The sequence below is a fragment of the Scyliorhinus torazame genome, chromosome 12, assembly GCF_047496885.1.
Source record: "Scyliorhinus torazame isolate Kashiwa2021f chromosome 12, sScyTor2.1, whole genome shotgun sequence".
Classification (NCBI taxonomy): domain Eukaryota; kingdom Metazoa; phylum Chordata; class Chondrichthyes; order Carcharhiniformes; family Scyliorhinidae; genus Scyliorhinus; species Scyliorhinus torazame.
In genome coordinates this window covers 77,883,188-77,954,492 of record NC_092718.1, presented here as the reverse complement: position 1 = coordinate 77,954,492, position 71,305 = coordinate 77,883,188, and the positions used below count along the sequence as shown (strand labels likewise).

The 71,305-nt window shown below is 52.3% G+C and overlaps 1 long non-coding RNA gene across 1 annotated transcript; it reads left to right on the top strand.

The window, feature by feature from the left end:
- The first annotated feature begins 44,331 nt into the window (after nt 1–44,331).
- LOC140387194 (uncharacterized) lies at nt 44,332–70,952 on the top strand. Its single transcript, XR_011933776.1, has 3 exons — nt 44,332–44,435; nt 49,471–49,575; nt 70,803–70,952. It is a non-coding gene; the product is annotated as an uncharacterized lncRNA (long non-coding RNA).
- The last annotated feature ends 353 nt before the right edge of the window (nt 70,953–71,305 follow it).

The window sequence follows — 71,305 nt, the reverse complement described above, 5'->3', positions numbered from 1 at the left end:
GAACTTGGGACCCTGGAGCTGTGAAGCAATTGTGCTATCCACAATGCTACCGTGCTGCCCTTAAGAACAAATAAATTGACACTATATCATTTTACCATAATCCATATACCTATCCAATAGCTGCTTGAAGGTCCCTAATGTTTCCGACTCAACTACTTCCACAGGCAGTGCATTCTATGCCCCCACTACTCTCTGGGTACAGAACCTACCTCTGATATCCCTCCTATATCTTCCACCTTTCACCTTAAATTTATGACCCCTTGTAATGGTTTGTTCCACCCAGGGAAAAGGTCTCTGACTGTCTACTCTATCTATTCCCCTGATCATCTTATAAACCTCTATCAAGTCGCCCCTCATCCTTCTCCGTTCTAATGAGAAAAGGCCTAGCACCCTCAACCTTTCCTCGTAAGACCTACTCTCCATTCCAGCTAACATCCTGGTAAATCTTCTTTGCACCTTTTCCAAAGCTTCCACATCCTTCCTAAAATGAGGTGACCAGAACTGTACACAGTACTCCAAATGTGGCCTTACCAAAGTTTTGTACAGCTGCATCATCACCTCACGGCTCTTAAATTCAATCCCTCTGTTAATGAACGCGAGCACACCATAGGCCTTCTTCACAGCTCTATCCACTTGAGTGGCAACTTTCAAAGATGTATGAACATAGACCCCAAGATCTCTCTGCTCCTCCACATTGCCAAGAACTCTACCGTTAACCCTGTATTCCGCATTCATATTTGTCCTTCCAAAATGGACAACCTCACACTTTTCAGGGTTAAACTCCATCTGCCACTTCTCAGCCCAGCTCTGCATCCTATCTATGTCTCTTTGCAGCCGACAACAGCCCTCCTGACTATCCACAACTCCACCAATCTTCGTATCGTCTGCAAATTTACTGACCCACCCTTCAACTCCCTCATCCAAGTCATTAATGAAAATCACAAACAGCAGAGGACCCAGAACTGATCCCTGCGGTACGCCACTGGTAACTGGGATCCAGGCTGAATATTTGCCATCCACCACCACTCTCTGACTTCTATCGGTTAGCCAGTTCATTATCCAACTGGCCAAATTTCCCACTGTCCCATGCCTCCTTACTTTCTGCAGAAGCCTACCATGGGGAACCTTATCAAATGCCTCACTAAAATCCATGTACACTACATCCACTGCTTTACCTTCATCCACATGCTTGGTCACCTCCTCAAAGAATTCAATAAGACTTGTAAGGCAAGACCTACCCCTCACAAATCCGTGCTGACTATCCCTAATCAGGCAGTGTCTTTCCAGATGCTCAGAAATCCTATCCTTCAGTACCCTTTCCATTACTTTGCCTACCACCGAAGTAAGACCAACTGGCCTGTAATTCCCAGGGTTATCCCTAGTCCCTTTTTTGAACAGGGGCACGACATTTGCCACTCTCCAATCCCCTGGTACCACCCCTGTTGACAGTGAGGACGAAAAGATCATTGCCAACGGCTCTGTAATTTCATCTCTTGCTTCCCATAGAATCCTTGGATATATCCCGTCAGGCCCGGGGGACTTGTCTATCCTCAGGTTTTTCAAAATGCTCAACACATCTTCCTTCCCAAGACCTCTCCTATCTCTTCTGACTCAATACACAATCTTCCGCTACTGTACTTGATCGGACCTATCCTCACTCTAGTCATTCTCATATTTCTCACATATGTGTAAAAGGCCTTGGGGTTTTCCTTGATCCTACCCACCAAAGATTGTTCATGCCCTCTCTTAGCTCTCCTAATCCCTTTCTTCAGTTCCCCTCTGGCTATCTTGTATCCCTCCAATGCCCTGTCTGAACCTTGTTTCCTCAGCCTTACATAAGTCTCCTTTTTCCTCTTAACAAGACATTCAACCTCTCTTGTCAACCATGGTTCCCTCACTCGACCATCTTTTCCCTGCCTGACAGGGACATACATATCAAGGACACGTAGTACCTGTTCCTTGAACAAGTTCCACATTTCACTTGTGTCCTTCCCTGACAGCCTATGTTCCCAACTTATGCACTTCAATTCTTATCTGACAACATCGTATTTACCCTTCCCCCAATTGTAAACATTGCCCTCTTGCACGCACCTATCCCTCTCCATTACTAAAGTGAAAGTCACAGAATTGTGGTCACTATCTCCAAAATGCTCCCCCACTAACAAATCTATCACTTGCCCTGGTTCATTACCAAATACTAAATCCAACATTGCCCCTCCTCTGGTCGGACAATCTACATACTGTGTTAGAAAAGCTTCCTGGACACACTGCACAAACACCACCCCATCCAAACTATTTGATCTAAAGAGTTTCCACTCAATATTTGGAAAGTTAAAGTCACCCATGACTACTACCCTGTGACTTCTGCACCTTTCCAAAATCTGTTTCCCAATCTGTTCCTCCACATCTCTGCTACTATTGGGGGGCCTATAGGAAACTCCTAACAAGGTGACTGCTCCTTTCCTATTTCTGACTTCAACCCATACTACCTCATTAGGGTGATACTCCTCGAACTGCCTTTCTGCAGCTGTTATACTATCTCTAATTAACAATGCCACCCCCCCCCCACCTCTTTTACCACCCTCCCTAATCTTATTGAAACATCTATAACCAGGGACCTCCAACAACCATTTCTGCCCCTCTTCTATCCAAGTTTCCGTGATGGCCGCCACATCGTAGTCCCAAGTACCGATCCATGCCTTAAGTTCACCCACCTTATTCCTGATGCTTCTTGCGTTGAAGTATACACACTTCAACCCATCTCCGTGCACGCAAGTACTTTCCTTTGCCAGTGTTCCCTTCCCCACTGTCTCATTACACGCTTTGGCGTCCTGAATATCGGCTACCTTAGTTGCCGTTGCATAAGATAAGGGTGCACGCCATTATGGGTAATGTATTAGCATGGATAGAGGATTGGTTAACGGACAGAAAGCAAAGAGTGAGGATAAATGGGTGTTTTTCTGATTGCAGATCAGTGGCTAGTGGTGTGCCTCAGGGATCAGCTTTTACAATTTGCATAGATGATCTGGAGTTGGGGAACAAGTGTAATGTGCCAAAGTTCGCAGATGACACTAAGATGAGTGGTAGAGTATAGTGTGCAGAGGACACTGAAAGTCTGCAGAGGGATATAGATAGTTTAAGTGAGTGGGCAAGGGTCTGGCAGATGGAATACAATGTTGGTAAATGTGAGGTCATCCATTTTGGGAGGAATAACAGCAAAATGGACTATTATTTAAATGTAAACTGCGGCATGCTGCCATGCAGAGGGACCTGGGTGTCCTTGTGCATAAATTGCAAAATGTTGGTTTGCAGGTGCAGCAGATAATTAATCAGGCAAACGGAATTTTGTCCTTCATTGCTAGAGGGATGGGGTTTAAAAACAGGGAGGTTATGTTGCAGCTGCATAAGTACTAGTGAGGCCACACACCTGGAGTACTGTGTACAGTTTTGATCTCCTTACTTGAGAAAGGATATACTGGTACTGGAGGGGGTGCAGAGGAGATTCACTAGGTTCATTCCGGAGTTAAGAGGATTGGCTTATGAAGAGAGACTGAGTAGACTCATTTGAATTTAGAAAAATGAGGGAGGATCGAAACATATAAAATTATGAAGGGAATAGTTAAGATAGAAGCTGGGAGGTTGTTTCCACTGGCGGATGAAACTAGAACTGGGGGGGCAGAGCCTCAAAATAAGGGGGAACAGATTTAGGACTGAGTTGAGGAGGAACCTCTTCACCCAAAGAAGTGTGCAATTCCCTGCTCAGCGAAGCAGTTGAGCCTACCGCGTTGGATGTTTTTAAGGCAAAGATAGATAGACTTTTGAACAATAAAAGCATTAAGGGTTATGGTGAGCGGGCGGATACGTGGAGCTGAGTCCACAAAAAAGATCAGCCATGATCTCATTGAATGGCAGAGCAGGCACGAGGGGCCAGATGGCCTACTCCTGCTCTAGTTCTTATGTTCTTATGCTGGGGACCTCCAGAAGAGACCAGGATGGATTATCCACTCAGCACTTCTGACTGAAGATTGTTGCGAATGCCTCAGCCTTGTCTTTTGCACATATGTGCTGGGCTCGTCCATCATTGAGGATGGGATATTTTCGGAGCCTCCTCCTCCAGTGAGTTGTTTAATTGTCCACCACCATCCACGGCTGGATGTGGCAGGACGGCAGAGCTTCGATCTGATGCGTTTGTTGTGGAATCACTTAGCTCTGTCTACTACTTGCTGCTTATGCTGTTTGGCGCACAATTAGTCCTGTGTTGTAGCTTCACCAGGTGGACACCTCATTTTTCGGTATGCCTGGTGTTGCTCCTGGTATGCTGTCCTGCACTCTTCATTGAACCAGGGTTGATCCCCTGGCTTGGTGATAATGATAGAGGGGGGGATTTGCTGGGCCATGAGGTTGCAGATTGTGGTTGAATACAATTCTGCTGCTGGCTGATGGCCCACAGCGCCTCATGGACGTCCAGCCTAGAGTTGCTAGATCTATTCAAAGTCTACCCCATTTAGCACGGTGGTTGTGTCACAAAACACAATGGAGGATATCCTCAATGTGGAGATGGGATTTTGTTTCCACAAGGACTGTGTGGTGGTCACTTCTACCGGTACTGTCATGGGCAGATGTATCTGCAGCAGGCAGATTGGTGAGGATGAGGTCAAGTATGTTTTTCCATCTTGTTGGTTCCCTCACCACCTGCTGCAGTCCCAGTCTAGCAGCTATATCCTGTAGGACCCGGCCAGCTCGGTCTGTGGTGGTACTACCGAGCCTCTCTCGGTGATGGACATTGAAGTCCCCACGCAGAGCATTTTCTGCGCCCTTGCCACCCTCAATGCTTCCTCCAAGTGGTGTTCAACATGAAGGAGTGCTGATTTGCCAGCTGATGGTGGACAGTATGTGGTAATCAGCAAGGAGGTTTCCTTACCCATGTTTAACCTGAAGCCATGAGATTTCATGGGGTCCAGAGTCGATGTTGAGGACTCCCACGGCAACTCCCTCCCGACTCTATACCACTGTGCCGCCACTTTTGCTAGGCCTGCTGGTGAGACAGGACATATCCAGGAGTGGTGATAGTGGTTTCTGGGACATTGTAAAATATGATCCGTAAGTATGATTATGTCAGGCTGTTGTGAGACAGCTCCCTCAGCTTTGACACAAGCCCCCAGATGTTAATAAGGAGGACTTTGCACTTTTGCGGTCCGTCCGGTTTGATACAACCGTGATGGCCATTGCAGCAAATTAGTTAGGTTCAACCACACCAAAGTTAGGTATCAATCACATTTCTGTGTGTGGGGTCTGGAGTCACATGTAGGCCAGATCAGGTAATACATGCAGATTTCCTACCGGAAGGGGACCTTCGTGAACCAGATGGGTTTTTATGACATCGACAATGATTTTGTGGTCATCATTAGATTTTGTCTTGTCTGATGAGGTGGGATTTGAACCCTGGGTCTCTCGGTTGCTAGTCCAGTGAGAATACCACTACCCCACCACCTCCCCTTTGAGGTCAAAGGAAGAGGCTTAGACTTGAGATACAGAGGGATCTGGGTGACCTGGGGCGGGATTCCCCGACCCCCCGCCGGATCGGAGAATCGCCGGGGACTCGCGTGAATCCTGCCCCCGCCGGTTGCCGAATTCTCCAGCACCGGATATTCGGCGGGGGCGGGAAGCGCGCCGCGCCAGTCGGTGAGCCCCCCCCCCCAGGCGATTCTCCGGCCCGCGATGGCCCGAAGTCCCGCTGCTGGAATGCCTGGTGAGGATCAAACCACCTCTCTTCCCGGCGGGACTAGGCGGCGCGGGTGGACTCCGGGGTCCTGGGGGGGGGGGGCACGGGGCGATCTGGCCCCGGGGGGTGCCCCCACGGTGGCCTGGCCCACGATCGGGGCCCACCGATCCACGGGCGGGCCTGTGCCGTGGGGGCACTCTTTTCCCTCCGCCTCGGCCACAGTCTTCACCATGGCCGACGCGGAAGAGACACCCCCCCCTGCGCATGCGCCGGGATGACGTCAGCAGACGCTGACGCTCCCACGCATGCGCAGACTTTCGCCGCCCGGCTAGCCCCTCAAGGAGAGGGCTTGGCCCCTAAAGATGCAGAGAAATCCGCACCTTTGGGGAGGCCCGACGGCGGAGTGGTTCACGCCACTCCATCCCGCCGGGACCCCACGCCCCACCGGATAGGGGAGAATCCCGCCCCTGGTACGTGAATGTTCATAGACCGGAATAGTGATTAGGAAGGCAAGTGGAACATTGGTGTTTATTGTGAGGGGGCTGGTGCATAAACATCGGACGTCTTGCTCCAACCTGCGGAGGGCCTGGCGAGGGCGCGCCAGGAGTATTGTGCGCCATTTTGGTCTGCCTACGTCGGGATTGGAAGAGATTCAGAGTGAGTCAGAGGCAGATTTCTGTCAGTGAATGGCCCCTGCATCAACTGAAATGTTTTTAACTTCATTTTACAGAGGGCTACGATGACGTGGGCGATGGTGAGTGGGAGATCAACCAGGAAACAAAATTCAAGACACGTAGGGATCAATGGAGTTGGGAGGGGCAGCCGGAGGATTAGGTAGCGAGCGGGAAAGGGGAATGGTAGGAAGTTACATGGAGTTTAAGGTTGGGAGTCACATGGGGATTATGGAGAATGGGGGAGTTACATGAGGAGTAGGAGAGATGGGAGGGAATTACATGGGCATTAGGGAGATAGGAAGGAGTTACAGGGGGATTAGGGGAAATGGTAGGGAGTTACATAGGGATTAGGGAGTTGGGAGGGAGTAACATGGGAATTAGAGGATATGGGAGGGATTTACACAGTGATTGGGGGAGATTGATGGGATTTACATGGGGATTGCAGGAGAGGAGGGAGTTACATGGGTATTAGGGAGATGAGAAGGAGTTACATTGGGATGAGTGGAGATGGGAGGTTGTTACATGTGGATTAGGGGAGATGGTAGGAATTAAATGGAGAATTAGTGGAGAAGGAATGGTGTTATATGCGGATGAGTGGAGCTAGAAAATAGAATCAGGAGGAAACCATTCCACCCTTCGAGCCTGCTCTGCCATTCATCATGTAATGGCTGATCATCAAATTCAGTACATTGATCCCGCCTTCCCCAATGAGAAGTAGGGACATGGGCAGGAGTTACATAGCAATTAGGGGAGATGGGAGGGTGTTACATGTGGATGAGGGCTGATCGGAGGATGTTACATAGAGTTTAGGGGAGATGGGAGGGAGTTAGAACAAGAACAAGAACAAAGAAATGTACAGCACAGGAACAGGCCCTTCGGCCCTCCAAGCCCGTGCCGACCATGCTGCCCAACTAAACTACAATCTTCTACACTTCCTGGGTCCATATCCCTCTATTCCCATCCTATTCATGTATTTGTCAAGATGCCCCTTAAATGTCCCTATCGTCCCTGCTTCCACCACCTCCTCCGGTAGCGAGTTCCAGGCACCCACTACCCTCTGTGTAAAAAACTTGCCTCGTACATCTACTCTAAACCTTGCCCCTCTCACCTTAAACCTATGCCCCCTAGTAATTGACCCCTCTACCCTGGGGAAAAGCTTCTGACTATCCACTCTGTCTATGCCCTCATAAGTTTGTAGACCTCTATCAGGTCGCCCCTCAACCTCTGTCGTTCCAGTGAGAACAAACCGAGTTTATTCAACCGCTCCTTATAGCGAATGCCCTCCATACCAGGCAACATTCTGGTGAATCTCTTCTGCACCCTCGCTAAAGCCTCCACATCCTTCTGGTAGTGTGGCGACCAGAATTGAACACTATACTCCAAGTGTGGCCTAACTAAGGTTCTATACAGCAGCAACATGACTTGCCAATTCTTATACTCAATGCCCCGGCCAATGAAGGTAAGCATGCTGTATGCCTTCTTGACTACCTTCTCCACCTATGTTGCCCCTTTCAGTGACCTGTGGACCTGTACACCTAGATCTCTCTGACTTTCAATACTCTCGAGGGTTCTACCATTCACGTATATTCCCTATCTGCATTAGACCTTCCAAAATGCATTACCTCACATTTGTCTGGATTAAACGCCATCTGCCATCTCTCCGCCCAAGTCTCCAAACAATCTAAATCCTGCTGTATCCTCTGACAGTCCTCATCGCTATCCGCAATTCCACCAACCTTTGTGTCGTCTGCAAACTTACGAATCAGACCAGTTACATTTTCCTCCAAATCATTTATATATACTACAAACAGCAAAGGTCCCAGCACTGATCCCTGTGGAACATCACTGGCCACAGCCCTCCAATTAGAAAAGCATCCTTCCATTGCTACTCTCTGCCTTCTATGACCTAGCCAGTTCTGTATCCACCTTGCCAGCTCACCCCTGATCCCATGTGACTTCACCTTTTGTACTAGTCTACCATGAGGGACCTTGTCAAAGGCCTTACTGAAGTCCATATAGACAACATCCACTGCCCTACCTGCATCAATCATCTTTGTGACCTCCTCGAAAAACTCTATCAAGTTAGTGAGGCACGACCTCCCCTTCACAAAACCATGCTGCCTCTCACGAATGCGTCCAATTGCTTTCAAATGGGAGTAGATCCTGTCTCGAAGAATTCTCTCCAGTAATTCCCCTACCACTGACGTAAGGCTCACCGGCCTGCAGTTCCCTGGATTATCCTTGCTACCCTTTTTAAAGAGAGGAACCACATTGGCTATTCTCCAGTCCTCCGGGACATCACCTGAAGACAGTGAGGATCCAAAGATTTCTATCAAGGCCTCAGCAATTTCCTCTCTAGCCTCCTTCAGTATTCTGGGATAGATCCCATCAGGCCCTGGGGACTTAACTACCGTAATATTTTTCAAGACTCCCAACACCTCGTCTTTTTGGATCTCAATGTGACCCAGGCTATCTACGCACCCTTCTCCAAACTCAACATCTACCAATTCCTTCTCTTTGGTGAATACTGATGCAAAGTATTCATTTAGTACCTCGCCCATTTCCTCTGGCTCCACACATAGATTCCCTTGCTTATCCTTCAGTGGGCCAACCCTTTCCCTGGCTACCCTCTTGCTTTTTATGTACGTGTAAAAAGCCTTGGGATTTTCTTTAACCCTATTTGCCAATGACTTTTCGTGACCCCTTCTAGCCCTCCTGACTCCTTGCTTAAGTTCCTTCCTACTTTCCTTATATTCCACACAGGCTTCATCTGTTCCCAGCCTTTTCGCCCTGACAAATGCCTCCTTTTTCTTTTTGTCGAGGCCTACAATATCACCTGTTATCCAAGGTTCCCGAAAATTGCCGTATTTATCCTTCTTCCTCACAGGAACATGCCGGTCCTAAATTCCTTTCAACTGACACTTGAAAGCCTCCCACATGTCAGATGTTGATTTGCCCTCAAACATCTGCCCCCAATCTAGGTTCTTCAGTTCCCGCCTAATATTGTTGTAATTAGCCTTCCCACAATTTAGCACATTCACCCTAGGACCACTCTTATCCTTGTCCAACAGCACTTTAAAACTTACTGAATTGTGGTCACTGTTCCCGAAATGCTCCCCTACTGAAACTTCTACCACCTGACCGGGCTCATTCCCCAATACCAGGCCCAGTACTGCCCCTTCCCTAGTTGGACTGTCTACATATTGTTTTAAGAAGCCCTCCTGGATGCTCCTTACAAACTCTGCCCAGTCTAGGCCCCTGGCACTAAGTGAGTCCCAGTCAATATTGGGGAAGTTGAAGTCTCCCATCACCACAACCCTGTTGTTTTTACTCTTTTCCAAAATCTGTCTACCTATCTGCTCCTCTATCTCCCGCTGGCTGTTGGGAGGCCTGTAGTAAACCCCCAACATTGTGACTGCACCCTTCTTATTCCTGATCTCTACCCATATAGCCTCACTGCCCTCTGAGGTGTGCTCCCGTAGTACAGCTGTGATATCCTCCCTAACCAGTAGCACAACTCCGCCACCCCTTTTACATCCCCCTCTATCCCGCCTGAAACATCTAAGGACAAGGGGAAATGGGACCGAGCTACATACGGATTAGGAGAGATGATACGGAGTTACATCGGGATTATGAGAGATGGGAGGGAGTTAGATGGGAATTAGGGGAGATGGGAGGGAGTTACATGGGGATTGGGGGAGATGGGAGGGAGTTACATGGGGATTGGGGGAGATGTGAGGGAGTTACATGGGGATTGGGGGAGATGGGAAGGTGTTACGAGAGATGGGATGGGGATGCATTGGGATTAGGGAGACTGAAGGTTGTTACATGTGGATTGGAGGAGATGGGATAGAGCTACGTGGTGATTAGGGGAGATGAAACGGAGTTACATGGGACTAATGTGAGATGGGAGGGAATTGCATGGGAATTAGTGAGAAGGGAGGGTGTTACATGGGGATTAGAGAAATGGGAGTGACGTACATGGGAATTAATAATAATAATCTTTACTAGCATCACAAGTAAATTTACAGTAACACTTCAATGAAGTTACTGTGAAAATCCCCTAGTCGCCACATTCCGGCGCCTGTTCGGGTACACTGAGGGAGAATTCAGAATGTCCAATTCACCTAACAGCATGTCTTGTGGGACTTGTGGGAGGAAACCGGAGCACCCGGAGGAAACCCAGGCAGACACGGGGAGAATGTGCAGACTCCATACAGACAGTGACCCAAGCCGGGAATTGAACCTGGGACCCTGCCGCTGTGAAGAAACAGTTCTAACCTCTGTGCTACCATGATTAGGGGGGATGGGAGTGAGGTAGATGGGGATCATGGGTGATGGAATGGAGTTACATGGAGATTACAGGTGATGGAAGGGAGTTACATGGGGATTAGAGAGATGGGTGGGAGTTACTTGGGGATTAGTGGGGAAAGGAGGAAGTTACATGGTAATTAGCGAGATGGCCGGGACTTGCATAGGGATTACGAGATTTGGGAGTGGGTTACATGCGGCTGAGTGGAGGTGGGATGGAGTTACATGGGCAGATGGATGGAAGTTACATGGGAATTAGTGTAGAGGGGAAAGAGTTTCTTGGGGATTATATTAATAATATAATAATAATCTTTATTGTCACAAGTAGGCTTACATTAACACTGCAATCAAGTTACTGTGAAAATCCTCTAGTCGCCACATTCCGGCGCCTGTTCGGGTACACAGAGGGAGAATTCAGAATGTCCAAATTACCTAACAGCACATCTTTCGGGACTTGTGGGGGGAAAACGGAGCACCCGGAGGAAACCCAGGCAGATGTGGCAAGAATATGCAGACTCCGCAATTAGGGGAGATGGGAGTGCATTGCTTGGGCTTAAGGGCGATGTGATGGAGTTATTTGAGGATTAGGGAGATCGGCGAGAGTTACATGGGGATTGGGGAGATGGGAGGGAGTTACATGGGGATGAGTTGAGATGGGATGGAGTTAGGCAGATTGGAGTGAGTTGCATGGGGATTGGGCCATGCGAGGGAGTTACGTGTGGATATGGCGGGGTGGGAGGGAGTTACATGGGGATGAGGGCGATGGGGCCAGGCAGATTGGAGCATGGCGTTTGGGCTATGGGAAGGAGTTACATGGGGATTTGGCGGGATGGGGGGAAATTACATTGGGATTGGAAGGATTGATGGGAGTCACATGGGAATTATGGGCGATAGGAAAGAGTTACTTTATGATTAGGGCAGATGAGAGGGAGTTACATGAGGATTAAGAGAGATGGGTGGGAGTTAAATGGGAATTAGAGAGATTTGCAGGAATTATGTCAGGATTAGTGGAAATGGGAGGGAGTTGCATGAGGATTATGGGAGATGGGAGGGAGTTACATGGGGTTCAGTGGAGGTAGGAGGGAGTTACATGGAAATTAGTAGAGATCTGAGGGAATTATATGGGGGTTAGGCAGATTGGGTGAGGTACATGGGGAATGGGTAGATGGGAGTGAGTTACAGGGAATTAGGGGAAATGGGAGCGAGGTACATGGGTTTAGTGGAGATGGGAGAGAGTTACACGGAGATTAGGGCAGATGGGGGTGAGTTACATGGGGATGAGGTGCAATGGGCGAAAGTTGGATGGCAAGTAGGGAGTAGGGAAGAAGTTACATGGGAATAAGGTAAAATGGGAAGGAGTTACATGGGGATGAGTATAGGTGGGGAGGGGAGTTATATGTCGATTAATGGATGGGAGTGAGTTAAACGGGGTTTATGGAGTTGAGAGGGAATTTCATGGGAATTAGGGGAGATGGTGTTCCATGATGATATTGGGAGATGAGAGGGAGATGCATGGGGATTATGGGCGATACGAAGGAGTTATATGGGGACCAGGGAAGATGGGAGGGAGTTATATAGGGATTACGGGAGAGGGGAATAAGTTACATGGGACAATGTGAGGAAGTTAATTGCGGATGAGGGAGATAAGAGAGAGTTACAAGCAGATTAGGCAGATTGGATTGACTTAAATGGGAATTGGCAGATGGGAGGAAGATACATGGGGATTTGATGGGATGGAAGGGAATTACTTGGGGATTAATTGAGATGGTATTTAGGGGAGATGGTGGGAGTTGCATGGGTTTTAGGGCTGATGAGAGGTAGTTGCATGGTGATTAGTATTAATGGGATGGAGGTACATGGGGATTAGCAGAATGGGAAGGAGTTACCTGGGATTAGGAAAAATGGGAGGAGTTACATGGATATGAGAGGAAATGGGAGGGGCGTCCATGGGGATTAGGGGAGATGTGAGGGAGTTACATGGGGAGATGAGATTGGGTTACATGGAGGTTTAGGGAGTTAGGAGGAAGTTACGTGGATTCAGGGAGATGGAAGGGATTTGGGTGGGGATTAGCCGAGATGGGAGGAATTGTCATGAGGATTAGGGGAGAAGGGAAGGAGTTACGTGGGATGAGGAAAAATGGGAGGAGCTAAATGGGCATGAGAGGAAATGGGAGGGAGATCCCTGGGGGTTATGAGAGATGAGAGGGAGTTACATAGGAATTAGGGAGATGGGAGGAAGTTATATGTGGATGAGAGAGGATGGGAGGGATTTACATGGCGAGTAGTTGCGATGGGAGGGATTTTCATAGGGATTAGGGGAGAGAGGAAAGTGTTACTTGGGATGAGGAAAGATGGGGGAGTTACATGGGGATGAGAGGAAATGGGAGGGAGGTCCATGGGTTTTAGGGGAGATGGGAGGGAGTTACATGGGGATTCGGGAGATGGGAAGTAGTTACATGGGGATTTGAGAGTTGGGAGAGAGTTACATGGGTATGAGGGGAGATTGGAGAGGGTTACATGTTGATTCAGGAGAGGGGAGGGAGTAACATGGGGTTTAGGGGAGATGGGAGGCAGTTACATCGGGATAAGAGATGATCGAGGGAGTTACATGGGGATAAGGGGTGATAGGAGGGAGTTACATGGGATTAGGGGAGGTAGGAGGCAGTTACATCGTGATAAGAGGTGATAGAGGGAGTTACATGGGGATAAGGGGTGATAGGAGGGAGTTACATGAGGATAAGGGGTGATGGGAGGGAGTTACATGGGGATAAGTGGTGATAGGAGGTAGTTACATGGGGTTAAGGGGCGATGGGAGGGAGTTACATGGGGATAAGGGGTGATAGGAGGAAGTTACATGGGGATAAGGGGTGATAGGAGGGAATTACATGGGGTCAAGGGGCGATAGGAGGGAGTTACATGGGGATAAAGGGAGGTGGGAGGGAGTTACATGGGGATAAGGGGTGATAGGAGGGAATTACATGGGGTTAAGGGGCGATAGGAGGGAGTTACATGGGGATAAAGGGAGGTGGGAGGGAGTTACATGGGGATTTAGAATTTAGGATTTAGAAGAAGACAAAGGAGATGGGGGAGTTTCATGGGAATTATTGGAGATGGGAGTGAGTTACATGGGGATTAGAGGGAATAGCAGGGAGTTATGTGGGGATTAGGGAAGACAGGAGACAGTTACATGGGGATAAGGGGTGATAGAAGGGAGTTACATGGGTTTAGGAGAGGCGGGAGGCAGTTACATCAGGATATGGGGTGATAGGAGGGAACTACATGGGGATAAGGGGTGATAGGAGGGAGTTACATGGGATTATTTTGGATGCGATGGATTTACGTTATTGCCAAAGTGACATGGGGGAGTTGCATGGGGATTAAGGATAATGGGAGGGACTACAAGGGGATTAGGGAGATGGGAGGGAGATACCTGGGGAGAAGGGAGGGAGTTACACTGGGATGACGGTGAGGGGAGGGAGTTAAATTGGGATTAACAAATATTGAAGGGATTTACATGGGGATGAAAGAGATGGGAGAGTTACATGGGGATTAGGGAGATGGGAGGGAGTTACATGGGAATTAGGTAAGGTGGGAGGGCGTTACTTGTGGATTAATAAAGATTGAAGGGAGTTACGTGGGGGTGAATGAGATTGGAGGGAGTTAATAGGGATTAGCAACATAGGAGGGAGTTACATGGGGATTATGTGAGATGCAAGGGACTTACATGGGGATTAGGGGAGATGGGAGTGAGTTACATTGTGATGAGGGTAGATGGGAAGGAGTTACATGGGAATGAGTGAGATGGGAGACAGTTCATGAGGATTAGCGGAGTTGGGATAGTATTACATGGGGATTAGGGAGATGGGAGAGAGTTACATGAGGATGAGGGGAGATGTGATGGAGTTACTTGGTGATTAGGGAGATGGGAGGGAGTTACTTGGTGATTAGGGAGATGGGAGGGAGTTACTTGGTGATTAGGAAGGGAGTTACATGGGGATTATGGACATTGATGGAGTTACAAGGGGATTAAGGATAATGGGAGGGATTAGCTGATATGCCAGTATATTATATGGAGATTAGTGAGATGGGAGAGAATTACATAGGGATTAATGATGATGGGAGTGATTTACAATAGGATTAGGGAGATGGGAGTGTGATCTCCATGGAAATTTATAATGGGAGGGATGAAGAAGGCAGGGAGTTACATGGGGTTTGGAAGATGGGAAGGAGTTATATGGTGGTGACGGAAATGGGAAGGAGTTACATTGGGATTAAGGAAATGCAAGAGAGTTACACGAGGATTAGGGAGATCGGAGGTAGTTACATGGGGATAAGGGGGATGGAAGGATGCTACAGGGGGATAAGGGGACATGCGAGGGAGTTACAATGGAACGTGGGGACATGCGAGGTAGTTATATATATATTATATACTGTAGAGGGGAGATGGGAGAGAGTTACATGAGGATAAGGGAGATAGGAGGGAGGTACATGGGGTTTAGGGAGATGGAAGGTAATTACATGGGGATTGGGGGGTGGGAGGGAGTTACATGTGGATTAAGAGAGTTGGGAATGAGTTCTGTTTGCATTAGGGGAGATGGGAGGGAGTTGCAATGGAATAAGGAGAGATGGGAAGGAGTTACAAGGTATTTAGGGAGAAGGGAGGGAGTTACATGGGAATTAGGGAAGTGGGAGTGAGTTACATGGGGATTAGGGAGATCGGAGCGAGTTACATGGGGATTAGGGAGATCAGAGGAAGTTATGTGGCAAGTAGAAGTGATGGGAGGGTATTCCATGGGGATTAGATCAGATGGAAGGGAGTTACATGGGGAGTAGGAGTGATCGGAGGGTGTTCTATGAGGATTAGGGAGAGGTGAGGGTGTTACATGGGAATTAGGGGAAATGGGAGAGGGTTACATGGGGATTAATGAAGATTGAAGGGAGTTACAAGGGGACGAAGGAGAAACATGGGAATGACGGATTTGGGAGGGAGTTAAATGGGGGTTAGCGAGATGGGAGGGAATTACATGGGGATTAAGGAGATTGGAGGGAGTTACTTGTGGATTAGGGGAGATGGGAGGGTGTTCCATTGGATTGGGGAGATGGAAGGGTGTTCCATGGGGACTGGGGAGAGGAGAAGGAGTTACACGGCGAGTAGGAGATATGGGAGAGAGTTACATAGGGAATAGGGGCAATCGGAGGGAGTTACATGCGGATTAGGTTAGATTAAAGTGAGTAGGAGTGAAGGGAGGATGTTCCTTGGTGATTAGTGTGAGGTGAGGGTGTTACATGGGAATTAAGGAAGAAGGGAGGGCATTACATGGGGATTAATGAAGATTGAAGGGAGTTACATGGGGACGAAAGAGATGGGAAGGAGTTACATAGGGATTATAAAGATTGAAGGGAGCTACGTAGGGATTAGGTGAGATGGAAATATATTCTATGGGGATTGGGGAGAGGGGATGGTGTTACATCGGGATTAGGGGAGATGGGAGAGTGTTACATGGGGATGAAGGTGGCGGAGGGAGTTACATGGGATTATAGAGATAGAAGGGAGTTACATAGGGGTTGGGTGAGATGCGAGGAAATTATATGGAAATTAGGGAGCTGGGTGGGATTTACATGGATTAGGGTGATTTAAGGGTGTTATATGGGAATTAGTGAGATGGGAGGTAGTTACATGGGGATGACGGAGATGGGAGGGAGTTACATGGCAATGACGGAGATGGGAGGGAGTTATATATAGATTAGGGAGGTGAGAGGTAGTTACATGGGGATTAGTGAGATTGGAGGGTGTTACTTGGGGATGAGGGGAAATGGGAGGGAGTTACATGGGGATTAGCACAGATGGGAGGGAATTACATGGTAATTAGGGAGGTCGGGGAGATACATGGGGATGACGGAGATGGGAAGGAGTTACAATGGGATTAGGGAGATGGGTGGGAGTTACATGGGGATTAGGGGAGATGGGAGTGAGCTACCTGAGGATGAGGGGGATGGGAGGGAGATATTTTGGGATTAGGGGAGATGGGATAGAGTTAGATGGGGATTAGGTGAGAATTGAGGAAATTACATGGGCTTGAGCAAATTGGGTGGAAGATGCATGACCTTTAGATAGGTGGGAGGGAGTTACAAGGGGTTTTCAGGAGAGGGGAGGAGTTACATGAGTTTAGTGAGATGGGGGAGTTACATGGGGATTAGGTGAGGTGGGAGTGAGTTACATGAGGATGAGTGGAGATGGGAGGCAGTTACATGGGGATTAAGGGAGATTGGAGTGAGTTGCAAGGTGGTGAGTGGAGATGGGAGGGAGTTACATGTGGATTAGGGGAGATGGGGTGGAATTACATGGAGATGAGGGGGTTGCAAGGCCATGACCTGGGGTGTATTGAGGAGTGGGAGAAGGATTCATGTTAACCTCAGTGTGATACCGTTTCCCAACGTTCCCTGCAGGAGATCTTCTGGAAATGAAGGAATATTACGACGATGTGGAAGGCGAGATGGCCGGAGACATTGAGCTGAAGGTGATGGGAGGTAAGGCAGGTCAGGGATTTGTTTGTGGGTGTGTTGTACGTTGGCGAGTGTGTGGGTGTGGTGCGGGGGAATGTTCAGGGGAGGACTGTGATCCGCTGCACCCCACGTCCAAACTAACCCGAGACACTGTCCTTGTCTCCCTGCAGGTGGCGCTGGGGAGTACTATGATGATGTGGATGAGAGCGAGGATTTGAACAAGATGGCAGGTGAGGATTTCAGGCTGGCTCCCCCTATCCCTGTATTATCCTTAAGCATCCCATCCACCTTCCCCCCGTTGGTGAAAGGGGACTCGATGTTCACCGTGCACTTCCGGGTGTGCGAGATTCCCCCGTTTCCTGCCACCACCCTGTGGTGACGCGCCTTGTTGAACAACCCTATCATTGTTGCTCTGGAGTTACTGCGTGTTGGCCTCAAACCAAGACTTGTGTGTGGATAATAGCTGCTCGGGGAGCCCAGTTCTCCCTGGACATCTCGTTCATCTGTTTGTCTCAGGAATTGACTGCAAGCATATTGTCTTTGCGAGAAAGCCCAGATCTGATTATTATTTTTTTTAATTTAAAGTACCCAACTCTTTTTTTTCCAATTAAGGAGCACTGTGCACAGTTCAGGGGCGAAATTCTCCTACCTGCCCCGCCACATTTCTGCGCCGACCGGCCGGCGGGAGTCTCCGTAACACCGGCCGGTCAATGGGGTTTCCCATTGTGGGGCAGCCCCACGCCGTCGGGAAACCCCCGGGCGCCGGCAGAACGGAGACTCCCGCCGGCGGAGAATGACGCCCCTGGTCTCCTTTTCCCTCAGTTAGACAACACTTGGAGGCCTGTGCACAGTTCTGGTCTCCATATCCCTTGGTTAGACCACACTTAGAGCACTGTGCACGATTCCGGCCTCCATATCACTTGGTTAGACTGCATTGGAAGCACTGCGCACAGTTCCGGACTCCATATCCCTTGTTTCGACCGCACCTGGAGCACTGCGCACAGTTCTGGTCTCCATATCCCTTGGTTAGACCACACTTAGAGCACTGTGCACCATTCCAGCCTCCATATCCCTTGGTTAGGCCGCATTGGTAGCACTGTTCACAGTTCTGGACTCCATATCCCTTGTTTAGACCGCACCTGGAGCACTGCGCACAGTTCTGGTCTCCATATCCCTTGGTTACACCGCATTGGTCGCACTGTTCACAGTTCCTGACTCCATATCCTTTGTTTAGACCGCACCTGGAGCACTGTGCACAGTTCTGGTCTCAATATCCATCGATTAGACCACACGTCACATACAGACTGGAACTGTGTCCCTCGAAAAGATGGTGGCTGAGCCACTTTCTTGAATCGCTGCAGTCTGTGTGGTGTAGGTACATCCACAGTGCTGTTAGGGAGGGAGTTCCTGGATTTTGACCCAGCGACAGTGAAGGAACGGCCAATATATTTCCAAGTCAGGATGGAGAGAGGCTTGGAGGGGAACCTCCAGGTGGTGGGGTTCCCAGATATCTGCTATCCTCGTCCTTCTAGATGGTGGTGGCCGTGAGTTTGGAAGCTGCAACCTAAGGAGCCTTGGTCAGTTAAGCAGATGGTGTTGCAGTGCAGTGGTTTGCAGAGTCTTTATTGATGTGACTGGGACCAGGTGTATTACGAAAATACAATCTTCTTCCAGTGAGTGACATTAACCAGTCCTTGATCCTGAAGACTGGAACTGTCTCCGAGAATATATCTGACTGCACCTTGGGAACGTGTCTGTCAGCGCAATTAGCAATAGGTAATGGGAACCTTCCATCTGTTCAAGGCCACACAGCCCAGATAATGGTTGTGACCAGGCAGCTGCTGCCTGAAAGGGCGGTGGAAGCCGTTCAATAGAAACTTTCAAAAGGGGCAATTGGAGAAATATTCAAAGAGGAAATGTATGCCGGAATGTTGGGGGGTGGGGGGGGGGGGGGGGGGAGGGGGGGTTAAAAGCAGGGTGGGGCAGTCTGGGGACTAATTGGTTTGATCTTTCACAGACCCAGCTACAGACTCAATAGGCCAAATGGCCTCCTTCTGTATGGTGTCGTTCTGACTGAGTGAATAAGTGCGGCATGTTGGCACAGTGGTTAGCACTGCTGGCTCATAGCGCCAGGGACCCAAATTCAATTCCGGCCTTGGGTCACTGCCTGCGTGGGGTTCGTATGCTCTCCCCGTGTCTGCGTGAGTTTCCTCCAGGTGCTCCGGTTTCCTCCCACTATGCAAAGATGTGAAGGTTAGGTGGATTGGCCATGCTAAATTGCCCCTTAGTGTCCAGGTATGTGCAGGTTAGGTGATGGGGGTTACAGGGATAGGGCAGGGTGGATAGGGGAGTGTAAATGGGTAGCTCATTTGAAAGGTCGGTGCAGACACGATGGGGAAAATGGCCTTCTGCAATGTAGGCATTCTATTATAAATCTCAGTCGGAGACTGACCTCGCTCCGATTTCTTTTGAAGGGGTTTATGATGATGTTGAAACGGAGTCTGGAGCAAAGCAGGGCAGCTATGAAAATGTTCCCAGCCACTGCGCAGGACCTGCTCCAGAGATGAGAGAACCTGCAGCAGGTAAGCTGCTAGAATCACTGCATCATTGAGGGACAGAGTGAGTAACTCACTGAAATATTCACCTGGTCTCATCCCTTGCATTTCACTGATTCACTCACAGCACGGGGTTAGATACAAAGTAGAGTCCCTCTATAGTGTCCCCATCATACACTCCCAGGAGAGGCACAGCATGGGGTTAGATACAGAGTAAAAGAGTAAAGCTCCCTCTGCACTGTCCCCATCAAACACTCCCAGGAGAGGCACAGCACGGGGTTAGATACAGAGTAAAGCTCCCTCTATAGTGTCCCCATCATACACTCCCAGGAGAGGCACAGCACGGGGTTAGATACAGAGTAAAGCTCCCTCTACACTGTCCCCATCAAACACTCCCAGGACAGGTACAGCACGGGGTTAGATACAGAGTAAAGCTCCCTCTACACTGTCCCCATCAAACACTCCCAGGAGAGGCACAGCACGGGGTTAGATACAGAGTAAAGCTCCCTCTGCATTGTCCCCATCAAACACTCCCAGGACAGGTATAACAGGGGGTTAGATACAGGGTAAAGCTCCCTCTACACTGTCCCCATCAAACATTCCCAGGGCAGGTATAACAGGGGGTTAGATACAGCCTCCCGTTCCAGCCTCCCCGAACAGGCGCTGGAATGTGGTGACTAGGGGCTTTTCACAGTAACTTCATTTGAAGCCTACTTGTGACAATAAGCGATAAAAAGAAAAAGAAAGCTCCCTCGATATTGTCCCCATCTAACACTCCAAGGACAGGCACAGCACGGGGTTAGATGCAGATAAAATATCCCTCTACATTGTATCCATCAAACACTCCCAGGACAGGTACAGCACGGGGTTAGATACAGAGTAAAGCTCCCTCTACACTATCCCTATCAAACAGTTGAAGATTTTTGTTCGGCATTGATGAGATTTGGGCGTCCCTGGTTGGGCCCAGCATTTATTACCAATCCTTAATTTCCCTTTGAGAGGATGGTGGTGAGCTGCCTTCTTGAACCGTTGCAGCCCGTGTAGTGTCGATACACCCACAGTGCTGTTAAATAATAATCTCACTGATTCATTCACAGCACGGGGTTAGATACAGAGTAAAGCTCTCTCTACACTGTCCCCATCAAACACTCCCAGGAACAGCACGGGGTTAGATATAAAGTAATACTTCCTCTACACTATCCCCATCAAACTTCAGAGCTTCCCCCATCCCCCACGGCAACACACAGCTTGGTTAAACATCCCTCCCCCAAATATCCTTTTCCCCTTTACATCTCGGCCTCCATTATTCTCAAATGCCTCTTCCGACTCGACTTCTCCTGAATGTAAAAAACTTTCATTTTACCCGTTTTCCCTCTGCTCTCGGGCCGATATCATTGAATATACCTTTCCTGGTTTGCTCACGGGACCCCAGTAATTGCAAATGTTCCTTGGCACCTCTGAACTCCCTTTGGACAAACTAATTGAATTCTCACAATTCAAATTTTGGATCCAACATATTCACTTGTACCTGAGACACAACAGACCCTCTCATTATGAATGCACAAATCTAAGACTTTTAAACTTACATCTCGGAAAACTCACAGACAGCCTTTCTCCAGTAACCGTCTCCTTGTTCAATTAATCCTGGTGCCCACCAGGTACACACACGCGTATCATTGATACAGCTGTATAAAATTATGAGGGGCACAGATACATTGGCTAGGAAGGAACATTTCCTCTTAGCGGAGTGATAGATTTAAGGTAAGGGGGATTAGAGGGGATGTGAGGAAAACCTTTTAACCCAGAGGGTGGTGGGAATCTGGAACTCACTGCCTGAAAGGGTTGTAGAGACGGGAACCCCAACAACATTTAAAGAGCATTTAGATGAGCATCTGAAACACCATAGCAGACAAGGCGAATGGAGGAAGTGCTGGAAAATGGGATTAGAATAGATCAGTGTTTGATGGCCAGCATGGACACAATGGGCCAAAGGGCCTCTTTCGGTGCTGTAAAAACACTGCTGACAAACATGCACAAACGTGTGCTCACACATGCACACCGACCTGATGGGAACATTGGTGATCCTGAGGGGTATTGATAGGGTGGATGTGGAGAGGATGTTTCCTCTTGTGAGAGAATCGTGAATTCCGGGCCACTGTTTAAAAATAAGGGTCACCCATTTAAGATGGGATGAAGAGAGATATTTTCTCCCTGAGAGACGTGGGTTTCTGGAACTTTCTTCCCCAAAGGTCGGTGGAAGCAGAATCTTTGAATATTTTTGAGGAAGAGCTGGTCAGATTCTTGATCAATGGCAGGGGTGAAAGGTAATCGGGGGGTCGGCTGGAACGTGACGTCGAGGTCACAATCAGATCAGCTAATGGGCGTCATTCTCCGACCCCCCGCCGGGTCGGAGAATGGCCGTTGGCCGCCGTGAATCCCGCCCCCGCCGGTTGCCGAAGTCTCCAGCACCGGAGATTCAGCGGGGGCGGGAATCGCGCCGCGCCGGTTGGCGGGCCCCCCCCGCTCGATTCTCCGGCCCGCCGATAAATTGCCTGTCCCACCGGCGTAAATTAAAGTACCTCTCTTACCAGCGGGACAAGGCGGAGTGGGCGGGCTCCGGGGTCCTGGGGGGGGTGCGGGGCGATCTGACCCCGGGGGGTGCCCCCACGGTGGCCTGGCCCGCGATCGGGGCCCACCGATCCGCGGGCAGGCCTGTGCCGTGGGGGCACTCTTTCCCTCCCGCCTCCCCAACGGTCTCCACCATGGCGGAGGCGGAAGAGACTCTCTCCACTGCGCATGCGCGGGAAACTGTCAGCGGCCGCTGACGCTCCCGCGCATGCGCCGCCCTGACATGTCATTTCTGCGCCAGCTGGCGGGGCAACAAAGGCCGTTTCCGCCAGCTGGCGGGGCGGAAATCCCTCCGGCGCCGACCTAGCCCCTCAATGTTGGGGCTCAGCCCCCAAAGATGCGGAGCGTTCCGCACCTTTGGGGCGGCGCGATGCCCGTCTGATTGGCGCCGTTTTTGGCGCCAGTCGGCGGGCATTGCGCTGTTTGGCGGGAAATTTCACCCAATGATCTTATGGAATGGGAGAGCAGGGCTTGAGGGGCAGAGTGGTCTTACTCCTTGTGGTGAACCACTGTAGAAGGAGATGTAAGGTAGGACCTGCACTACAGGTTTGCCGGTAACTGCTGCCGGCTGGCTCCGCCCACGGAGAACTGTATAAATATGCATGACCTCCAGTGCCCTGCCATTTCGCCAGCTGCAGCAGGAGGCCACACATCTGACTGTAATAAAGCCACAGTTGTGCCAAACTTTAGTCTTTGTGCAATTGATCGTGCATCAATTTATTACAGTCAGATTTTCCACAGAATGAATATCAGAATTAAGCCCAATCGCCTGCAGCTGGATCTGCACTCGCCCGACGCCAGAAAATACATTACTCACTGGTGAGCATGTTTTGAGGCCTACATCAAGGCTGCGGACCCCGAGCCAACGGAGGCTCAGAAGATAAACATCCTGTACTCCAGGCTGAGCTCCAGCCTGTTCCCGTTGATCCAAGACTCCACGAATTACACAAAAGCAATGGAACTCCTTAAGGAACACTACGCGCAGAAGGCGAACATGCTCTTCGCCAGGTATGTACTCGCCACCCGCTCGCAACTACCTGGTGAGTCCATCGAAGACTTCTGGCGGGCCCTAATTCCACTCGTCCGGGACTGTGACTGTCAGGCCGTTACGGCCACCGAACACGCAAATCTCCTCATGCGCGATGCCTTCGTGACGGGGATTGCGTCGGACCGCATCCGAGAACGATTACTGGAAGGGGCCACGCTCGAACTGGTGGAGACGAAAACATTGGCGTTCTCGTAACGTGCAATCGTACCCCTCCAGCCCGCTGCCCACCCGTCTACTCCTTCCTACCCCTCCTGGACCCCGCCGACGACCTCCTCAGCCGGGGCCCTGCCTTCCCAATACGCCTGCGCCGCACGCCGATCCGAGTACCCCGGAGTCCCCGCTGCTACTTCTGCGGTCAGCAGAAGCACCTACGCACTGCAGTTTGTAAAGCCTGCAGTAAAAAGGGCCACTTCTCGGCTGTGTGCCAGGCCCGCGCAGTCGCTGTGATCGCGCCCGCTATCGCCCCCTCCCCCACGCCAGACGCACAATGGGATCCGCCATCCTCTCCTCCCGGGTCCATGTGTGACCAATAGATGCCGCCATCTTGTCCCCCTTCGGCCACGTGCGCCCCATGGGCGCCGCCATCTTGTCCCAACTCCGCAATGTGCGCACCATGGGCGCTGCCATCTTGTCCCAACCCCGCAATGTGCGCACCATGGGTGCCGCCATCTTGACCCCCACAGGGTCTCCGCACATCCCGACATCGGAACCGCACACGCTCGCCACCCGAAGCATCCGACGGCAGCTCGCTTCGATGACGCTGGACCAATCTCGCCTGCACAACCTGGCCACCGCGTCGACGACGGTGAAAATCAACGGCCATGCGACCTCGTGCCTGCTGGACTCCGGGAGCACCAAAAGCTTCGTAACCCTCGCGATCCACCCTGCCAATAAAAGGATCTCCCTTGCCTCCGGATCCCACTCCGTCCCAATCCGAGGCTTTTGTACAGTCACCCTCACGGTCCAGGGCGTAGAATTTAGTAACTTCCGCTTCTATGTCCTTCCTAATCTCTGCGCTGCACTCCTGTTGGGCCTGGACTTCCAGTGCAACCTCCAGAGCCTCACCCTCAAATTCGGCGGGCCCTTACCCCCCCCCACACCGTTTGCGGCCTCGTGACCCTCGTGACCCCTCCCTTTTTGCCAATCTAACTGCGGATTGCAAGCTCGTTGCCACCAGGAGCAGACGGTACAGCACCCAGTACAAGACCTTCATCAGGTCCGAAGTCCAGCAGCTGCTTAAGGAGGGTATTATCGAGGCCAGCAGCAGCCCCTGGAGAGCCCAAGTGGTAGAGGTTAAAACTGTGGAGAAACACAGGATGGTCGTGAACTACAGCCAGACCATCAATCGGTACACGCAGCTCGACATGTACCCCCTCCCATATCTGATGTGGTCAATCAGATTGCGCAGTACCAGGTCTTCTCAACAATTGACCTGAAATCCACCTACAACCAGCTCCCCATCCGGAAGTCGGACCGGCCATACACTGCCTTCGAGGCGGACGGTCGCCTCTACCACTTCCTTAGGGTCCCTTTCGGTGTCACAAATGGGGTCTCGGTCTTCCAAAGAGAGATGGACCGAATGGTCGACCAGTCCGGTTTGCGGGCCACCTTTCCGTACTTAGATAATGTCACCATCTGCGGCCATGACCAGCAGGACCACGATGCCAACCTCGATGAATTCATCCGCACTGCCACTCTTCTCAACCTGACCTACAACAAAGAGAAGTGTGTGTTCAGCACAACCCGGTTAGCCATTCTCGGCTATATAGTCCAAAACGGACTTCTCGGGCCCGACCCCGACCGCATGCGCCCCCTCATGGAGCTTCCCCTCCCCCACTGCCCCAAGGCCCTCAAACGCTGCCTGGGGTTCTTTTCCTACTACGCCCAGTGGGTCCCAAACTATGCGGACAAGGCCCACCCACTCATTCAGTCCACCCAATTCCCCCTCGCGGCCGAGGCACAACACGCTTTTGCCTGCATCAGAGCAGACATCGCCAAGGCCGGGATGCGCGCAGTGGACGAGTCACTGCCTTTCCAAGTAGAAAGCGACGCTTCAGACGTCGCCCTTGCCGCCACTCTACACCAGGCAGGCAGACCCGTGGCATTCTTTTCCCGCACCCTTCACGCCTCTGAAATTCGACACTCATCCGTCGAAAAGGAGGCCCAAGCTATCGTTGAAGCTGTGCGGCATTGGAGGCATTACCTGGCCGGTAAGAGATTCACTCTCCTTATGGACCAACAGTCGGTAGCCTTCATGTTCAATAACACACAGCGGGGCAAGATAAAAAATGATAAAGTCTTGCTGTGGAGAATTGAGCTCTCCACCTATAATTACGAGATTTTGTATCGCCCCGGTAAACTCAACGAGCGCCCTCTCCCGAGGTACATGTGCCAGCGCACAAGAGGACCAACTCCAGGCCTACACGACAGCCTTTGTCACCCGGGTGTCACTCGATTGTACCATCTGGTCAAAGCTTGCAACCTGCCCTACTCCGTCGAGGAAGTAAGGACAGTCACCAGGGACTGCCAGGTCAGTGCGGAGTGCAAGCCGCACTTCTACCGGCCAGGCTGTGTGCGCCTGGTGAAGGCTTCCCGCCCCTTTGAACGCCTCAGCGTTGGTTTCAAAGGGCCCCTCACCTCCACCGACCATAACACGTACATTCTCAGTGTGGTCGACGAGTACTCCAGATTCCCCTTTGCCATCCCATGCCCTGATATGACGTCTGCCAACATCATCAAGGCCCTCAGCACCATCTTCGCTCTGTTCGGTTTCCCCGCCTACATCCACAGTGACAGGGGATCATCATTCATGAGCGATGAGCTGCGTCAGTTCCTGCTCAGCAGGGGTATAGCCTCCAGCAGGACGACCTGCTACAACCCCCGGGGAAACGGGCAAGTAGAACGGGAGAATGGGACAGTATGGAGGGCCAATCAGCTGGCCCTACAGTCCAGGAACCTCCCAGCCTCTCGCTGGCAGGAGGTCGTCCCTGACGCTCTGCACTCCATTCGGTCACTATTGTGCACCGCCACTAATAACACACCCCATGAACGTGTTTTTACCTTCCCCAGGAAGTCCACACCCGGGGTGTCGCTCCCGACTTGGCTCGCAGCTCCAGGACCGGTCCTGCTCCGTTGGCACATCCGACTCCACAAGGCGGACCCCTTGGTGGACAGGGTTTGCCTGCTCTATGCCAACCCTCAATATGCCTACATTGAGTTCCCCGACGGCCGCCAAGATACTGTCTCACTCAGGGACCTGGCACCGTTAGGTTCCACCTCAACACCCCCCCCCCCACACCCATGCGCCCCCCCCCCCCCCCACCGCATCACCAATATTGACCCCAGCAGACCCCCCCCCCCCGCCTCCCCTTTTCCGCACAAGAGGACGAAGAGGACTTTGGCACCCTCCCGGAGTTCCCCGATGACTGGCCAGCATCAGCACCGCCACCACCGCCATCGGTGCCACCTCCACCACCGCCAGCACCGACTTTGCCGCCACCGTTACGCTGCTCCCAATGAAGCACCGGACCGGCTGAACTTTTGACGGACTCTGCACCGTCAACATGGACTTTTCTTTTCCTACCACTGTACATAATTGCACCAATTGTATATAGTTTCACGTCACCCCCACCGGACTCATTTTTACCAGGGGGTGAATGTGGTGGACCACTGTAATAGGGGATGTAAAGTAGGACCTGCGCTACAGCTTCGCCGGTAGCTCCTGCCGGCTGGCTCCGCCCACGGAGAACTGTATAAATATGCATGACCTCCAGTGCCCTGCCATTTCACCAGCTGCAGCAGGAGGCCACGCATCTGACTGTAATAAAGCCACAGTTGTACCCAACTTTAGTCTTTGTGCAATTGATTGTGCATCACTCATACTCCTATTTCACAGGTTCATGTGTACGCTAAACGTTACTGAATTTGAGAAGAAGAATAACCTCACTCCAATTTCTTTTGAAGGGGTTTATGATGATGTTGAAACGGAGTCTGGAGCAAAGCAGGGCAGCTATGAAAATGTTCCCAGCCACTGCGCAGGACCTGCTCCAGAGATGAGAGAACCTGCAGCAGGTAAGCTGCTGGAATCACTGCAACATTGAGGGACACAGTGAGTAACTCACTGAAATATTTAACTGGCCTCATCCTTAGAGGCTTTGGGCCTGAGGAAGGCGCTGTGCTCCAAAAGCTAGTGATTTGAAACAAACCTGTTGGACTTTAACCTTATGTTGTAAGACTTCTTACTGTTAGACAGGTGCAGCATGGGGTTAGATACAGAGTAAAGCTCCCTCTACACTGTCCCCATCAAACACTCCTAGGACAGGTACAACAAGGTTTAGATACAAAGTAAAGCTCCCTCTACATAGTCCCCATCAAACACTCCCAGGACAGGCACAGCACAGGGTTAGATACAGAGTAAAGCTCCCTCTACACTGTCCCCATCAAACTCTCCCAGGACAGGTGCAGCTTGGGGTTACATACAGAGTAAAGGTCCCTCTGCACTGTCCCCATCAAACACTCCCAGGACAGGTACAGCACGGGGTTAGATACAAAGAAAAGACTTGTCTGCACTGTCCCATAAAACACTCCAAGGACAGAGACAGCACAGGTTTAGATAAAGAGTAAAGCTCCCTCTACGCTGTCTGCATCAAACACTCCCAGGACAGGTACAGCACGGGGTTAGATACAGAGTAAAGCTCCCTCTACACTGTCCCCATCAAACACTCCCAGGACAGGTATAACATGGGGTTAGATGCAGAATAAAGCATCTTCCACACTGGCCCTATCAAACACACCCAGGACAGACCCAGCAAGGAGTCAGGTACAAAGGAAGCTCCCTCTACACTGTCCCCATCAAACTCCCAGGACAGGTACAGCGTGCGGTTACATACAGAGTAAAGCTCCCTTTACACTATCCCTATCAGACACTCCCAGGACACACCCAGCAAGAGGTTAGATCCAGGACAGACCCAGCAAGTGGTTAGATAGATAGTAAAGCTTTCTCTACACTGTCCCCATCAAATTCTACCAGGACAGGTACAGCATGGGGTTAAATAGAGAGTAAGCTCCCACTGCACTGTCCCCATCAAACACGCCCAGAACATTTACAGCATGGGTTTAGATACAGAGTAAAGCTCACTCTACTGTCATGTGAGAGTACCTTTAAGACATGGATGTTTAAGCAACGTACCTTTAAGAAACAGTGATGGCAGAGAGTGGGTGGAGCTGAGGTCAGGACAGCCATTTTGCAGTTTAGTTTTGGAGTTTGAAAAAGAGCTTGTGTGTGCCTGTGTGTTTCCAGAGAGCTGCAGTATTAAAAAGCAGCTTGTGTGTGTCTGTGTGTTTCCAGAGAGCTGCAGTTTGGAGAAAAAGTGCTTGGGGAGTGTCTGTGTTTGCAGTGAGCTGGATCTCTGCCATGAAAGACTATCTCTGGACCATTTGGGTGATTTAAACTCATAATAGTAAACCTGATGTGATTCTGTTTAAAGGTGTTACGTCTCTTGGAAGTTTGAAGGAACATTTTGAGGAATTATTTACTGTTGCAATATGTTAAGTTGAGTTCATGGAATAAACATTGTTTTGTGTTTAAAAACCCACGTGTCCATAATTGTAATCCCACACCTAGGGAAAAAGCCGTGTGCTAGGAAACGCAACTAATCCATTAAAGGGAGAGGTAGGTTGAACTCCATGATACATTTTGGGGTTCTGAAAACGCCTTGCCCAGAACAATTGGGGGCTCGAGGGGGATAAAAGTCTATCTACTGGATTGGCTTTTGTGAACTTGTGGTGGTATGTATCAGGGGTCATGTGGGACTGTGAAGTCGTGATGCTATTGGCTGACAGATCCCGGGTCCTGGTTGGCTGCCGACTCCTGGCTCCGCCCTGAAGGTGGAGTATAGGAACCCGAGCTTCTCCCCACCGCTTCAGTCTGTTACTGAGCTGCTGGGGACAAGTCTCGCTTAATAAAGCCTGAATCGACTTCATCACTTCTCGTCTCTCTCGTAAGTCATTGTGCGCTACAATTCTACAGAACCTAAAGACAGTGATGGATTGTTGCTTTTCCGGTGTGGTATTTTGGTTTAAGTGGGGAGAGTGTTGTGAACAATGGCTCTTTCAGAGGCTCAGGAGTTTTTGCGGGTGGAGAATGTCACACGAAGTACTTTACGGACTGAAACGAAAAGGAGACTGTTAGATTTGGCAAGAACATTGCAGTTAACATTACCTGGCAAAATGCGAAAAGATGATTATGGCGGTGGTTAAGCATTTAAAGTTGCCTGAGAAAGGGTTTGACTCAATGGAAATGGCAAAATTTCAGTTGCAAATTCAACAAATGGAGCATGAGAAAGAATTAAAGCGGTTTGAATACGAGAGTGAGAGAGAGGAAAAAGAAAGAGAAAGAGAGAGAGAGGAAAAAGAAATAGAGAGAGAGATAGAGGAAAAAGAAAAGGAGAGAGAAGAAAGGAGAAAAGAAAGAATAGCCCTAGCAGAACAAAAAGAAAAAAAAAGGGAGATACAGATCAGGGAAAAAGATAAAGAGGGAGTTTGAACTTCAGAAAATGGCCATGAAACATGACAATCAGTTAAAATTGGCAGACGTAAAGGGAAACATACAGTTGGGTGATAGTGATGAGGATAGTGAGAAAGAGCGTCATAGTCGAAGGCTTGGTGGGGATCTATTTAAATATGTCCAAGCATTGCCAAGGTTTGACGAGAAGGAAGTGGAAGCCTTTTTCATTTCATTTGAGAAGGTAGCTAAACAAATGAAATGGCCACAGGACATGTGGGTATTACTGATTCACACAAAGCTGGTATGTGGGACCAGTGAAGTGTTTGCATCACTACCGGAGGAGGTATCTGGAACGCATGAGGAGGTGAAGAAATCCATCAGAAGTGCCTCTGAGCTAGTGCCTGAAGCTTACTGACAAAGGTTTAGAAATTTAAGGAAAGAATTTGGTCAAACATACATGGAGTTTGAAAGGATCAAACAGAGTAATTTTGATAGGTGGATAAGAGCTTTGAAAATAGACCAAACGTATGAAGCTCTCAGAGAAATTATACTTTTGGAGGAGTTTAAAAATTCAATTCCTGATGTAGTGAGCACTCATGTGGAAGAACAGAGGGTTAAAACTGCAAGATTAGCAGCGGAAATGGCAGATCATTATGAATTAGTTCATAAATCAAAGATTGGTTTCCGACATCAGTTTCAGCCGGTGAGGGATAGAAACTGGGGACATGAGAAATACTCAAGTGGTAAAGGTAAAGGTGATCTGATGGGAGACAATAAAGAGAGTATACCACAGATTAAAAAAGAAATCCAGGAGGGTGGAAAAGAAATGAAAAGTTTCAGATGTTTTCACTGTAATCAACTAGGCCATGTAAAGTCAGTGTTGGTGGTTGAAGAAAAGCACTGGGAAGGTTGATGTGGTAAAACAGGATAAGACAATGGTTTTTTTAGAGTGGTAAAGGAAAGCCCAAGGGAAGCGAAGGAGGTGCAAACGATTGTACAGCCTGTTCAAGAAGTAATTGTTAAGAAGGTGCCAGATCTCTTTAAAGAATTTACTTGTGTGGGTAAAGTTTACTCATGTGTATCAGGAGGAGCAGGTAAAGAAGTCACAATTTTAAGAGATACAGGGGCTAGTCAATCTTTAATGGTAAGAGATGAAGAATTATGTAGTTTGGGAAGAATGTTGCCAGAAAAGGTGGTGATATGTGGAATTCAGGGTGAGAGGAGTAGCATTCCATTATATAAGGTAAGGTTGGAAAGTCCAGTGAAGAGTGGTGAAGTGATAGTAGGAGTAATAGATAAACTACCTTGTCCAGGAATACAGTTTATCTTGGGTAATGATATAGCTGGATTGCAGGTGGGAGTGATGCCTATTGTGGTTGATAAGCCATTGGAAAATCAGTCAACTGATGTGTTGAAGGATGAATATCCTGGGATTTTTCCAGATTGTGTAGTAACAAGGTCGCAAAGTCACAGGTTAAGACAAGAGGAGAAATCAAAGAGTGAAGATGAAGTTGAAGTGCAATTATCAGAAACGATTTTTGATCAGATGGTTGAAAAAGAACAAGAACAGGTGGAGGATGAGGCGGATATTTTTAGTTCAGGAAAATTGGCGGAGTTACAACAGAAAGATGTAGAAATAAAACGGATATATCAGAAAGCATATACGGAGGAGGAATCTGACAGTCTACCAGAGTGTTATTACCATAAAAATTATGTCTTGATGAGAAAATGGAGACCTGTATATATTCAGGCAGATGAAAAGTGGGCAGAAGTTCATTAAGTAGTATTGTCGGTAGGGTATAGAAAGGAGGTGTTGCGAGTTCCACATGTGGTACCAGTGGGAGCTCATTTGGGAATAAGGAAAACTCAAGCTAAAATCCAGAAACATTTTTATTGGCCTGGACTACATTAAGATGTAGTTAAATTTTGTCAATCATGTCACACATGTCAAGTGATAGGGAAACCACAAGCAGTGATAAAACCAGCACCCTTAATACCCATTGCAGCATTTGAGGAACCTTTTACAAGGGTCCTTATCGATTGTGTAGGACCGCTTCCTAAAACAAAAAGTGGGAATCAATATCTTTTGACTGTAATGGATGTGTCTACTAGGTTTCCAGAGGCCATTCCAGTACGTAATATTGCAGCTAAAAGGATTGTGGAGGTGTCACTTAAATTCTTTACTAGATATGGACTACCCACAGAAATTCAATCCGATCAAGGAACAAATTTTATTTCAAAGTTATTCAAAGAAGTTATGGATAGCTTAGGAATAAAACAATTTAAATAAACTGTGTACCATCCAGAATCGCAGGGAGCGTTAGAAAGGTGGCATCAGACATTAAAGATAATGTTGAGGGCGTGTTGTCAAGATTATCCAGAGGATTGGGATAAAGGAATTCCATTCGTATTGTTTGCAATTAGGGATGCACCTAATGAGTCTACCAAATTTAGTCCTTCTGAACGAATTTTTGGTCATGAGGTAAGAGGACCACTTAAATTGATTAAGGAAAAATTGGTGGGTGAGAAATCGGAAATTACACTATTGGATTTTGTGTCAAATTTTAGGGAACGATTAAATAGAGCGGGTGCATTGTCTCGACAACATTTGAAAGGTGCACAAAATGTGATGAAACGTGTAGCGGACAAGAAATCCAAGGTTTGTAGTTTTGCCAGTGGGGATAAAGTTTTAGTGTTGTTACCAGTGGTAGGTGAGCCTTTAAAAGCTAGGTTTTGTGGACCGTATCAGATTGAAAGGAAATTAAGTGAGGTGAATTATGTGGTAAAAACACCAGATAGAAGGAAGACTCACCGAGTGTGTCATGCGAATATGCTTAAAAGGTACTTTGAACGGGAAGGTGAGAAAAAGGAGGTTTTAATGATTCTAACTCAATGTGACGAACCAAATCCAGATGACTGTGAATTTGACATACCTCAAATTAAATTGGAAAATGAGGATGTTCTTAAAAATTGGGATGAATTGTTAAGTTACCTTCCAGAGGAAAAACAAACTGACCTGAAAGAGTTATTGATATCACATGGGCAAGTTTGTAGAGATAAATTGGGAAGTACTAAAATGGCTATACGTGATGTAGATGTGGGAAATGCTGTTCCTATCAAACAACATCCATATGGACTTAATCTTTTAAAATTGGCACAGGTTAACAAAGAGATTGAGAGTATGCTTAAAAATGGCATAATTGATGTGGGTTGCAGTCAATGGAGCTCACCCATAGTGATGGTACCTAAACCAGATGGTACCCAATGGTTGTGTGTGGACTATCGAAAGGTGAATGCAGTTACAAGAACGGACTCTTATCCTATCCCACGTTTGAAGGATTGCATGGAGAAAGTGGGACAATCTGCTTTTATTTCCAACTTTCAGACATGGAAAGAACATTTAAAACATCGTATGGAGTTCTTCGATCGACTTCAGGAGGCGGGTTTGGTGATGAACTTGGAGAAGCCCAAATCACTTTCCTTGTGGAGTTTCCGTTATCCTCAAGACGAAGGGAAATAATGCGATCTCTTAGCATGAATGGCTTTGATCGAACAGTTGTGCAAAGGTTTTGTGGTGTGATTACTCCACTGATGGACTTGCTGAAGAAATGTAAAAAATTTCAATGGACAGCAGACTTTCAACAGGCATTTTACTGCCTGAAAGCTGTGATCACCAATGCTCCTGTATTGGAGAATTGCAAGGGTCTCCGTGGTCAGATTGAACTAAAGTATCTGATTCTAAAGAGAAATGCCGAGGCGTAGAGGAATGGATGGATCGTGCAGAGTCTTTGTTCAAAGAGACTGTCAATCGAGAAGGGTTTTGGTTGGAGGAAGAAGAACAAAGAAAAATGGACTATATTATTATACCTGTTTGCATGTGTTGTTTTTTTTTTAAACGAAAAGGTATATTTACTGTGTACATTTCTTTGTGGATGGTGAAAAAGTGAAAAATGAAACCATCTTGAAGTTGATGGTTTATTTTTTTTTCTTGGGGGGAGGTGTCATGTGACAGTACCTTTAAGACATGGATGTTTAAGCAATGTACCTTTAAGAAAACAGTGATGTCAGAGAGTGGGTGGAGCTGAGGTCAGGTCAGCCATTTTTCAGTTTAGTTTTGGAGTTTGGAAAAGAGCTTGTGTGTGCCTGGGTGTTTCCAGAGATCTGCAGTTTTAAAAAGCAGCTTGTGTGTGCCTGTGTGTTTCCAGAGAGCTGCAGTTTGGAGAAAAAGAGCTTGGGCAGTGCCTGTGTTTGCAGTGAGCTGGATCTCTGCCATGAAAGACTATCTCTGGATCATTTGGGTGATTTAAACTCATAATCGTAAAGCCTTTCACCTGATATGATTCTGTTTAAAGGTGTTAAGTCTCTTAGAAGTTTGAAAAAAGCATCAAATCCATTAAAGGGAGAGGTAGGTTTGATACATTTTGGGGTCTGAAAATGCCTCGCCCATAACACTACACTCTTCCCATCAAACACTCCCAGGACTGGTTCAACACGGGGTTAGATACAGAGTAAAACTCCCTCTACACTGTCCCCATCAAACACTCCGAGGACAGACCCAGCAAGGGGTTAGATACAGAGTAAAGCTTCCTCTACACTGTCCCCATCAAACACTCCCAGGACAGGTACAGCACAGGGTTAGATACAGAGTAAAGCTCCCTCTACACTGTCTTTATCAAACAGTTTAAAATTTGTTTTATTCGCTAATGAGATGTGGGCATCACTGGCTGGGCCAACATTTATTGCCCATCTCTAATTGCCCCTTGGAAATGTGGTTGCTGAGTCGCCTTCTTGGACCCCTGCAATCCGTGTCATGTAGGTAAACCCCCAGTGCTGTTAGGGTGGATGTTCCAGGATTTTGACCCAATGACAGTGAAGATTGGCCGATATATTTTCAAGTCAGGATGCTGAGTGACTTGGAGAGAAACCTGCAGTTATTGGGGTTCCCAGGTATCTGCTGCCTTTTTCCTTCTAGATGGTAGTGATTGTGGGTGTCTGAGGTGCTGTTGAAGGCGCCTTGATGAGTTCTTGCAGATGATGTTCCACAATGCTTGCAGAGTGGCTATTGATGCAACCGAAACCATGGGCGGGATTCTCCGTTTTGCCGGCGGCCAGGGGTTTCCCGACAGCGTGGGGCTGCCCCACAATGGGAAACCCCATTGACTGCCTGGCATAATGGAGAATCCCCCCAGGGTGTCGCGGCAGAAATGTGGCACGGTGGGGCGGAAAATCCAGCCCCATACCTCTGACGAAAGTACAGTCTGTTTCAGGCCGTGTCAACCAGTCTGTGCCCTGAAAGAGGAGAGCTGGCAACAAGAATGTGTCTGACTACACAATGGTATCCTATCCGGGGACGAGGGGGGGGGCAGTGGGATAGTGGTGACGGGAGGGTTTTCCAGCAGTTTTATGACCAGAGCTAATGTTATTGATGAGCAAGCCAGACTCCCGGGCAAAAACTGCGTCGCTCATCACTAACCTTTTCTTTTACTGCCAAAAGTGAGGAGGTGGATGATCTACCCACCCCAAAAGACCTCCAGTAACAGCATTAGAAGAATCATAGAATCCCCACAATGCAGAAGGAGGCCATTGGGTCCATCAAATCCACGCCGACCCTCCGAAAGATCACCCTGCCTAAGCCCATGACCTCACACTATCCCCATAACCCAAACCTCCACCTAACCTATTGGACACTAAGGGCCAATTTGGAGTGGCCAATCCACCTAATCGGCACAGCTTTGGGTTGTGGGAGGAAACTGGAGCACCCGGAGGAAGCCACGCTAATACGGGGAGAAGGTGCATACTCCAAGGCCAGAATTGAACCCGGTTCCCTGGCGCTGTGAGGCAGTAGTGCAAACCACTGTGCCACTTCTGTGAGAATTCCATGAGAAGTTTTCATGTTTCCCACCCCCATAGCTATTTGCATATTTTTCATCTTCTAATTCAGTCCCATTGTCGGGCTGATTTCTTTATATATTAAAGCAGTTTACTCCCACACCTTAATTCAACTTTATAAAATCCTCATCATCTATTAATTTCTAGATCTGACTTTGGATGGATGCCTGAAACATTAACCTATCTTTTCACTTTCAGGAATGGAATGTAAAAAATTAAAATCTTTGTTAAAATGAATGTTCATACGAGATAAGAAGATTATCAGTTGCAAACAGTCCTGCAGCACATCCCCCAAAAGAACACGTTTGCCAAATGTACATAGCTAAACAACCTGGGCGTCATTCTCCGACCCCCCGCCGGGTTGGGGAATGGCCGTTGGCCGCCGTGAATCCCGCCCCCGCCCCTACCGAAGTCTCCGGTACCGGAGATTGGGCGGGGGCGGGAATCGGGCCGCGCCGGTTGGCCTGGCCCGCGATCGGGGCCCACCGATCCGCGGGCGGGCCTGTGCCGTGGGGCACTCTTTCCCTTCCGCCTCCGCCACGGCCTCCACCATGGCGGAGGTGGAAGCGACTCTCCCCACTGCGCATGCGCGGGAAACTGTCGGCGGCCGCTGACGCTCCCGCGCATGCGCCACATTTCCGCGCCAGCTGGCGGGGCAACAAACGCCTTTCCGCCAGCTGGCGGGGCAACAAACGCCATTTCCGCCAGCTGGCGGGATGGAAATCCCTCCGGCGCCGGCCTAGCCCCTCAATGTCGGGGCTCGGCTCCCAAAGATGCGGAGCATTCCGCACCTTTGGGCCAGCGCGATGCCCGTCTGATTGGCGCCGTTTTTGGCGCCAGTCGGCGGACATCGCGCCGTTGGGGGAGAATGTCGCCCCCTGTTCGTCATCAACCCTTATAGTTTCTCAATCTTTGGAAATCCAATAAATATTACTTCAGTCAAGGAATTGTTGTCACCTTAATGAAGTTACATCTCACAACTGGTTTAGATGCTGTTGGGGGCGTTGACCTACCGGGGGAAGGCCCTAGCGGCCAGGTCTCTGGCACTGAGTCTGGCTCTGGGGCTCAGAAGGGAAGGGGGAAGAATAGAAAAGCAATAGTTGTAGGAGATTCAATGGTCAGGGGAATAGATAGGAGATTCTGTGGTCGCGAGCGAGACTCCCGGAAGGTATGTTGCCTCCCGGGTGCCAGGGCCAGGGATGTCTCGGATTGTGTCTTCAGGATCCTTAAGGGGGAGGGGGAGCAGCCAGAAGTCGTGGTGCACATTGGTACCAACGACGTAGGTAGGAAAAGGGGTGTGGAGGTAATAAATAAGTTTAGGGAGTTAGGCTGGAAGTTAAAAGCCAGGACAGACAGAGTTGTCATCTCTGGCTTGTTGCCGGTGCCACGTGATAGCGAGGCTAGGAATAGGGAGAGAGTGCAGCTGAACACGTGGGTGCAGGAATGGTGTAGGAGGGAGGGCTTCAGGTATTTGGATAATTGGAGCGCATTCTGGGGAAGGTGGGACCTGTACAAGCAGGACTGGTTGCATCTGAACCAGAAGGGCACCAATATCCTGGGAGGGAGGTTTTCTAGTACTCGTTGGGAGGGTTTAAACTAATTTGGCAGGGGAATGGGAACCGGATTTGTAGTCCAGTAACTAAGGTAGCCGATATTCAGGACGCCAAAGCGTGTAATGAGGCAGTGGGGGAGGGAACACTGACAAAGGAGAGTACTTGCAGGCACGGAGATGGGTTGAAGTGTGTATACTTCAACGCAAGTAGCATCAGGAATAAGGTGGGTGACTTGGGACTACGATGTGGTGGCTATCACGGAAACTTGGATAGAAGAGGGGCAGAAATGGTTGTTGGAGGTCCCTAGTTATAGATGTTTCAATAAGGTTAGGGAGGGTGGTAAAAGAGGTGGGGGTGGCATTGTGAATTAGAGATAGTATAACAGCTGCAGAAATGCAGTTTGAGGAGTATCAGCCTACTGAGGCAGTATGGGTTGAAGTCAGAAATAGGAAAGGAGCAGTCACATTATTAGGAGTTTTCTATACGCCCCCCAATAGTAGCAGAGATGTGGAGGAACAGATTGGGAAACAGATTTTGGAAAGGTGCAGAAGTCACAGGGTAGTCGTCATGGGTGACTTTAACTTCCCAAACATTGAGTGGAAACTCTTTAGATCAAATAGTTTGGATGGGGTGGTGTTTGTGCAGTGTGTCCAGGAAGCTTTTCTAACACAGTATGTAGATTGTCCGACCAGAGGAGGGGCAATATTGGATTTAGTATTTGGTAATGAACCAGGGCAAGTGATAGATTTGTTAGTGGGGGAGCATTTTGGAGATAGTGACCACAATTCTGTGACTTTCACTTTAGTAATGGAGAGGGATAGGTGCGTGCAACAGGGCAAGGTTTACAATTGGGGGAAGGGGAAATACGATGTTGTCAGACAAGAATTGAAGTGCATAAGTTGGGAACATAGGCTGTCAGGGAAGGACACAAGTGAAATGTGGAACTTGTTCAAGGAACAGGTACTACGTGTCCTTGATATGTATGTCCCTGTCAGGCAGGGAAGAGATGGTCGAGTGAGGGAACCATGGTTGACAAGAGAGGTTGAATGTCTTGTTAAGAGGAAAAAAGAGACTTATGTAAGGCTGAGGAAACAAGGTTCAGACAGGGCAATGGAGGGATACAAGATAGCCAGGAGGGAACTGAAGAAAGGGATTAGGAGAGCTAAGAGAGGGCATGAACAATCTTTGGCGGGTAGGATCAAGGAAAACCCCAAGGCCTTTTACACATGTGTGAGAAATATGAGAATGACTACAGCGAGGGTAGGTCCGATCAAGGACAGTAGCGGGAGATTGCGTATTGAGTCTGAAGAGATAGGAGAGGTCTTGAACGAGTACTTTTCTTCTGTATTTACAAATGAGAGGGGCCATATTGTTGGAGAGGACAGTGTGAAACAGACTGGTAAGCTCGAGGAAATACTTGTAAGGAAGATGTGTTGGGCATTTTGAAAAACTTGAGGATAGACAAGTCCCCCGGGCCTGACGGGATATATCCAAGGATTCTGTGGGAAGCAAGAGATGAAATTGCAGAGCCGTTGGCAATGATCTTTTCGTCCTCACTGTCAACAGGGGTGGTACCAGGGGATTGGAGAGTGGCGAATGTCGTGCCCCTGTTCAAAAAAGGGACTAGGGATAACCCTGGGAATTACAGGCCAGTTAGTCTTACTTCGGTGGTAGGCAAAGTCATGGAAAGGGTACTGAAGGATAGGATTTTTGAGCATCTGGAAAGACACTGCTTGATTAGGGATAGTCAGCACGGATTTGTGAGGGGTAGGTCTTGCCTTACAAGTCTTATTGAATTCTTTGAGGAGGTGACCAAGCATGTGGGTGAAGGTAAAGCAGTGGATGTAGTGTACATGGATTTTAGTAAGGCATTTGATAAGGTTCCCCATGGTAGACTTCTGCAGAAAGTAAGGAGGCATGGGATAGTGGGAAATTTGGCCAGTTGGATAATGAACTGGCTAACCGATAGAAGTCAGAGCGTGGTGGTAGATGGCAAATATTCAGCCTGGATCCCAGTTACCAGTGGCGTACCGCAGGGATCAGTTCTGGGTCCTCTGCTGTTTGTGATTTTCATTAATGACTTGGATTAGGGAGTTGAAGGGTGGGTCAGTAAATTTGCAGATGATACGAAGATTGGTGGAGTTGTGGATAGTGAGGAGGGCTGTTGTCGGCTGCAAAGAGACATAGATAGGATGCAGAGCTGGGCTGAGAAGTGGCAGATGGAGTTTAACCCTGAAAAGTGTGAGGTTGTCCATTTTGGAAGGACAAATATGAATGCGGAATACAGGGTGAACGGTAGAGTTCTTGGCAATGTGGAGGAGCAGAGAGATCTTGGGGTCTATGTTCATACATCTTTGAAAGTTGCCACTCAAGTGGATTGAGCTGTAAAGAAGGCCTATGGTGTGCTAGCGTTCATTAACAGAGGGATTGAATTTAAGAGCCGTGAGGTGATGATGCAGCTGTACAAAACTTTGGTAAGGCCACATTTGGAGTACTGTGTACAGTTCTGGTCGCCTCATTTTAGGAAGGATGTGGAAGCTTTGGAAAAGGTGCAAAGGAGATTTACCAGGATGTTGCCTGCAATGGAGAGTAGGTCTTACGAGGAAAGGTTGAAGGTGCTAGGCCTTTTCTCATTAGAACGGAGAAGGATGAGGGGCGACTTGATAGAGGTTTATAAGATGATCAGGGGAATAGATAGAATAGACAGTCAGAGACTTTTTCCCTGGGTGGAACAAACCATTACAAGGGGACATAAATTTAAGGTGAATGGTGGAAGATATAGGGGGGATGTCAGAGGTAGGTTCTTTACCCAGAGAGTAATGGGGGCATGGAATGCACTGCCTGTGGAAGTAGTTGAGTCGGAAACATTAGGGACCTTCAAGCAGCTATTGGATAGGTACATGGATTACGGTAAAATGATATAGTGTAGATTTATTTGTTCTTAAGGGCAGCACGGTAGCATTGTGGATAGCACAATTGCTTCACAGCTCCAGGGTCCCAGGTTCGATTCCGGCTTGGGTCACGATCTGTGTGGAGTCTGCACATCCTCCCCGTGTCTGCGTGGGTTTCCTCCGGGTGCTCCGGTTTCCTCCCACAGTCCAAAGATGTGCAGGTTAGGTGGATTGGCCATGACAAATTGCCCTTAGTGTCTAAAATTGCCCTTAGTGTTGGGTGGAGGTGTTGAATATGGGTAGGGTGCTCTTTCCAAGAGCCGGTGCAGACTCAATGGGCCGAATGGCCTCCTTCTGCACTGTAAATTCAATGATAATCTATGATTAATCTAGGACAACGGTTCGGCACAACATCGTGGGCCGAAGGGCCTGTTCTGTGCTGTATTTTTCTATGTTCTATGAAACTTCTCGGACTCCTCCATTCGGAGGTAGATTCCCGAACGGAGGGTCCAAAACAATCTACTTCCCAAAGACACAGAGCGGGATTCACGCCTACAGGTGCTGGTTGCCTGCCGACATCCCCTCTTGTGGTCCCTGGGTCTCGGACTGCACCTGCACTATGGCTGGGACTGGATGTCCAGGAGCCCGGGATCCATCTGGACGGCAGCTGGTTCCTGGGGCTGGCCTGCCGTCCGACCGTCCAGCCCATTGGCTGCTCCTACCTCCACCTACTGCACCGGGTGCGATGTGTGGTGCGCACCAGAAAGTGTCCCAGGAGCCTCTTCACTAATGTGCCCAACCGAGGGGATTGTCTCTGAGATGCTGGAGGGTGTTGGAGACAGCTGAGTCAGAATGGCCGTGTCCTCCTCCGACCCGAACTCCGGTGTGTCCTGTGCCTCGGGCAGATGTCTAGTGTCCGGGCTGCTACCCCATCAGTGCTCGGCTGTCTGGGGGGGCACCGGCTCTGGCAGTGGCTGGGGGCAGGGGCTCGGGATGGACCGGCCCCATCTCCGGCAGATCCTGCAAGACACAAGACGACATGTATGGTTAGACAGTGGGCCGAGGGTGTGTGCGCGTGTGTGTGTGTGGGGGGGCTGAGGGGGTGGGGGGGGGGGCAGAGGTGGTGAGGAGGCTGGGGGTGGGTGTGGTGGGTGAGGGGGGTGGGGGTGAGGGGGGGTTGACGGAGTCTTGACACACGTGTCGTGGGCAACCACAACTCAGCGGGAGCACCTGCTGGCCCGTGACCGCACTCTACCCCGGCGACATCCCTTTCCTCTGTGCCACTGGCCACGTTCAGGGCACTCTGCTCGGGCATGGTGAGGGCACATAGTTCTGCTCGTCTCCCTCCGGTCTTCTCCCGCTCCCGGCGGTTGTGCGCGGCCTTCACCTGGCGGGGGCGGGGGGGAAACACAAACAACAAAACAGTCAGTCGGCCCAGTGGTTGGGTAGATGGTGGCCTCGATGGCCAGGGCAGCCGGCCATGATGGCTGGTATGGTTGCTGGCATCTGGGGCAGGGTGGGGGTTCGTCTGTCCTCCGGGGGGGAGGGAGGAGCCGGGTTACGGGTCTGTAGCGGGGGGTGCAGGGTTTGTGCCAAGGTCACGGAGCAGCCAACTTACCCTGGCCACCCTGAGCAGGTCGTGCCGTTTCTGCCAGTCCGGGCAACGATGCCCAAGGCGCTGATCGCCCCTGCCACCTGCGCTCAGGACCGACGAACGGCGGCGATTGGCGACCTTCCTCCTGGGCTGGGGTACAGGGTCATCCTACTCTCCTCCATGGTGTCCTGGAGGGTGTCCAGCTCAGCGTCCCTGAACCTTGGCGCTGCTCTCCTTCCAGCCATCTTGCTGACTGGGACGGTGTGTGTGGGGGAAGGACCGTTAAGTGCGGCTGCGGCGTGTGAACTTCATGTGCGCCAATCACGGACCCGGCAAATCCGGCACCGTTTTCGATGGAATTGGTTGTGTTCCACATGGTGTTGATGCTGGCACATTTTTAAGTAGCTGAATCAGTGCAGCTGTTGCGCCGTCGTGTATGTCGTAGAAGTATACACTTCCTCCACTGGGGTCAGAACGGAGGATCCAGCCCACAGACTCTCACGGCTTTTAACGCTGGGGGTTTCCCCCAGTTCAAAAGCTTTGCAGCTTTTCAGCCACTCCCACGCACAGAGGCTGGGCTTCAGAGCTTCCCCCACCCCCCACGGCAACATACAGCTCGGTGAAACATCCATTCCCTAAATATCTTTTTCCCCTTTCCATCTCGGCCTCCATTATCCTCATATGCCTCGTCCTTCTCCTGACTGTAAAAATCATTCATTTTTCCTGTTTTCCCTCTACTCCTGGGACAATAGCATTGAATATACCTTTCCTGGTTTCCTTAAGGGACCCCAGCAATTGCAAATGTTCCTCGGCACCTCTGAACTCTCTTTGGACAAATTAATTCCCCCACTGATCTCACAATGCAAACTTTGGGCGAAATACTCCGTAATCGGCGCGATGTCCGCCGACCGGCGCCCAAAACGGCGCAAATCAGTCGGGCATCGCGCCGCCTCAAAGGTGCGGAATCCTCCGCATCTTGCCGAGCCCTAACCTTGAGGGGCTAGGCCCGCGCCGGACTGATTTCCGCCCTGCCAGCTGGCGGGAAAGGCCTTTGGTGTCCCGCCAGCTGGCGCGGAAATGACATTGCCTGGCGGCGCATGCGTGGGAGCATCAGCGGCCGCTCACGGCATCCCCGCGCATGCGCAGTGGAGGGAGTCTCCTCCGCCTCCGCCATGGTGGAGACGGTGGCAAAAGTGGAAAGAAAAGAGTGCCCCCACGGCACAGGCCCGCCCACGGATTGGTGGGCCCCGATCGCGGGCCAGGCCGCTGAGGGGGCACCCCCCGGGGCCAGATCGCCCCGCGCCGCCCCCAGGACCCCGGAGCCCGCCCGCGCCGCCTTGTCCCGCCGGTAAGAGAGGTGGTTTAATCCACGCCGGCGGGACAGGCATTCTAGCAGCTTAAAGTTCGGCCCATGCGGGCCGGAGAATCGCCGGGGGGGGGGGCCCGCCAACCAGCGCGGCGCGATTCCCGCCCCCGCCGAATCTCCGGTGCCGGAGAATTCGGCAACCGACAGGGGCGGGATTCACGCCAGCCCCCGGCGATTCTCCGACCCGGCGGGGGGTCGGAGAATCTCGCCCTTTGAATCCGACATATTCACTTGTACCTGAGACACAACACACCCTATCATTATAAATGTGCAAATTAAGGGGATTCCGCAACTTCCGGTTGGCCCGATGCCGGAATGGTTTGCGCCGTTCTTGGCGCGGCGTCGGGCCCTCCCGCCAATTGCGGGAGAATCCCACCCAAGACCTTTAAACTTACATCTATGAAAACCTCACAGACAACGTTTCTCTGGTAACTTTCTCCTTGTTCAATTAACCCTGGTGCTCTCCCCCCCCCCCCCCCCGCCCCCACCCCCCACACACACACACATTGATTCAGTTGAATAACATTATGAGGGGCATCGATAGTGTGGCCAATCCACTTACCCTGCACATCTTTGGATTGTGGGGGTGAGACCCACGCAGGCATGAGGAGAATGTGCAAACCCCACACAGACAGTGACCCGAGGACAGGGACAAACCCAGGTCCTCGGCAGTATGAGGCAGCAGTGCAAACCACTGCACCACCATGCTGCCCATTGTGGGAGAATCTGGTTTAAAAATAAGAGGTCGCTCGGTAAGACGGAAATGAGGACAATGTTTTTTCCTCTCTGAGAGGCATCAGTTTCTGGAACTTTCTTCCTCAAAAGGTGGTGGAAAAAGAATCTTTGAATATTTTTAAGGAAAAGCTGGATAGATTCTTCATTAACGAGGGGGGGGGGGTGAAAGGTTATTGGAGGTTCGTAACGTCATAAGGTTGAGGTCACAATCAGATCAGCTAATGATCTTATTGAATGGGAGAGCAGGGCTGGAAGGGCAGAGTGGTCTTACTCCTATTTCACAGGTTCATATGTAAGCTAAAGGTTACTGAATTTGAGAAGGAGAATGACCTCACTCCAATTTCTTTTGAAGGGGTTTATGATGATGTTGAAACGGAGTCTGGAGCAAAGCAGGGCAGCTATGAAAATGTTCCCAGCCACTGCGCAGGACCTGCTCCAGAGATGAGAGAACCTGCAGCAGGTAAGCTGCTGGAATCACTGCATCATTGAGGGACACAGTGAGTAACTCACTGAAATATTTAACTGGCCTCATTGTTTGGATTTCACTGATTCACTCACAGCACGGGGTTAGATTTAGAGTAGAGTCCCTCTATAGTGTCCCCATCAAACACTCCCAGGACAGGTACAGCACATGGTTAGATACAGAGTAAAGCTCCCTCTACACTGTCCCCATCAAACACTCCCAGGACAGGTACAGCACATGGTTAGATACAGAGTAAAGCTCCCTCTACACTGTCCCCATCAAACACTCCCAGGACAGGTACACCACATGGTTAGATACAGAGTAAAGCTCCCTCTACACTGTCCCCATCAAACACTCCCAGGACAGGTACAGCACGGGGTTAGATACAGAGTAAAGCTCCCTCTACACTGTCCCCATCAACACTCCCAGGAAAGGTACAGCTCGGGGTTAGATACAGAGTAAAGCTCCCTCTACACTGTCCCCATCAAACACTCCCAGGACAGGTACAGCACGGGGTTAGATACAGAGTAAAGCTCCCTCTACACTGTCCCCATCAAACACGCCCAGGACAGGTACAGCACGGGGTTAGATACAGAGTAAAGCTCCCTCTACACTGTCCCCATCAAGCACTCCCAGGAAAGGTACAGCTCGGGTTTAGATACAGAGTAAAGCTCCCTCTACACTGTCCCCATCAAACACTCCCAGGAAAGGTACAGCACGGGGTTAGATACAGAGTAAAGCTCCCTCTACACTGTCCCCATCAAACACTCCCAGGAAAGGTACAGCTCGGGGTTAGATTTAGAGTAGAGCTCCCTCTACACTGTCCCCATCAAACACTCCCAGGACAGGTACAGCACAGGGTCAGGTACAGAGTAAAGCTCCCTCTACACTGTCCCCATCAGACGCTCCGAGGACAGGTACAGCACGGGGTTAGATACAGAGTAAAGCTCCCTCTACACTGTCCCCATCAAACACTCCCAGGACAGGTACAGCACAAGGTTAGATACAGTTCAAAGCTCCCTCTGCACTGTCCCCGTCAAACACTCCCAGGACAGGTACAGAATGTGGTTAGATACAGAGTAAAGCTCCCTCTCCACTGTCCCCATTAAACACTCCCAGGACAGGTACAGCACGGGGTTAGATACAGAATAAAGCTCCCTCTACACTGTCCCCATCAAACACTCCCAGGACAGGTACAGCACGGGGTTAGATACTGATTAAAGCTCCCTCTACACTGTCTCTATCAAACACTCCCAGGACAGGTACAGCACGGGGTTAGATACAGAGTAAAGCTCCCTCAACACTGTCCCCAACAAACACTCCCAGGACAGGTACAGCTCGGGGTTAGATACAGAGTAAAGCTCCCTCTACACTGTCCCCATCAAACACTCCCAGGACAGGTACAGCACAAGGTTAGATACAGTTCAAAGCTCCCTCTGCACTGTCCCCGTCAAACACTCCCAGGACAGGTACAGAATGTGGTTAGATACAGAGTAAAGCTCCCTCTCCACTGTCCCCGTCAAACACTCCCAGGACAGGTACAGAATGTGGTTAGATACAGAGTAAAGCTCCCTCTCCACTGTCCCCATCAAACACTCCCAGGACAGGTACAGCACGGGGTTAGATACAGAATAAAGCTCCCTCTACACTGTCCCCATCAAACACTCCCAGGACAGGTACAGCACGGGGTTAGATACAGAATAAAGCTCCCTCTACACTGTCCCCATCAAACACTCCCAGGACAGGTACAACACGGGGTTAGATACAGAATAAAGCTCCCTCTACACTGTCCCCATCAAACACTCCCAGGACAGGTACAGCACAGGGTTAGATACAGAGTAAAGCTCCCTCCATACTGTCCCCATCAAACACTCCCAGGACAGGTACAGCACGGGGTTAGATACAGAGTAAAGCTCCCTCTACACTGTCCCTAACAAACACTCCCAGGACAGGTACAGCTCGGGGTTAGATTTAGAGTAAAGCTCCCTCTACACTGTCCTCATCAAACACTCCCAGGAAAGGTACAGCTCGGGGTTAGATTTAGAGTAAAGCTCCCTCGACACTGTTCCCATCAAACACTCCCAGGACAGGTACAGCACGGGGTTAGATACAGAGTAAAGCTCCCTCTCCACTGTCCCCATTAAACACTCCCAGGACAGGTACAGCACGGGGTTAGATACAGAATAAAGCTCCCTCTACACTGTCCCCATCAAACACTCCCAGGACAGGTACAGCACGGGGTTAGATACAGATTAAAGCTCCCTCTACACTGTCTCTATCAAACACTCCCAGGACAGGTACAGCACGGGGTTAGATACAGAGTAAAGCTCCCTCAACACTGTCCCCAACAAACACTCCCAGGACAGGTACAGCTCGGGGTTAGATACAGAGTAAAGCTCCCTCTACACTGTCCCCATCAAACACTCCCAGGACAGGTACAGCACAAGGTTAGATACAGTTCAAAGCTCCCTCTGCACTGTCCCCGTCAAACACTCCCAGGACAGGTACAGAATGTGGTTAGATACAGAGTAAAGCTCCCTCTCCACTGTCCCCGTCAAACACTCCCAGGACAGGTACAGAATGTGGTTAGATACAGAGTAAAGCTCCCTCTCCACTGTCCCCATCAAACACTCCCAGGACAGGTACAGCACGGGGTTAGATACAGAATAAAGCTCCCTCTACACTGTCCCCATCAAACACTCCCAGGACAGGTACAGCACGGGGTTAGATACAGAATAAAGCTCCCTCTACACTGTCCCCATCAAACACTCCCAGGACAGGTACAACACGGGGTTAGATACAGAATAAAGCTCCCTCTACACTGTCCCCATCAAACACTCCCAGGACAGGTACAGCACAGGGTTAGATACAGAGTAAAGCTCCCTCCATACTGTCCCCATCAAACACTCCCAGGACAGGTACAGCACGGGGTTAGATACAGAGTAAAGCTCCCTCTACACTGTCCCTAACAAACACTCCCAGGACAGGTACAGCTCGGGGTTAGATTTAGAGTAAAGCTCCCTCTACACTGTCCTCATCAAACACTCCCAGGAAAGGTACAGCTCGGGGTTAGATTTAGAGTAGAGCTCCCTCTACACTGTCCCCATCAAACACTCCCAGGACAGGTACAGCACAAGGTTAGATACAGTTGAAAGCTCCGTCTGCACTGTCCCCATCAAACACTCCCAGGACAGGCACAGAATGTGGTTAGATACAGAGTTAAGCTCCCTCTACACTGTCCCCATCAAACACTCCCAGGACAGGTACAGCACGGGGTTAGATACAGAATAAAGCTCCCTCTACACTGTCCCCATCAAACACCCCCAGGACAGGTACCGCACGGGGTTAGATACAGAATAAAGCTCCCTCTACACTGTCCCCATCAAACACTCCCAGGACAGGTACAGCACGGGGTTAGATACAGAATAAAGCTGCCTCTACACTGTCCCCATCAAACACTCCCAGGACAGGTACAGCACGGGGTTAGATACAGAATAAAGCTCCCTCTACACTGTCCCCATCATACACTCCCAGGACAGGTACAGCACAGGGTTAGATACAGAGTAAAGCTCCCTCCACACTGTCCCCATCAAACACTCCCAGGACAGGTACAGCACGGGGTTAGATACAGAGTAAAGCTCCCTCTACACTGTCTCTATCAAACACTCCCAGGACAGGTACAGCACAGTGTTAGATACAGAGTAAAGCTCCCTCCACACTGTCCCCATCAAACACTCCCAGGCAGGTACAGCACGGGGTTAGATACAGAGTAAATCTCCCTCTACACTGTCCCCATCAAACACTCCCAGGACAGGTACAGCATGGGGTTAGATACAGAGTAAAGCTCCCTCCACACTGTCCCCATCAAACACTCCCAGGACAGGTACAGCACGGGGTTAGATACAGAGTAAATCTCCCTCTACACTGTCCCTAACAAACACTCCCAGGACAGGTACAGCTCGGGGTTAGATTTAGAGTAAAGCTCCCTCTACACTGTCCTCATCAAACACTCCCAGGAAAGGTACAGCTCGGGGTTAGATTTAGAGTAGAGCTCCCTCTACACTGTCCCCATCAAACACTCCCAGGACAGGTACAGCACAAGGTTAGATACAGTTGAAAGCTCCGTCTGCACTGTCCCCATCAAACACTCCCAGGACAGGCACAGAATGTGGTTAGATACAGAGTTAAGCTCCCTCTACACTGTCCCCATCAAACACTCCCAGGACAGGTACAGCACGGGGTTAGATACAGAATAAAGCTCCCTCTACACTGTCCCCATCAAACACTCCCAGGACAGGTACCGCACGGGGTTAGATACAGAATAAAGCTCCCTCTACACTGTCCCCATCAAACACTCCCAGGACAGGTACAGCACGGGGTTAGATACAGAATAAAGCTGCCTCTACACTGTCCCCATCAAACACTCCCAGGACAGGTACAGCACGGGGTTAGATACAGAATAAAGCTCCCTCTACACTGTCCCCATCATACACTCCCAGGACAGGTACAGCACAGGGTTAGATACAGAGTAAAGCTCCCTCCACACTGTCCCCATCAAACACTCCCAGGACAGGTACAGCACGGGGTTAGATACAGAGTAAAGCTCCCTCTACACTGTCTCTATCAAACACTCCCAGGACAGGTACAGCACAGTGTTAGATACAGAGTAAAGCTCCCTCCACACTGTCCCCATCAAACACTCCCAGGCAGGTACAGCACGGGGTTAGATACAGAGTAAATCTCCCTCTACACTGTCCCCATCAAACACTCCCAGGACAGGTACAGCATGGGGTTAGATACAGAGTAAAGCTCCCTCCACACTGTCCCCATCAAACACTCCCAGGACAGGTACAGCACGGGGTTAGATACAGAGTAAATCTCCCTCTACACTGTCCCCATCAAACACTCCCAGGACAGGTACAGCACGGGGTTAGATACAGAGTAAAGCTCCCTCTACACTGTCCCCATCAGACTGTGTTTATTGATGTGACGGGATTGAACTTTGTTGACGGATGTACCTGTCTCCTGCCAGGTGAATATGATGATGTTGTGTCGGGGGCCCAGGAGAGTGAGACCGGATATGAGAATATGGCTGATTGTACCTCAGGCCGTCCTCGTTCTGGGGACATCCTGTCAGGTATGTGAATGCTTCAGAGCCTGTATGGCCCAGTGCTTCATGGAATCCTGCACCCCTGGGTACACATTTGTTCCTTTCCAATATACAGGGGCGATGATCTTGTAGCTTATTCACCAGCCTATGCCAAGGTGCGTTGCTCCAATTCTGACATCTCGATATCCATCGGTCAACAAATAGTGGACATGCCTCACGATGTCTGTGCCCTGTACACCTGGATTCAAAGCGGAACACTCGAGTATTTGACCACATGTCCACAACGCTGACATTCCTTTGGTCCAAATTACTCCTCACAAACACCAACCGCTACATATCTCTGTAACTTCCTCAGCCCCTACAACTCTCCCTTTCTCTGTAACCTCCTACAGCCCCTACACCTCTCCCTATCTCTGTAACCCCCTCCAGCTCCTACAACTCTCCCTATCTCTGTAACCTCCTCCAGCCCCTACAACTCTCCCTATCTCTGTAACCTCCTCCAGTCCCTACAACTCTCCCTATCTCTGTAACCTCCTCCAGCCCCAACTACTCTCCCTATCTCTGTAACCCCCTCCAGCCCCTACAACCCTCCCTATCTCTGTAACCCCCTCCAGCCCCAACTACTCTCCCTATCTCTGTGACCACCTCCAGCTTCTACAACCCTCCCTATCTCTGAAACCCCCTCCAGCCCCTACAACCCTCCCTATCTCTGTAACCTCCTCCAGCCCCAACTATTCTCCCTATCTTTGTAACCCCCTCCAGCCCCTACAACCCTCCCTATCTCTGTAACCCCCTCCAGCCCCAACTACTCTCCCTATCTCTGTGACCTCCTCCAGCTTCTACAGCCCTCCCCATCTCTGTAACCTCCTCCAGCACCAACAAATTACCCTGTCTCTGTAACGCCTCCAGCCCCTACAACCCTCCCTATGTCTAAAACCCCCTCCAGCACCTACAACCCTCCCTATCTCTGTAACCTCCTCCAGTCCCTACAACTTACCTTATCTCGGTAACCTCCTCCAATTCCTACAACCCTCTCTATCTCTGTAACACTCTCCAGTCCCTACAACCCTCCCTATCTCTGAAGCCTCCTCCAGATCCTACAACATTCCCTATCTCTGTAACTTCCTCCAGCCCTCTCTATCTATGTATCCTCCTTTGAGTTTAGGAGAATGAGAGGGGATCGAATTGTAATGTATAAAACTCTGACAGGGCTGGACAGACTGCATGCTGGGATGTTGTTCCCTCTGTCTGGGGGCGGGGTCCAGAGCAAGGGGTCACAGAGTCACGATACGGGTGTGGTAGTATGTATTAGGGGTCATGTGGGACTGGAAGCCCTAATGTCATTTGCTGACAGATCCCGGGTCCTGGTTGGCCGTTGACCTCTAGCTCCGCCCTGAAGGCGGAGTATAAGAAGCCGGAGTCCTCCCCCGCAGGCCAGTCTACTATCGAGCTGCGGGGGAACAGACACGCTTAATAAAGCCTCATCAACTTCACTCTATTCGTCTCACGGAGTCTTTGAGCGCTACAATTTATTAAGTGTGCCTAAAAAGGACTCTGGAGCTGAGGATCATCCTGGAATGCCTGAGGATCAGCCCCCACGCAGTGAACGCGGCAGCAGCCTTCAAGCACTGGCAGGCTTGTTTCGAGGCCTACCTCAGAACGGCCACCGGCCGGGTCACAGAAGACCAAAAACTACAGGTCCTGCACTCGAGGGTGAGCACGGAGATCTTCTCCCTCATCGAAGACGCGGAGGATTTCCAGACGGCGTTCGCAGCACTGAAAAGTCTCTATGTCCGCCCAGTTAACCAAATCTACGCTCGCTACCAGCTCGCGGCGAGACGGCAAAGTCCCGGAGAATCGATGGACAAATTCTACGCCGCGCTGCTGATTTTGGGACGAGCCTGCAGCTGCCCTTCGGTGAACGCAAATGAACACACGGACATGTTAATGCGCGATGCTTTTGTGGCAGGTATGAATTCCTCCCAAATCCGCCAAAGACTTCTAGAAAAAGAGTCGCTAGGACTCTCAGAGGCATGGGCCCTAGCAGCCTCCCTAGACGTGGCCGCGCGTAATACCCGCGCCTACGGCCCCGACCGCGCGGCAGCCCATTGGGCTCCGTACGTACCCGTCGCGACAAACCCACCCCCCCCCACCGGACACCCCACAGGCTTGCGCGGTCCAAACACCAAGTCGCACCGGGGGCGCCCGCTGCTATTTCTGCGGCCAGTCGAAACACCCCCGGCAGTGCTGCCCGGCCCGCGCAGCAATCTGCAAGAGCTGCGGGAAAAAGGGCCATTTCGCGGTTGTATGCCGGTCCCACGAGGTCGCCGCTGTCCCGGGAGACCAGGGAGCCCTGCAAGCCGCTTACGCTCCCCAACCCCCCCAGCGCCCCATGTACGACCCGCAGGCGCAGCCGCTCTGGGGCCCGACCACCGCGGTCCCGGGAGAACAGGGAGCCCTGCACGCCGCTTACGCTCCCCAACCCCCCCCCCACGTATGACCCGCCGGCGCTACCAATTTGGGTCCCGACCACCGCTGTCCCCAGAGATGAGGGAGCCCCGCGCGGTCCTAACGCTCCCCAACCCCCCCAGCGCCCCATGTGCGACCCGCAGACGCCGCCATTTTGGGTCCCGGCCACCACGAGGGGAGGAAGGGCGCCGCCATCTTGGACCACCCCAGACCTGTATGACGCGTGGGGGCGGCCATTTTGTCCACCCCCGCCGCCATCTTGTGACCCCCCAGCCATGTGTGATGTATGGGGGCAGCCATTTTGTTTACCCCGACGCCATCTTGGACGGCAACAACGGACCCCAGTGTCGACGGCTCCACGGGGTTCAAGGAAGACGCTCCACTACTACAACCACGTCTCGCTTCAATTATGCTCGATCAAGCTCGGCCTCGGACACTCCAGACGACGACGACAACGGTGCTAATAAACGGGCACGAGACACCATGCCTAGTCGACTCCGGGAGCACGGAGAGCTTTATCCACCCCGACACGGTAAGACGCTGTTCCGTGACCACCTATCCCAGCGCACAAAAGATTTCCCGAGCTGCAGGATCCCACTCCGTACAGATCCAAGGTTTCTGCATAGTTACCCTAACGGTGCAGGGGAGGGAGTTCAAAAACTACAAACTACACGTCCTTCCCCAACTCTGCGCCCCACATTACAGGGATTAGATTTCCAGTGCAATCTACAGAGCCTTACGTTCAAATTCGGCGGCCCAATACCCCCACTCACTATCTGCGGCCTCGCTACCCTCAAGGTGCAACCCCCGTCCTTGTTTGCGAACCTCACCCCGGATTGCAAACCCGTCGCCACTAGGAGCAGACGGTACAGCGCCCAGGACCGGACCTTCATTCGGTCCGAAGTCCAGCGGCTACTAAAGGAAGGCATAATCCAGGCCAGCAATAGTCCCTGGAGAGCACAGGTGGTAGTAGTGAAGACAGGGGAGAAACAAAGGATGGTCATAGATTATAGCCAGACCATCAACAGGTACACACAACTAGACGCGTACCCTCTCCCCCGCATATCCGACATGGTCAATCGGATTGCCCAATATAAAGTCTTCTCCACCGTGGATCTCAAGTCCGCCTACCATCAGCTCCCCATCCGCCCAAGTGACCGCAAGTACACAGCCTTCGAGGCAGACGGGCGATTATACCATTTCCTAAGGGTCCCATTTGGCGTCACAAACGGGGTCTCGGTCTTCCAACGGGAGATGGACCGAATGGTTGATCAACATGGGTTGCAGGCCAGGTTCCCGTATCTCGACAATGTAACCATCTGCGGCCACGACCAGCAAGACCACGACGCCAACCTCCAAAAATTCCTCCAGACCGCCAAAGCCTTGAACCTCACGTACAACGAGGACAAGTGCGTTTTTAGCACCAACCGGCTAGCCATTCTGGGCTACGTAGTGCGCAATGGGATAATAGGCCCCGACCCCGAACGTATGCGCGCCCTCATGGAATTTCCCCTCCCGCACTGCTCAAAAGCCCTGAAACGCTGCCTGGGGTTTTTTTCATACTACGCCCAGTGGGTCCCCCAGTACGCAGACAAGGCCCGCTCCCTAATACAGACCACGACCTTCCCTCTGTCGACAGAGGCTTGCCAGGCCTTCAGCCGCATCAAAGCGGATATCGCAAAGGCCACGATGCGCGCCATCGACGAGTCCCTCCCCTTCCAGGTTGAGAGCGACGCCTCCGACGTAGCTCTAGCGGCCACCCTTAACCAAGCGGGCAGACCCGTGGCCTTTTTCTCCCGAACCCTCCACGCTTCAGAAATCCGCCACTCCTCAGTGGAAAAGGAAGCCCAAGCCATAGTGGAAGCTGTGCGACATTGGAGGCATTACCTGGCCGGCAGGAGATTCACTCTCCTCACCGACCAACGGTCGGTAGCCTTCATGTTCGATAATGCACTGCGGGGCAAAATCAAAAACGACAAGATCTTAAGGTGGAGGATTGAGCTCTCCACCTTCAACTACGAGATCTTGTATCGTCCCGGAAAGCTGAACGAGCCGTCCGATGCCCTATCCCGCGGCACATGTGCCAACGCACAAATTAACCGCCTCCAAACCCTCCACGAGGACCTCTGCCACCCGGGGGTCACTCGGTTTTTCCACTTTATCAAGTCCCGCAACCTCCTATACTCTTTAGAGGAGGTCCGTACAGTCACAAGGGACTGCCACATCTGCGCGGAATGCAAACCGCATTTTTTCAGGCCGGATGGTGCGCACCTGATTAAGGCTTCCCGCCCCTTTGAACGCCTTAGTCTGGATTTCAAAGGGCCCCCCCCCTCCACCGACCGCAACACATACTTCCTTACTGTGGTGGACGAATACTCCCGCTTCCCATTCGCCATCCCCTGCTCTGACATGACCGCGGCCACAGTCATAAAAGCCCTGAACACCATCTCCACACTGTTCGGTTGCCCCGCATACGTCCACAGCGACAGGGGGTCCTCTTTCATGAGTGACGAGCTGCGCCAGTTCCTGCTCAGCAAGGGCATAGCCTCAAGCAGGACGAGCAACTACAACCCCCGGGGGAACAGGCAAGTAGAGAGGGAGAACGGCACGGCCTGGAAGACCGTCCTACTGGCCCTACGGTCCAGGGACCTCCCAGTTTCACGGTGGCAGGAGGTCCTCCCGGACGCTCTCCACTCCATCCGGTCGCTATTATTTACGAGCACTAATCAAATGCCTCATGAGCATCTCCTTGTCTTCCCCAGGAAGTCCTCCTCTGGAACGTCGCTGCCGACCTGGCTGGCGGCCCCAGGACCCATCTTGCTCCGAAAGCATGTGAGGGCACACAAGGCGGACCCGTTGGTCGAAAGGGTTCACCTCCTCCACGCGAACCCGCAGTACGCTTACGTGGAGTACCCCGACGGCCGACAGGACACGGTCTCCCTGCGAGATCTGGCGCACGCCGGCAACACACACACACCCCAACACCATTCACCCAACCCCCCCCCTTCTTGCCACCGCCGCACCCCGCGACCGCCCCCTTCCCAGGAGGATCAGTCCTCCTCCCAGGCCCGACCAGGAATAAAGCCCAAGCTGAAACCGTAAGGCTCCCGGAGACGACAACACCGGAACAAGCACCACCACCACCACCAGGGCCGAGGCGATCGACACGGGCGACCAGACTTTCATATGGACTTTCACAAGAACATTTTGCTTTTTCTCCCGATACCTTCTGTAAATAGTTGAAACAGGACAAAATTGTACATACTGTATTGCCATATGAATGTTTTCCTCCCAGGACCAGCCCTGTAAACCCTTACCACCATGCGAAGCATCACCCCGCCGGGTTCATTTTTGACAAGGGGTGAATGTGGTAGTATGTATTAGGGGTCATGTGGGACTGGAAGCCCTAATGTCATTGGCTGACAGATCCCGGGTCCTGGTTGGCCGTTGACCTCTAGCTCCGCCCTGAAAGCGGAGTATAAGAAGCCGGAGTCCTCCCCCGCAGGCCAGTCTACTATCGAGCTGCGGGGGAACAGACACGCTTAATAAAGCCTCATCGACTTCACTGTATTCGTCTCACGGAGTCTTTGAGCGCTACAAAGGGGTCGGTCATTTAGGACTGATGTTAGGAGAAACGTCTTAACTCAGAGATTGTGAACTTGTGGAATTCTTGACCACAGAATGTGGAGACCAAGGCACTGAATATATTCAAGAAGAAGATGGATAGATTTTGATGACTCTAAAGGTTTCAAGGGAATGGGGAGAGGATGGGAGTGTGGGGTTGAGATTAAGGATCGGCCATGATCATATGAACGATGGAGCAGTTCCGGAAGGCCGAATGCTCTCCGCCTGCTTCTACTCTCAGTGTTTTCCCCCAATTGCACTTGAAAGTGTCGTGCGCGGCCATTTCCTGAGGGACAGCTAGGAGTCAGCCAAGTTGCTGTTGGGTCAGGAGTCCCATGTAGGCTAGACCAGGGTACATCGTCAGGTTTCTGAAGCAGATGTTTTTTGCGACAACATCATGGTTTCCATTAATAACTGCGGATTTTTATGGAATTCAAATCTCTCTATCCATTGAGGTGGGATTCAAACCCAGGTGCCCAGAGCCTTGAGATTACTCGTTCAGTGTCAATGCCACCATGCCACCACCCAGGCCCTGTTTGTAGGTGCCACAGATAAATGCACATGCTGCTGTAGCTCGTGCAAACACTAGGCGTGACCACCAAGTGCTACAACAGGAAGTAGATTTCAGAGGCAGGAGATGCACGCTTAATACCAACATTTTGAATCTTTGATCTCCCAGGTAATGTGTTTGTTTTTCACATTCAATCGATAAAGTTTACCCAGCTGTTTCCTCCGTTTCTAGGCAGTGAACTGCTGACTTTATGGCTCCTCAGGCACTCTGCTGGCCGCTATGTGTCACTTGAGTTCCCCATTCTCCCCGTTCCCTGTGGGGGAGAGTCATACATTCTCCCCACTCCCTGTAGGAGCAAGTCCCACTTTCTCCCCACTCCCTGTGTGAGCGAGTCCCACATTCTCCCCACTTCTGTGGATCTGAGTCCCACATTCTCCCCACTCCCTGTGGGAGCGAGTCCCATATTCCCCTCGCTTCCTGTGGGCGTGAGTCCCACATTCTCCCCTCTTCCTGTGGGCACAAGGCCCACATTCTCCCCACTCCCTGTGGGAGAGAGTCCCACATTCTCCCCACTCCCAGTGGGAGTGAGTCTCATATTCTCCCACTCCCTGTGGGCACGAGTCCCACATTCTCCCCACTCCCTGTGAGAGAGAGTCCCACATTCTCCCCACTCCCAGTGGGAGTGAGTCTCATATTCTCCCACTCCCTGTGGGCAGGAGTCCCACATTCTCTCCACTCCCTGTGGGAGTGAGTCCCACATTCGCCTCACTCCCTGTGGGAGCGAGTCCTACATTCTCCCAACTCCCTGTGGACGCAAGTCCCGCATTCTCTCCACTCCCTGTGGGAGCGAGTCCCATATTCCCCTCGCTTCCTGTGGGCGTGAGTCCCACATTCTCCCCGCTCCCTGTGGGCAGGAGTCCCACATTCTCCCTCCACCCTCTGGGAGTGATCCCCACATTCTCTCTATACTCTGGGCAAAACAATGGCCAAAGGAACTGGTGAAAGGTGCAGTCTCCACGCCAGTTCTCAAGGGCAATGAGGGATGGGATACAAATGGTGCCTATCCTGGGAATTTCATAGCCCCATCAAATTGATTTTTTAAAAAACAGGTTAAATTTAGGAGGGTTCATTTTTCTCTTCAATAGACTAAATTTTAGATTGGAAGAGGGCAGAGCTTGGGAGTGTGGGGGTCATGATTTGAAAGGCGGGTGTGTTTAGAGAGGAGGTTCAGTATCTGGGGTTGGGTTTGGATTGGTCAGAGTCTGAAGTTCGGTTTGTGGGGGATTCAGTGTCTGAGGTTTGGCGTGGGGGGTTAACGTTTGGGGTTGGGTTTGGGGGGTTCAGTGTCTGGGGTTGGGTTTGGCACGGTCAGTGTCTGAGGTTGGGTTTGGTGCATCATTATTTGGGGTTGGATGTGGGAGGGTCAGTGACTGGGGTTAGGCTTTGGGGGGGTCAGTATCTGGGTTTGGATTGGGGGGGCCAGTATTGGGTTTGGTTTGGGGGGGGTCAGTCTCTGGGGTTGGGTTCGGGGGGGTCAGTGTCTGGGGTTAGGTTTGGGGGTAATTGTTTGGGGTTGGGTGTGGGAGGGTCAGTGTCTGAGGATTGGTTTTGGGGGGGTCAGTATCTGGGTTAGGTTTTAGGGGGGTCAGTATTGGGCTTAGTTTGGGGTGGGCAGTGTCTGGAGTTGGGTTTGGGGAGGGCCAGTGACTGGGGTTGGGTTTAGGGGATCAGTGACTGGGGATTGGCTTGGGGGGATCAGTGTCTGGGGTTGGGTTTGGGGGGGATCAGTGACTAGGGTTGGGTTTGGGGGGTCCGTGACTAGGGTTTGGTTTGGGGGGGTCAGTGCCTGGGGTTAGGTTTAAGGGGGGTCAGTGTCTGGGGTTTGGTTTTAGGGGGTCGGTGTCTGGAGTTTGGTTTTGGGGGGGTGTCAGTGTCTGGGTTTGAGTTTGGGGGGGATCAGTGACTAGGGTTGGGTTTGGGGGGTCAGTGACTGGGGTTTGGTTTGGAGGGTCAGTGTCTGGGGTTGGGTTTGGGGGTCTGTGTCTGGGGTTGGGATTGGGGGGTCAGTGACTGGGGTTGGGTTTGGGGGGTCAGTGACTGGGGTTGGGTTTGGGGGGTCAGTGTTTGGGATGGATTTGGGGGGTCAGTGTCTGGGGTTGGGTTTGGGGGGTCAGTGACTGGGGTTGGGTTTGGGGGGTCAGTGTTTGGGATGGATTTGGGGGGTCAGTGTCTGGGGTTGGGTTTGGGGGGTCAGTGACTGGGGTTGGGTTTGGGGGGTCAGTGTTTGGGATGGATTTGGGGGGTCAGTGTCTGGGGTTGGGTTTGGGGTATCAGTGTCTGGAGTTGGGTTTGGGGGTCTGTGTCTGGGGTTGGGATTGGGGGGTCAGTGACTGGGGTTGGGTTTGGGGGGTCAGTGACTGGGGTTGGGTTTGGGGGGTCAGTGTTTGGGATGGATTTGGGGGGTCAGTGTCTGGGGTTGGGTTTGGGGTATCAGTGTCTGGAGTTGGGTTTGGGGGGTCAGTGACTGGGGTTTGGTTTGGAGGGTCAGTGTCTGGGGTTGGGATTGGGGGGTCAGTGACTGGGGTTGGGTTTGGGGGGTCAGTGACTGGGGTTGGGTTTGGGGTATCAGTGTCTGGAGTTGGGTTTGGGGGGTCAGTGACTGGGGTTGGGTTTGGGGGGTCAGTGACTGGGGTTGGGTTTGGGGGGTCAGTGTTTGGGATGGATTTGGGGGGTCAGTGTCTGGGGTTGGGTTTGGGGTATCAGTGTCTGGAGTTGGGTTTGGGGGGTCAGTGACTGGGGTTTGGTTTGGAGGGTCAGTGTCTGGGGTTGGGATTGGGGGGTCAGTGACTGGGGTTGGGTTTGGGGGGTCAGTGTCTGGGGTTGGGTTTGGGGGTCAGTGTCTGGGGTTGGGATTGGGGGGTCAGTGACTGGGGTTGGGTTTGGGGGGTCAGTGACTGGGGTTGGGTTTGGGGGGTCAGTGTTTGGGATGGATTTGGGGGGTCAGTGTCTGGGGTTGGGTTTGGGGTATCAGTGTCTGGAGTTGGGTTTGGGGGGTCAGTGACTGGGGTTTGGTTTGGAGGGTCAGTGTCTGGGGTTGGGATTGGGGGGTCAGTGACTGGGGTTGGGTTTGGGGGGTCAGTGACTGGGGTTGGGTTTGGGGGGTCAGTGTCTGGGGTTGGGTTTGGGGTATCAGTGTCTGGAGTTGGGTTTGGGGGGTCAGTGACTGGGGTTTGGTTTGGAGGGTCAGTGTCTGGGGTTGGGATTGGGGGGTCAGTGACTGGGGTTGGGATTGGGGGGTCAGTGACTGGGGTTGGGTTTGGGGGGTCAGTGACTGGGGTTGGGTTTGGGGGGTCAGTGACTGGGGTTTGGTTTGGGGGGTCAGTGTTTGGGATGGATTTGGAGGGTCAGTGTCTGGGGTTGGGATTGGGGGGTCAGTGACTGGGGTTGGGTTTGGGGGGTCAGTGACTGGGGTTGGGTTTGGGGGGTCAGTGTTTGGGATGGATTTGGGGGGTCAGTGTCTGGGGTTGAGTTTGGGGGGTCAGTGACTGGGGTTGGGTTTGGGGGGTCAGTGTTTGGGATGGATTTGGGGGGTCAGTGTCTGGGGTTGGGTTTGGGGGGTCTGTGCCTGGGGTTGGGTTTGGGGGGTCAGTGACTGGGGTTGGGTTTGGGGGGTCAGTGACTGGGGTTGGGTTTGGGGGGTCAGTGACTGGGGTTGGGTTTGGGGGGTCAGTGACTGGGGTTGAGTTTGGGGGGTCAGTGTTTGGGATGGATTTGGGGGTCAGTGTCTGGGGTTGGGTTTGGGGGGTCAGTGTCTGGGGTTGGGTTTTGGGGGGTCAGTGTCTGGGGTTGGGTTTTGGGGGGTCAGTGTCTGGGGTTGGGTTTGGGGGGGTCAGTGCCTGGGGTTGGGTTTGGGGGGGGTTCAGTGTCTGGAGTGGATTTTGGGGGGTCAGTGCCTGGGGTTTGGTTTGGAAAGTCAGTGTCTGGGGTTGGGTTTGGGGGGTCAGTGTCTGGGGTTTGGTTTGGGGGGTCTGTGCCTGGGGTTGGGTTTGGGGGATCAGTGTCTGGGGTTGGATTTTGGGGGATCAGTGTCTGGGGTTGGGTTTGATGGGTCAGTGTCTGGGCTGGGTTTTGGGGGGTCAGTGTCTGGGATGGGTTTTGGGGGATCAGTGTCTGAGGCTGGGTTTGGGGGGGGTTCAGTGTCTGGAGTGGATTTTGGGGGGTCTGTGTCTGGGGTTGGGTTTGGGGGGTCAGTGTCTGGGGTTGGGTTTGGGGGTGTCAGTGTCTGGGGTTGGGTTTGGGGGTCTGTGCCTGGGGTTGTGTTTGGGAGGTCAGTGTCTGGAGTGGGTTTTGGGGGGTCGGTGTCTGGGGTTGGGTTTGGGGGTGTCAGTGTCTGGGTTGGGTTTTGGGGGATCAGTGTCTGGGGTTGGGTTTGGTGGGTCAGTGTCTGGGATGGGTTTTGGGGGGTCAGTGTCTGGGATGGGTTTTGGGGGATCTGTGTCTGAGGCTGGGTTTGGGGGGGGGTTCAGTGTCTGGAGTGGATTTTGGGGGGTCAGTGTCTGGGGTTGGGTTTTGGGGGGTCAGTGTCTGGGGTTGGGTTTTGGGGGGTCAGTGTCTGGGGTGGGTTTTGGGGGGTCAGTGTCTGGGGTTGGGTTTTGGGGGGTCAGTGTCTGGGGTTGGGTTTAGGGGGTCAGTGTCTGGGGTTGTGTCTTGAGGGTCAGTGTCTGGTGTGGGTTTTGGGGGGTCAGTGTCTGGGATGGGTTTTGGGGGGGTCAGTGTCTGGGGATGGGTTTGGGGGGTCAGTGTCTGGTGTGGGTTTTGGGGGGTCAGTGTCTGGGATGGGTTTTGGGGGGGTCAGTGTCTGGGGATGGGTTTGGGGGGTCAGTGTCTGGGGTTGGGTTTGGGGGATCAGTGTCTGGGGTTGGATTTTGGGGGATCAGTGTCTGGGGTTGGGTTTGGTGGGTCAGTGTCTGGGCTGGGTTTTGGGGGTCAGTGCCTGGGATGGGTTTTGGGGGATCAGTGTCTGAGGCTGGGTTTGGGGGGGGGTTCAGTGTCTGGAGTGGATTTTGGGGGGTCTGTGTCTGGGGTTGGGTTTGGGGGGTCAGTGTCTGGGGTTGGGTTTGGGGGTGTCAGTGTCTGGGTTGGGTTTGGGGGGTCTGTGTCCGGAGAGGGTTTTGGGGGGTCGGTGTCTGGGGTTGGGTTTGGGGGGTCTGTGCCTGGGGTTGTGTTTGGGGGGTCAGTGTCTGGAGTGGGTTTTGGGGGGTCGGTGTCTGGGGTTGGGTTTGGGGGTGTCAGTGTCTGGGGTTGGGTTTGGGGGTCAGTGTCTGGGGTTGGGTTTGGGGGTGTCGGTGTCTGGGGTTGGGTTTGGGGGGTCAGTGTCTGGGGTTGGGTTTGGGGGTGTCGGTGTCTGGGGTTGGGTTTGGGGGTCAGTGTCTGGGGTTGGGTTTGGGGGGTCAGTGTCTGGGGTGGGTTTTGGGGGGTCGGTGTCTGGGGTTGGGTTTGGGGGGTCAGTGTCTGGGGTGGGTTTTGGGGGGTCAGTGTCTGAGGTGGGTTTTGGGGGGTCAGTGTCTGGGGTTGGGTTTGGGGGGTCAGTGTCTGGAGTAGGTTTTGGGGGGTCAGTGTCTGGGGTTGCGTTTGGGGGTTCAGTGTCTGGGGTGGGTTTTGGGGATCAGTGTCTGGGTTGGGTTTGGTGGGGGTTCAGTGTCTGGAGTGGGTTTTGGGGGGTCAGTGTCTGGGGTGGGTTTGGGGGATCAGTGTCTGGGGTTGGGTTTGGTGGGGGTTCAGTGTCTGGAGTGGGTTTTGGGGGGTCAGTGTCTGGGGTCAGTGTCTGGGGTTGGGTTTTGGGGGGTCAGTGTCTGGGGTTGGGTTTTGGGGGTCAGTGTCTGGAGTGGGTTTTGGGGGGTCAGTGTCTGGGGTTGCGTTTGGGGGTTCAGTGTCTGGGGTGGGTTTTGGGGATCAGTGTCTGGGTTGGGTTTGGTGGGGGTTCAGTGTCTGGAGTGGGTTTTGGGGGGTCAGCATCTGGGGTCAGTGTCTGGGGTTGGGTTTTGGGGGGTCAGTGTCTGAGGTGGGTTTTGGGGGGTCAGTGTCTGGGGTTGCGTTTGGGGGTTCAGTGTCTGGGGTGGGTTTAGGGGGTCAGTGTCTGGAGTGGGTTTTGGGGGGTCAGTGTCTGGGATGGGTTTTGGGGGGGTCAGTGTCTGGGGATGGGTTTGATGGGTCAGTGTCTGGGCTGGGTTTTGGGGGGTCAGTGTCTGGGATGGGTTTTGGGGGATCAGTATCTGAGGCTGGGTTTGGTGGGTCAGTGTCTGGGGTGGGTTTTGGGGGTCAGTGTCTGGGATGGGTTTTGGGGGATCAGTATCTGGGGTTGGGTTTGGTGGGTCAGTGTCTGGGCTGGGTTTTGGGGGTCAGTGTCTGGGATGGGTTTTGGGGGATCAGTATCTGAGGCTGGGTTTGGGGGGGGTTCAGTGTCTGGAGTGGATTTTGGGGGGTCTGTGTCTGGGGTTGGGTTTGGGGGTGTCAGTGACTGGGTTGGGTTTGGGGGTCTGTGCCTGGGGTTGGGTTTGGGGGTCTGTGCCTGGGGTTGGGTTTGGGAGGTCAGTGTCTGGAGTGGGTTTTGGGGGGTCGGTGTCTGGGGTTGGGTTTGGGGGTGTCAGTGTCTAGGTTGGGTTTTGGGGAGGTCAGTGTCTGGGGTTGGGTTTGGGGGTCAGTGTCTGGGGTTGGGTTTGGGGGTGTCAGTGTCTGGGTTGGGTTTTGGGGGATTAGTGTCTGGGGTTGGGTATTGGGGGGTCAGTGTCTGGGATGGGTTTTGGGGGATCTGTGTCTGAGGCTGGGTTTGGGGGGGTTCAGTGTCTGGAGTGGATTTTGGGGGGTCTGTGTCTGGGGTTGGGTTTGGGGGGTCAGTGTCTGGGGGTGGGTTTGGGGGTGTCAGTGTCTGGGTTGGGTTTGGGGGGTCTGTGCCTGGGGTTGGGTTTGGGGGGTCTGTGCCTGGGGTTGGGTTTGGGGGTCTGTGCCTGGGGTTGGGTTTGGGAGGTCAGTGTCTGGAGTGGGTTTTGGGGGGTCGGTGTCTGGGGTTGGGTTTGGGGGTGTCAGTGTCTAGGTTGGGTTTTGGGGAGGTCAGTGTCTGGGGTTGGGTTTGGGGGTCAGTGTCTGGGGTTGGGTTTGGGGGTGTCAGTGTCTGGGTTGGGTTTTGGGGGATCAGTGTCTGGGGTTGGGTATTGGGGGGTCAGTGTCTGGGATGGGTTTTGGGGGATCTGTGTCTGAGGCTGGGTTTGGGGGGGTTCAGTGTCTGGAGTGGATTTTGGGGGGTCTGTGTCTGGGGTTGGGTTTGGGGGGTCAGTGTCTGGGGGTGGGTTTGGGGGTGTCAGTGTCTGGGTTGGGTTTGGGGGGTCTGTGCCTGGGGTTGGGTTTGGGGGGTCAGTGTCTGGGGTGGGTTTGGGGTGGTCTGTGTCTGGGGTTGGGTTTTGGGGGATGGTGACTGGCGTTGTGTTTTGGGTTTCAGTGTCTGTGGTTGGGTTTGGGGGGCCATTGTCTGGGGTGGGTTTTGGGGGGTCAGTGTCTGGGGTTGGGTTTTGGGGGGTCAGTGTCTGGGGTTGGGTTTAGGGGGTCAGTGTCTGGGGTTGTGTCTTGAGGGTCAGTGTCTGGTGTGGGTTTTGGGGGGTCAGTGTCTGGGATGGGTTTTGGGGGGGTCAGTGTCTGGGGATGGGTTTGGGGGGTCAGTGTCTGGGGTTGGGTTTGGGGGATCAGTGTCTGGGGTTGGATTTTGGGGGATCAGTGTCTGGGGTTGGGTTTGGTGGGTCAGTGTCTGGGCTGGGTTTTGGGGGTCAGTGCCTGGGATGGGTTTTGGGGGATCAGTGTCTGAGGCTGGGTTTGGGGGGGGGTTCAGTGTCTGGAGTGGATTTTGGGGGGTCTGTGTCTGGGGTTGGGTTTGGGGGGTCAGTGTCTGGGGTTGGGTTTGGGGGTGTCAGTGTCTGGGTTGGGTTTGGGGGGTCTGTGTCCGGAGAGGGTTTTGGGGGGTCGGTGTCTGGGGTTGGGTTTGGGGGGTCTGTGCCTGGGGTTGTGTTTGGGGGGTCAGTGTCTGGAGTGGGTTTTGGGGGGTCGGTATCTGGGGTTGGGTTTGGGGGTGTCAGTGTCTGGGTTGGGTTTTGGGGGGGTCAGTGTCTGGGGTTGGGTTTGGGGGTCAGTGTCTGGGGTTGGGTTTGGGGGTGTCAGTGTCTGGGTTGGGTTTTGCGGGGTCGGTGTCTGGGGTTGGGTTTGGGGGGTCAGTGTCTGGGGTGGGTTTTGGGGGGTCAGTGTCTGAGGTGGGTTTTGGGGGGTCAGTGTCTGGGGTTGGGTTTGGGGGGTCAGTGTCTGGAGTAGGTTTTGGGGGGTCAGTGTCTGGGGTTGCGTTTGGGGGTTCAGTGTCTGGGGTGGGTTTTGGGGATCAGTGTCTGGGTTGGGTTTGGTGGGGGTTCAGTGTCTGGAGTGGGTTTTGGGGGGTCAGTGTCTGGGGTGGGTTTGGGGGATCAGTGTCTGGGGTTGGGTTTGGTGGGGGTTCAGTGTCTGGAGTGGGTTTTGGGGGGTCAGTGTCTGGGGTCAGTGTCTGGGGTTGGGTTTTGGGGGGTCAGTGTCTGGGGTTGGGTTTTGGGGGTCAGTGTCTGGAGTGGGTTTTGGGGGGTCAGTGTCTGGGGTTGGGTTTGGGGGGTCAGTGTCTGGAGTGGGTTTTGGGGGGTTAGTGTCTGGGGTTGCGTTTGGGGGTTCAGTGTCTGGGGTGGGTTTTGGGGATCAGTGTCTGGGTTGGGTTTGGTGGGGGTTCAGTGTCTGGAGTGGGTTTTGGGGGGTCAGCATCTGGGGTCAGTGTCTGGGGTTGGGTTTTGGGGGGTCAGTGTCTGAGGTGGGTTTTGGGGGGTCAGTGTCTGGGGTTGCGTTTGGGGGTTCAGTGTCTGGGGTGGGTTTAGGGGGTCAGTGTCTGGAGTGGGTTTTGGGGGGTCAGTGTCTGGGGTGGGTTTGGGGGATCAGTGTCTGGTGTTGGGTTTGGTGGGGGTTCAGTGTCTGGAGTGGGTTTAGGGGGGTCAGTGTCTGGGGTTGGGTTTTGGGGGTCAGGGTCTAGGGTGGGTTTTGAGGGGTCAGTGTCTTGAGTGGGTTTTGGGAGGTCACTGTCTGTGGTGGGTTTGGGGGACCAGTGTCTGGGGTTGGGTTTTGGGGGTCAGAGTCTGGGGTGGGTTTTCGGGGGTCATTGTCTGGGGTGGGTTTTGGGGATCAGTGTCTGGGGTGGGCTTTGGGGGGGTTTAGTGTCTGGAGTGGGTTTTGGGGGGTCTGTGTCTGGGGTTCGGTTTGGGGGGGGATTCAGTGTCTGGTGTGGGTTTTGGGGGGTCAGTGTCTGGGGTTGGGTTTGGGGGGTTCAGTGTCTGGGGTTGAGTTTGGGGGGTCCGTGTCTGGGTGGGCTTTGGGGGGTCAGTGTCTAGAGTGGATTTTGGGGGTCAGTGTCTGGGGTGGGTTTTGGGGGGTCAGTGTCTGGGGTTGAGTTTTGGGGGGGTCAGTGTCTGGGGTTGAGTTTGGGGGGTCCGTGTCTGGGTGGGCTTTGGGGGGTCAGTGTCTGGGTTTTGGGGGTCAGTGTCTGGGGTTGGGTTTGGGGGGGTCAGTGTCTGGGGTTGGGTTTGGAAGGTCAGTGTCTGGGTTGGGTTTTGCGGATCAGTGTCTGGGGTTGGGTTTGGGGGGAGTTTAGTGTCTGGAGTGGGTTTTGGGGGTCAGTGTCTGGGGTTGCGTTTTGGGGGTCTGTGCCTGGGGTTGGGTTTGGAGGGGTCAGTGTCTGGGGTTGGGTTTGGGGGGGTCAGTGTCTGGGGTTGGGTTTGGGGGTGTCAGTGTCTGGGGTGGGTTTGGGGGTGTCAGTGTCTGGGGTGGGTTTGGAGTGGTCTGTGTCTGGGGTTGGGTTTTGGGGGATGGTGACTGGCGTTGTGTTTTGGGTTTCAGTGTCTGGGGTTGGGTTTGGGGGGCCATTGTCTGGGGTGGGTTTTGGGGGGTCAGTGTCTGGGGTTGGGTTTTGGGGGGGTCAGTGTCTGGGGTTGGGTTTAGGGGGTCAGTGTCTGGGGTTGTGTCTTGAGGGTCAGTGTCTGGTGTGGGTTTTGGGGGGTCAGTGTCTGGGATTGGTTTTGGGGGGTCAGTGTCTGGGGATGGGTTTGGGGGATCAGTGTCTGGGGTTGGATTTTGGGGGATCAGTGTCTGGGGTTGGGTTTGGTGGGTCAGTGTCTGAGGCTGGGTTTGGGGGGGGGTTCAGTGTCTGGAGTGGATTTTGGGGGGTCAGTGTCTGTGGTGGGTTTTGGGAGGTCACTGTCTGGGGATGGGTTTGGGGGGTCAGTGTCTGTGGTGGGTTTGGGGGACCAGTGTCTGGGGTTGGGTTTTGCGGGTCAGTGTCTGGGGTTGGGTTTGGGGGGGGTCAGTGTCTGGGGTGGGTTTTGGGGGGTCAGTGTCTGGGGTTGGGTTTTGGGGATCAGTGTCTGGAGTGGGTTTTGGGGGGTCAGTGTCCGGGGTGGGTTTTGGGGATCAGTGTCTGGGGTGGGTTTTGGGGAGGGTTTAGTGTCTGGAGTGGGTTTTGGGGGTCTGTGTCTGGGGTTGGGTTTGGTGGGTCAGTGTCTGGGGTGGGTTTTGGGGATCACTGTCTGGGGTTGGGTTTGGGGGGGTTCAGTGTCTGGAGTGGATTTTGGGGGGTCAGTGTCTGGGGTTGGGTTTTGGGGGTCAGTGTCTGGGGTGGGTTTTGAGAGGTCAGTGTCTGGGGTTGGGTTTGGGAGGTCAGTGTCTGGGGATGGGTTTGGGGGGTCAGTGTCTGTGGTGGGTTTGGGGGACCAGTGTCTGGGGTTGGGTTTTGGGGGTCAGTGTCTGGGGTTGGATTTGTGGGGTCAGTGTCTGGGGTGGGTTTTGGGGGGTCTGTGTCTGGGGTTGGGTTTGGGGGGTCAGTGTCTGGGGTGGGTTTTGGCGGGTCAGTGTCTGGGGTTGGGTTTAGGGGGTCAGTGTCTGGGGTTGTGTTTGGGGGGTCAGTGTCTGGGGTGGGTTTTGGCGGGTCAGTGTCTGGGGTGGGTTTTGGCGGGTCAGTGTCTGGGGTGGGTTTTGGCGGGTCAGTGTCTGGGGTTGGGTTTAGGGGGTCAGTGTCTGGGGTTGGGTTTTCGGATCAGTGTCTGGAGTGGGTTTTGGGGGGTCAGTGTCCGGGGTGGGTTTTGGGGATCAGTGTCTGGGGTGGGCTTTGGGTGGGTTTAGTGTCTGGAGTGGGTTTTGGGGGGTCTGTGTCTGGGGTTGGGTTTGGTGGGTCAGTGTCTGGGGTGGGTTTTGGGGTGTCAGTGTCTGGGGTGGGTTTTGCGGATCAGTGTCTGGGGTTGGGTTTGGGGGGGTTCAGTGTCTGGTGTGGATTTTGGGGGGTCAGTGTCTGTGGTTGTGTTTTGGGGGTCAGTGTCTGGGGTGGGTTTTGGGGGGTCAGTGTCTGGAGGGGGTTTTGGGGGTTCAGTGTCTGGGGTTGGGTTTGGGGGATCAGCGTCTGGGGTTGGGTTTGGGGGGGTCAGTGTCTGGGGTGGGTTTTGGTGGGTCAGTGTATGGGGTTGTGTTTTGGGGGTCTGTGCCTGGGGTTGGGTTTGGGGGGTCAGTGTCTGGGGTTGGGCTTTTGGTGTCAGTGTCTGGGGTTGGGTTTGGGGGATCAGTGTCTGGTGTTGGGTTTTGGGGGGTCAGTGTCTTGGGTTGGGTTCAGGGGGTCAGTGTCTGGTGTTGGGTTTTGGGGGTCAGTGTCTGGTGTTGGGTTTTGGGGGTCAGTGTCTGGGGTGGGTTTTGAGGGGTCAGTGTCTGGGGTTGGGTTTGGGGGGTCAGTGTCTGGGTTGGGTTTGGGGGGTCAGTGTCTGGGGTTGGGTTTGGGGGGTCAGTGTCTGAGGTGGGTTTTGGGGTGTCAGTGTCTGGGGTGGGTTTTGGGAGGTCAGTGCCTGGGGTTGGATTTTGGGGGTCAGTGTCTGGGGTTGGGTTTGGGGGACCAGTGTCTGGGGTTGGATTTTGGGGGTCAGTGTCTGGGGTAGGGTTTTGGGGATCAGTGTCTGGAGTGGGTTTTGGGGGGTCTGTGTCTGGGGTTGGGTTTGGTGGGTCAGTGTCTGGGGTGGGTTTTGGGGTGTCAGTGTCTGGGGTGGGTTTTGCGGATCAGTATCTGGGGTTGGGTTTGGGGGGGTTCAGTGTCTGGAGTGGATTTTGGGGGGTCAGTGACTGGGGTTGGGTTTTGGGGGTCAGTGTCTGGGGTGGGTTTTGGGGGGTCAGTGTCTGGAGGGGGTTTTGGGGGTTCAGTGTCTGGGGTGGGTTTGGGGGATCAGTGTCTGGGGTTGGGTTTGGGGGGGTTTAGTGTCTGGAGTGGGTTTTGGGGGGTCAGTGTCTGGGGTTGCGTTTTGGGGGTCTGTGCCTGGGGTTGGGTTTGGGGGGTCAGTGCCTGAGGTTGGGTTTGAGGGGGGTCAGTGTCTGGGGTGGGTTTGGGGGGTCAGTGTCTGGGGTTGGGTTTTGGGGGTCAGTGTCTGGTGTTGGGTTTTGAGGGGTCAGTGTCTTCGGTTGAGTTTAGGGGGTCAGTGTCTGGGGTTGGGTTTTGGGGGTCAGTGTCTGGGGTGGGTTTTGGGGGGTCAGTGTCTGGGGTTGGGTTTTGGGGGTCAGTGTCTGGGGTGGGTTTTGGGAGGTCAGTGTCTGGGGTGGGTTTTGGGGGGTCAGTGTCTGGGTTGGGTTTGGTGGGTCAGTGTTTGGGATGTATTTTGGGGATCAGTGTCTGAGGTTGGGTTTGGGGGTTTGAGTGTCTGGAGTGGATTTTGGGGGGTCAATGTCTGGGGTTGCGTTTGGGGGGTCAGTGTCTGGGATTGGGTTTTGGGGGCTCAGCGTCTGGGGTTGGGTTTGGGGGGTCAGTGTCTGGTGTGGGCTTTGGGGGGTCAGTGTCTGGTGTGGGCTTTGGTGGGTCAGTGTCTGGGGTGGGTTTTAGGGATCAGTGTCTGGGGTTGGGGTTGGTTGGGGTTTAGTGTCTGGAGTGGGTTTTGGGGGGTCAATGTCTGGGGTTGCGTTTTGGGGGGTCGGTGTCTGGGGTTGGGTTTGGGGGGTCAGTGTCTGGGGTTGGGTTTTGGGGGGTCAATGTCTGGGGTTGCGTTTTGGGTGTCTGTGTCTGGGGTTGGGTTTGGGGGGTCTGTGCCTGGGGTTGTGTTTGGGGGGGTCAGTGTCTGGGATGGGTTTGGGGGGTTCAGTGTCTGGGGTTGGGCTTTGGGGGTCAGTGTCTGGGGTTGGGTTTTGGGTGTCAGTGTCTAGTGTTGGGTTTGGTGGGGTCTGTGTCTGGGGTTGGGTTTGGTGGGGTCTGTGTCTGGGGTTGGGTTTGGGGGTCAGTGCCTGGGGTCGGGTTTTGGGGGTCAGTGTCTGTGGTTGGGTTTGGGGGGGCTCAGTGTCTGGGGTTGGGTTTGGGGGTCTGTGTCTGTGGTTGGGTTTGGGGGGGTCAGTGTCTGGGGTTGGGTTTGGGGGGTCTGTGTCTGGGATGGGTTTTGGGGTGTCAGTGTCTAGGGTTGGGTTTGGGGGGTCTGTGTCTGGGGTGGGTTTTGGGGATTCAGTGCCTAGGGTTTCGATTTGGGGATCAGTGTCCACGGATGTTTTTGGGTGGTCTGTGTCTGGGGTTGGGTTTGGGGGGTCAGTGTCTGGGGTTGGGTTTTGGGGGTCAGTGTCTAGGGTTGGGATTTGGGGGTCAGTGTCTGGGGTTGGGTTTTGGGGGCTCCGTGTCCAGCATTGTGTTTTGGGGGTCAGTGTCTGGGGTTGGGTTTTGGGTGGTCAGTGTCTGGGGTTGGGTTTTGGGGGGTTCAGTGTCTAGGGATTGGTTTGGGGGCTCAGTGTCTGGGGTGGGTTTTGTGGGGTCAGTGTCTGTGGTTGGGTTTTGGGGGCTCCGTGTCCAGCATTGTGTTTTGGGTGTCAGTGTCTGGGGTTGGGTTTTGGGGGTCAGTGTCTGGGGTTGGGTTTTGGGGGTCAGTGTCTAGGGTTCGGTTTTGGGGGTTCTGTGCCTGCAGTTGGGTTTTGAGGGGGTTTATGTCTGGGGTTGGGTTTTGTGGGGTCAGTGTCTGGGGTTGGGTTTTGGGGGTCAGTGTCTAGGGTTGGGTTTTGGGGGCTCCGTGTCCAGCATTGTGTTTTGGGGGTCAGTGTCTGGGGTTGGGTTTTGTGGGGTCAGTGTCTGGGGTTGGGTTTTGGGGGTCAGTGTCTAGGGTTCGGTTTTGGGGGTTCTGTGCCTGCAGTTGGGTTTTGAGGGGGTTTATGTCTGGGGTTGGGTTTTGTGGGGTCATTGTCTGGGGTTGGCTTTTGGGTGTCAGTGTCTGGGGTTAGGTTTTGGGTGGTCAGTGTCTGGGGTTGGGTTTTGGGGGGTTCTGTGTCTCGGGTTTGGTTTGGGGGGCTCAGTGTCTGGGGTGGGTTTTGTGGGGTCAGTGTCTAGGGTTGGGTTTTGGGTGTCAGTGTCTGGGGTTGGGTTTTGGGGGTCAGTGTCTAGGGTTCGGTTTTGGGGGTTCTGTGTCTGCAGTTGGGCTTTGAGGGGGTTTATGTCTGGGGTTGGGCTCGACGGGATTGGTCAGCCTTGTGTCTGACTGTGGGAGGTATGAATATATCTGTTTAGGGGAGAATTTCAGTAGCACTGCATTGTTTTGAAATAATCTTTCGTGCTCCTCCGCAGAGCTGTGAGATTAAAAGGACCCACAAGGATAGCAGAGCCTGCAGCCGAAAATCTCCATCTCCTGAACATCAATCGACCTCTCCAAACTCGGTGAACACTGTGGGGTCTTCACCATGTGCAATTGCTTTGCAAAGAATGACTAGGTTCTGACCTGGGAATGGGGGTGGGGTGGGAGGATTGAGAAGGGAGGGTTTGGGGAGGGGGGAAACCTGATAGTCAAATCCACTTTACGGGGGGATAATCTCAGAGATCATCCGTGTGAGGACCACTTGGCGGTAACGGGTTTGGAACGAGATGCCGGCCTGCGTCCAAGGCAACCGTTAACGCTCATCCGCAAGTGAGGGTCATTCCTGTCTACACCACGCTCACTGTTCCTAAAAAGACTTTTGCAAAGATCTTCTGGAGGTCAAGAGGTGGCAGCCTGCTGGTCAATGGTAATCGAAGACAACACCAGTCACTGAGGGGTACAATTTTAAGCAGAAGTTAGTGTTCGGTTTCGGGGT